This window comes from Abramis brama (genome assembly GCF_963993115.1).
Source record: "Abramis brama genome assembly, chromosome: 16".
Lineage (NCBI taxonomy): Eukaryota > Metazoa > Chordata > Actinopteri > Cypriniformes > Leuciscidae > Abramis > Abramis brama.
In genome coordinates, this window is record NC_139978.1 from 19,993,898 (window position 1) to 20,065,243 (window position 71,346).

At 36.8% G+C, this 71,346-nt stretch overlaps 3 protein-coding genes across 6 annotated transcripts; 1 reads left to right on the forward strand and 2 right to left on the reverse strand.

Moving 5' to 3' along the window:
• Nucleotides 1-1,695: 1,695 nt before the first annotated feature.
• Nucleotides 1,696-12,513, reverse strand: unm_hu7912 (un-named hu7912). 3 transcript variants are annotated; one of them, XM_084138825.1, is made up of 3 exons: nt 12,338-12,507; nt 7,906-8,033; nt 1,696-6,424 (listed from the first exon to the last, which is right to left on the reverse strand). In XM_084138825.1, exons 2-3 carry the CDS (start codon nt 7,960-7,962, stop codon nt 3,179-3,181), a joined length of 3,303 nt encoding a protein of 1,100 aa, XP_083994951.1. In that variant the 5' UTR covers nt 7,963-8,033; nt 12,338-12,507; the 3' UTR covers nt 1,696-3,178. The 3 variants fall into 3 exon arrangements, with proteins under 3 accessions (XP_083994951.1, XP_083994952.1, XP_083994953.1); XM_084138826.1 differs by lacking the exon at nt 12,338-12,507 and adding an exon at nt 11,821-11,836; XM_084138827.1 differs by lacking the exon at nt 7,906-8,033 and having other exon boundaries at nt 12,338-12,513.
• Nucleotides 12,514-29,600: 17,087 nt separating this feature from the next.
• syn1 (synapsin I) lies at nt 29,601-47,325 on the reverse strand. Of its 2 annotated transcripts, none has more exons than XM_084087322.1 (14): nt 46,432-47,325; nt 45,791-46,334; nt 44,451-44,508; nt 43,607-43,698; nt 42,976-43,132; nt 42,325-42,414; nt 41,132-41,194; nt 40,820-40,962; nt 40,635-40,709; nt 37,610-37,712; nt 37,379-37,510; nt 35,945-36,017; nt 33,974-34,559; nt 29,601-32,418 (listed from the first exon to the last, which is right to left on the reverse strand). In XM_084087322.1, exons 2-14 carry the CDS (start codon nt 46,096-46,098, stop codon nt 32,388-32,390), a joined length of 1,911 nt encoding a protein of 636 aa, XP_083943448.1. In that variant the 5' UTR covers nt 46,099-46,334; nt 46,432-47,325; the 3' UTR covers nt 29,601-32,387. The 2 variants fall into 2 exon arrangements, with proteins under 2 accessions (XP_083943448.1, XP_083943447.1); XM_084087321.1 differs by having other exon boundaries at nt 29,601-32,456.
• Nucleotides 47,326-54,200: 6,875 nt separating this feature from the next.
• Nucleotides 54,201-59,976, forward strand: vgll4l (vestigial like 4 like). The gene is made up of 5 exons (XM_084087208.1): nt 54,201-54,382; nt 56,599-56,722; nt 56,826-57,063; nt 58,411-58,483; nt 58,611-59,976. The coding sequence occupies exons 1-5, from the start codon at nt 54,316-54,318 to the stop codon at nt 58,916-58,918; spliced, it is 810 nt and encodes a 269-aa protein (XP_083943334.1). The 5' UTR covers nt 54,201-54,315; the 3' UTR covers nt 58,919-59,976.
• Nucleotides 59,977-71,346: the final 11,370 nt, after the last annotated feature.

Here is a 71,346-nt window from a genome sequence, read left to right on the forward strand (position 1 = left end):
TAATTACACTAAAATGAGTCAATAGCTGAAAATAACGTCTATGATCGTGCACGCCTTATTCTCATGTGCTAAGTTGTATTAACCAGCAGATGTCGCTGCAGTAATATTTGTTGGTAGGCTATATTCTTTACGCCATGTATTCCATAACACTTTTCCAGTTGTTAGATCTAGTCTGCAGTTTTAGTGTTACACTTAAACAAACGGTATGACACACGTTTCACTTAAATGCCTTTAAAAGGCAGTTTGATCGTGCTTACCTTTGCGCTATTTAAATGCTGCAGTCAGCCATAGAAAACAAACGTTAAAAAGCTCATCAATGATCTGTGCTCTCTCTCTATAGCTATTTAAAAAAAATGTAATTGTCTTTATAGGTTTTCTTACAAGCATGCCCTTAAGGCGAGACACCCCAGGTAAATAGGTTTAAAAAAAACAACAACTAATAAATATCACCATACTTCACCAGTTGACTGATAATAGGATGTTTTGATAATATATAGATTGATTGATTAATAGCAAACATTTTTGTATGGCAAGCTTTCTGAAACTTTACGTTTAAATATGCAAATGAGGCATTGTCTAATTAAATATGCACTAATTTGCATACATTTCTAGAACAAAAATCTGAACATTGGATGAAGTCAGGTTAAAAATTATTGTTATGGTTGAGGAGATTCCCCCTTCCATGTAAAGCACTTTGAGTACCCAGAAAAGCGCTATATAAATGTAACAAATTATTAATATGTCATTCATCTATTCATTTATTTGATATATTAGAGCCAAAGGTTTTTACAGAGGGGATTTTGGAAATCTCTATTTATCACTCCACAAATTAGAAAATACTGTCAACAGCAATAAAAAAATAAAGAAATGCGATTTTTTAGGAATAAAATGTTGTATAAAATCAGGAAAATTATATATGAACAAATACCTTTGTAAAAACCTTCATAATATAGATAAGAATAAAACTGTATAGTTTGGTGTATGCAGTGTTACTGAAGTGGAGATTTCTGGCTCAGTGTAGGAGGAAAAACTCATTTTGAGTAAACGGCCTTTAAAGATATATACTGTAATTGAAATATACAGATGCAAATAGATAAAGTGCTCTAAAATATACACTTAAAAGTGTATTTTGGGTGTTTTCTGTCCACTAGTCTAAAAAAAAAAAAAACACTTTATGAGAAGCCAAAAAGCCCAAAATCTCAAAATTGACAAGATGCATGAAAAACACTGTGTCTCCCCTTAAATTACCAAAATATAATAACAAAATGCCTGTACTATCATCATATTTCAGTCATGACAACTCTCAGGATAGTTTTTAAAACATTTTATTAATGTAAATAGAATGTAGGTTTGGTCTTGGTGGACTAGATCTACGCTGCTACTGCTGCTGCAACTGCTAAATGCTCGAACCACAAAATTAAAGGAAACATGTTGATAGAGAGAGGTAGACCCCCATATAGCTGATCTAGGCAGGTGGTGCTGGTGGAGGGCTAGAATGATAATTTGCATAGCATGCACAAAAGATGTGCATTCATTTGGATGAGTTGTTGTCATATAAGGAAATAGTAATGGAAACGTGAAATCCATTGACTGGGAACATTACATTGAACAAACCAATCAGAATGCTTATAGAGTTTCATGGCTGAACTATTCGTGTATTATTATTATTATCAGTCAAATGCATGAGACATTAAGTACTTTTGGGTGTTTCATTTATTGACCATAGTACAGAAATAAAGCAGCACTCATCAACAGAACACAACAGGTAATGAGCAGTGTAAATAAATAAATAATGCATGGCATAAAAATGGCAACAGAAATAAACACTGTAACACTGACTATTTATTAATCGCTGTAAGGTTTGTTGTGTGCATGCTGTTGATTACATTATCTAAATGGTCTGTTTATAAATATATTTTTTTCCCCTCAGCAGTTTATTAAAGTGCTAAATCTAACAATCTTGCATACAATGGTGTTATACACCGTTGCTTAAATCTTTTTCAAATTTTATATTTTTCTATTGAAATATTACATTTCAAATATAGGCATCTAAGTTTTGTCAGTCATTATAAATAATTAAAATATGAATAGCATATTTTATATACATGTTTATATTTTTCACACATCAATATTTCAATGGATGTTTCAATAGAAACATCATGATTTCAGTACCTTACAATACCATGAAAAATTAAAAACAGAATATGATTAATAATCTTTCGTGTCAGATGAATAAATTAGCAAGTAATCTTATTTTTATATAAAGGAAATGTGGATAACTCAAAGACAAATGTTTTCCTGTCATGTAAAGTTAGAAGTTGTTAACAATTTCAGCTGAATTAACCATGTGAATAAATATAGTATTCCATAAATACAATACAGAAAGCAGTTGCCATGTACAATACAGTGAAATCTTCCAAGCAGTTTATTTGACTGTCTGCCATACTGATCATTATCTGTGAATGTAATTTATTTTAAAGAAATTACAAATCATCACAAAATTTAAAGTGAATTTGCATTTTCCTTGCCAGCATGCAGTCTCCATGCAAGTGCATTGTTATCCTCTCAAGGGGCTAAAGACAATGACTTTTAAAAACTATTGTATTGCAAGAGAGAAAAAAAAGAGACTTTCACCATAGGTTCTCCAATGGAATCCTAGTAGTTATATCCTCACTGCAACATACTAGCACAAGAAATACAGTCACAAGCAGTCCCAAGCATAATCCACAAAAAGTTCAACAATTTCCACAGAATTGGAACACCTGTCATTCACAAAGTTCTGCACATCCCCCCACCCCTTATGTGTTTAATAAATATTTTGGCTAATTTGAGCTTTGCCTAAAGAGTATACAGTTTTGTACACAAAGTGCTATTTGCCCCAAATATCAGCTCAGAAAATGCACAACAAAAAAGCCTTCTGATTCTGTTTGAGCCAATGAAATATATAGTAGATGCTGAAAAGAAACAGATTTTAAGACAAAACATATATGCTCATACATCTTCTAATAAATACTGTACATAGCTTTTTATCCCATTAGCAACTTGTATTAATTCTAGTTTTTAGTGCCATACAGAAAAACAGTAAATATAGTCTCCCTATTAAAATACATATCTAAAACATTAGTCATTTAAGTCTTATTTTATACAGTAAAAGCTTGATAATGCTGGATGCATAGGATTATATAATGTCATCTAGAAGGTGTGGTGCACCAACCCAATCAAGCATCCTTGGTTCAGACGCTGCCATGATCATACACATAAACTGCTTTCCGGTTCTCTTATCAATGGGATAAATTGTGGTGGGGGTGAACCTTTTGTTGCTCTCCACAAACTCACAAAGCTGGTTGTATATTTGTGGGAACTCGTGACGAAGGAATACACCTCTTGTACGAAGCTCCCTTTGGATGTTAATGAAACAAATCTCTCTTGCTTTCCTGCCCTCTTGGCCATCCTTGTCGATGTCAGATGTCCCAGGAGGAGGGGTGAGAATCAGAGTCTCCATTTCACATTCTTTCTTAAAGATTTTCTTATCTGGGCTTGAGGAGGCCAATGAGACCTTGGCATACTTGCGAACTGTTGGCGTTTGTAATTTGGGTGAAGGAAGTTTAGGCACTAGGTCTCCAACAGCAATGGATACATTCAGGAGGAAACATTCAGCGGGGTCATACTCCTTGCCTGCATTCTGCAATTCTTTGCAGTATTGCCCAAGGTTGTCTTTGAAACTGTCTAACTCTCGAAGGGACAGATATGTTGGAGAGATGGTAAGGCTGTCAAGACCAACTTGAAGAAAGTTATCTGCACACCCGGGGTTTGGAAAACCCAGGAACAGAACTCCTCTCCCGCGGGAAAGAAACCCCACCCTAGCAATGCGCGAAAAAGCTTTATGAATGTCAGAGTTCTCTCGACAGTGCTTTAGTATGTGCCTGCAAACACTACTAATGCGGCCATAAAGGCAGCTCTCTTTATGCGTGTCCCAGTCTTCTCGCCTACAGTTTCTGGAACAGTAGTAGGTATAACAGCTGTGGCAGGACTTGAAGTACAAGCAAGCATTGAATGTAGTGTCTTTGCGTAAGCATTTCCTGTTGGAGCACACCATAGTGTCATCCTCGACTGCAATGTTCAATGAGATGTCCTCAACACTCCGCTGAAAACCCTCACAACCACTGTCTGGGTCTTTAAATGTGTCTGGGCTGGTCTTTGAAGAGTCTGATTGTGTGTTCAAAACTCCTGAATCCTCTTGATCTATGTCCCTCTTCCCTTCTTTGGTCTCGTCATCTTGAATCAATTGTTTGAGTTGGTCTATCAGATCCTTGCTTGGTCTCCTGCTATTTTGAGGTTTGTAATCAATGACTAGGTCGGCTAGCAGCTCATCAAGCTGTTCGAGGCTTTGCTGCAGGGAGTAATTATTGTTCTTCCTCTCTGTGGATTCTGGTGGGTTTGCTGGTCTCTGTAAATTATGCAAGTTTGTAGTTTGACATTGGGCTGTATTTTGGTTATTCCAGCTGATTGTTCCCCCATCTCTCTTGTTGCTATTTGCTGCACGGATGTCATTGTCAGTTATTGTAATTTCTGGGGTTACAAACCATTGTCCCCTCGCACTGTTTTGTCTGTCACCAGCACACTTTTCTAGACAGTTTTCAGAGAGTGACAAGGCAGCGTAACGTCTCGGCGAACTAGAAAGGTTTACAATAACCGGTTGTTGGTTATTATTCGAAGGAACTCCTGTTCTTCCGTGATGGAGAAGGTTCTCATAACTCCTGCCTCGTGAAACACCATGTTCTCGGTCCATATGAGGAATGAGAATGTTGTCCCAGGATTTTGAGTAGTTTCGGACATCTGCTCCTAAACGAGTTGGCTCTGTAAAGTCATTGGGATACCATGGGCTTATCGATGGCACTCGCTGAGGAGTGGCCTGTGAGGATGCGTACTGACTGGAATATGTAGCAATGCTTGACCGGTGCCAGTCATCTGAAAAGACCTGGGACATACGTGGCCGCCGCCGTCCCTCCGTATGATATGCTCTCATAGGATTGTTTATTTCTGCTGGATAATGGCAAGGCCGTGTGTAGAACATCTTTGAGGGGTCAGAGGGAAAAGCATATGCTCTTGGATCCTCCTGAAAGTATGTTTCACTCTGAGGAGTAGATATGAAGTATGGCCCTGGCTCACTCACTGAATATGGCCTACCATAAAATGGATCCAAGGGTTCACGATGGGAATCTGCATAGTACGAACGCACAGGCAAAGTATGAACCCAACGAGTCCTTGGGTCAAGTACATACTGACTACTGACGGAGGGATTTTGGCTGTTGCTGCTGTTAATACTGTACTGGTCATCCTGATAATATGTCCTACTCTGTGGTTGAACTGGATACCTGCAGGGATCGTCCGTGTAGAAGAACTTGGTTGGGATGTTAGGATTAGACAAGGTCCTGTGCTCCCTTGGGTCTCTAGGAGAAGTCCTTCTGAAAGGGATCTCCCCAGACTGAATGTAACTACCGGACAAGCTGTTGGGATATTGATATGCTTGCCTATATTCCATGTTGTAACACTCACTAGGAGTAGGCGTTCTAGAGGTGGATGTCTGACTTTGAAAAGAAACGTTCCTGATCCCTGATGTTGAGGAAAGCTGCCAGGGAACATTACTTCTGTGAGTAGGCATTTTCCGTGCAGTGTGCTGGAGAACTGAAGCATCTGGCTTAATATCAACACGGCACCTTACATGGGGAGTGTTAGTTTGTTTCTCCTGTCTACTCTCCTCAAAACAATCAGAAACATAGAGGGGTGTGTGGGGTTGTAACTTGATTGGATGAACTTCGTTAACTAAAGCCCTGTTTGAATGAAAGGCTTCTCGATTTGGCAAACCTTCAGATCTCTTCTGGGGGTCCACTGGAGATCGACGCCTCATGGTTGCAGGTGGAGAGACAGTGATGGGTACAGGGGTCAGGGTGGCTCGAACCCTGGGAGCACTTTTTGAGCGAGGCTTACCATGAACACTAGTCCTTGCTGCCTCATTGTTTTTGTCTGTGCTGATTTGTTGTTGGGAGAGTCTTGAGTTGAATAGATCTGGTGAGGAAAAACGTAAGTGTCCCTGCTGTCCAATGCCATTCCAGACTGCATCCTTACTTGTTTGCTGATCAGACCTGTAAGGATACTCCATGGATGAGGAAAAGTCCTTTGGGTCATCCAGTGACTCAATGAAGTCAAAGCTACGGCAATGTCTTTTGTTAATGGTTTCAAAATTTTGATCCAGTGGGCCAACCATTTGGCAATCACATTGCTTAGAAGATTCAGAGTACTTTGAGAGCCCAGAGTTAGGGCCAATTTTTATGTCTTGATACAAAGATGATGTTAATATGTCAGGGGGATCCGTACGTGTCATCTTAAATGCGCCCCCGATATTTCCCCCCTCAGTTGGTGTCTCCTAAAGAGAATCAAAACAGCCTTATTAGATACACATTTTCTTTAAATCAACCATTTGCATATCTGAATAGTATGGATAAAGGTTTCCATTTAAAGTCAGCTCTCTGAAAACGACCCACTTATGGTTAGAAAAGAACATAATGCATTTAAGAGAACATGAAAGAGAGAATTTTATGACTTATCATTGGATTTGCAAAATACTTCAAAAGGCATTAATTCACAAATGATCTTGCTTTACAACGCATACACTGGATTACTGTTATGTACTACTATGTACACACATGGTCAGTTATAGGCATCATTCACATGGCTGCCAAATTTAAAGTAAAAAGGCATTTTGCTTAATATGATCACTGCTGAAGTTTAGTGAGTTTAGTTTATTTTGTTAAATGCCATGTCATGCATAAACAGTCTGTGCAGAGAAATTGCAGAATGCTAAACAGATAAAACAACACTGAATGGAAAAATCTGAATTAATTATAAAGATGGAGGCATTACATCATCTCAGAAGAATAAATCTGTGTATAAGAAAACTCCTTAATCAGTGAAGGATAGAGCAGTCCTCTCTAAAACAACTAAATTTTTACCCTTTCTCCCTGCCTACGCTCTGTTAAAATGAAAGGTTTTCAGATTCACATACCAATTAGTATTTTTAAAAGTTCTCAAACACAAACCTGATATAATACCATCTTATGTATTCGGGGTCTCTCTGTTTTGCACATAATCAAATATTTTAAAATGTAAATATGAAATGTTATATGAATTAAGGTATAAAAATTATTCAAGAATTTAAATGCAAATAATTTATTTCCATCAATGCAGATGATTTTTTAAAAAAAATGTTACAACAACAAAATAACATATACAGTTTTACCGCATCCTACTGCAACAGCTCTACTCCTGCTCATTAATAATAGTGCCACTCTGGTCTTTGGGGAAATAAAAATGAATAGAGTGAAAATAAGGTTAAAAAAGGAGAGCATATAAACTGGTAAATGTCAGATGGTAGTTTCACATAGATGGTAGATATGTTGCACATTGTTCATTTAGAATGTAGAAGATCAGTTCTGATCCCAGAATTCATTTTCAGCTGCACCTAGAAACACACAAGGACCATGCAAGTGATGCACATGGTCTATATTTATGATTGCTCTGATTTTCACTGTTCTTCAGTACTTTGCTTTCTTGAGATCTTTTTTTGTCTTATTAAATATTTGCATTTCAAAACAAAGGATGCTTTTGATTGTGTTTGTCTACATCCTGCCTATCTGTGTGTGACAATTATGTTGGTTGTTTTTTCACTGAATGCTTGCAATGGTCAAATTACATCACTAGTTGAGCACAGTACTAGGCTTACAGTTAAAAATAACATTTTGTTTACCTACTATGCTATTGTATTTGGTTGCTCATTTCTCCTGGGATACAGTAGAATGGGTTTGTGGCATTTACAAAGGTTTAGGAGCAAAATTTGAGGTTACTTACAATGTTTGGCTTTTCAGGGATTTTTTTAATGACAGTAGGAGCTACGGAGCCCCACATACTGGCTACCTCCTTTCAGCCATCCCTGAAAACCATCTGTTCATCCTGCTGAGAAAGGACCGACAAGCAGTCTAAACACACACACACACACACACACACACACACACACACACACACACACACACACTCACACCTTCACTCTATTCACTGGATGAATCTAGAACAGAACTAGAATTTCAGCTTTTCAACATATTATTACATTGCGTATGCACTGTTTGCTCTAATACTAACCAAATTCTTCATACATTGCAGGCCAAAGTCAAAGCACAGTATCATGAAAATGTGTGTTTTTTAAAATGTTTTTTTTAAATATCAAATGATATCTAGATGGTATACAAAAATAAATTTCAACATAAACTGGCATGAGTACTTTTGTGCATCCTAAGGGATGAACTGACTGGCACAGACAGTGTCAGTGGCAACTCATAAAGAAAGCCTCAGGTTGACAATGACATTTTTGACAATGACAATTTTCGGGCACAAACACAAAATTGCACTTTAAAATGCACTAAGCACTTCATTCGCTTAGAAGCTAGGGCTGCACGATATATCATTTTAGCATCGATATCGCAATGTGTGCAGATAGTCACATCGCAGGATGTGCAATGTTTAGTTGATCCGTGATCAGTACGGGCCACCTGCTCCCCGGATCGGAATGCTCGTGATTCGCCGATTAATTGCAAAGTTTAACCATCATAGAGTGAATGTTTAACATTTGCATGTGTTTTAAGTCTTGTCAGTTTAATCATCAATGCAAAAAGACAGGAACTCACACGCTGTTTTTTATGCGCGCGCACAGAGCCGTGCAGACAGCACGTGAACACCGAATTCAGTTCTCTTTCTTTTGAGCTTGAACGGACACAATTAGGTCAAAATGCCTGTCTCTGTGAGTATCCCCGCAAACACAGCCCATCATTTTGTAAACAATCGAGAAAGAAAACGGATGCGTATCATCATTATATTGGATCCGTGCATTTTTTTTTTAAAGTGACAGCATATACCCGCAGCTGTTTGTGTCACCAATGTTAATCAAACAACAAAAGGGAAAGAGAAAATCACTTTTGTAGCTTTAACAAAGATAAATTGTATAAATTAATTAATTATATTGATTATATTTAATTTATACAGTAAATAGTGTTATTTTACATTTGATCATTCAATTTCTGTACCTGTCCTGAATACTGTTGTATTTACCTGAAAAACATAAAGCATTTTTATTTAATTTGTATCTTTGCTTTATTGTATTTATCTATGCAGATGCACTCCCCATAAAAATCACCCTAATCATCCTAGGATTATCAATTCTTTATAAATAGAGCTATTCAAATTATCTGGTAAAATTGTTTTCATATTGCAATATATATCGCAGGAAAAAAAAATTGCAATGTCAGTTTTCCCCAATATCGTGCAGCAGAAGCATGTCTCTGCAGCCCGGATGAACAGTGTCATGTGGTTGGCCGATAACTCATGTTAACTACTTTGTGTCTAAAGATCTTGAATGCCATCTGGACCTCTCCAATTGTTAAAGAGAGCTGAATCACACATTTCGAAAGCTATTTATAAACAGTGTCACTCATGGTAAATGCTTACGAATCAGGTTCCTTTGGGCTGCCATTTTCACTGGTTCTGATTCTAGCTGACTAAGGGTATAAATGTCCTCTTGAGTTAATATCTGCCCACCATCTCTCATTGTCCTTCTCCTTTTGCTCTTGACATTGTAGGTCACAAAAGGATGGAGAATTACATAAAAGCTGAGAAAATCTGCCATTCATGCAAATTAGGTTTATATATCACATATAATTAAATCAAATATTACTGCATCACCCCCCCATTGACCCACCTCTGTGTACAGTATTAGATTACACTGAATCCAAAAACATTTTCCTTTGGTCAGCTAACCTACATTTAGCATTAATTTAGAAGGACGCAATTATTTAAAAGTAAAGTTCCACAAATAGAAATATAACGAGGACAAAAAAATAGAGCAATGCATGAGAGAGTGTTTTGAGGGCATTGTCATTTTTCTTTTGGATTAAAACATTAAAAAGCAAAAACGTCCACCTTGGGCAAAGTAGATGTTAATAATTCCCTTCTTCCTTTATGCAAGGTGGCTGATCAGCAGGCATTTTCACGGCTAGCAGCGGAGCCAGTACCTGTGACTAAGACCTGACTGCAATCACACAGTAAATCACCACCTGTCTCTGACACTTCCATCACAGTCTACCAAGACTAGCTTCCTTTCACTTCATTCATTCTTGAAAACAACCATATTTAGTAAGTACAAATTATTTGCAGGAGAAGGCACGCGAGTTCACCAGGATTTCTGAATAAACTGGTCATAAAATATGACGATCGACAGCTAAGTCACAAATGAATCAGATCTGGAGTGAATCGTGGATTCACTGAACGAGTCAGTTACAGACATCGTGAGTAATGAAAAATTCCTTTAAGCTACAGTCTGACTCCAAGAAACCATGACAGCAGAAAGTGTTAGCAGGAGCAGTTAATCTCACATGAGGCCTATCTCCTTAAATACACAACCCATTCCTCAAATGAGCTTGCAGAGTAGGTTTTTTTGGGCCGGATATGAGGCAAAGAGGCTATATTTGGACACAATGGATAGAGGGAAAGATGCATCTGAGTATCTCAGTGAAAGCAGCCCAGCTGGATGATTCTGTAGAGACTGTGGATTTGGAGGCGAAATTTCTTTTCTTTTCCAACAAGAAAGCTCAAAGGATTTTTTGTGGAACTGAAAGTCCATACGATTATACCTACCTATGAATCACAAATGTCTAAAAAAAAGTTTTTAGTTTATAAGGTCATGAGAGAAACAAGTGGAAACTTCAGTTTCTCTGTTTTCTCAGCTTTTCTTTTCAACTGCAAACATAATGTCTTTCTTCAGCACATTTATGTTCCTCTTAAATAGCACATTTATTTTCCTCAAAACTAGATCCCCGCTATTACAATCAAAGCTGCATTGCATTTTTGCCACTGGCTAATTCAGTAGTTTATGAGAACAAATTATAGATAAAACATAAAAAAGAAAATATTAAGACTATTTTAATATTATGATGTGTGCCACCTGGGGGCACTCCACCATTTAATATCTCATAGGAGAATGGATTCAGACAAATACATTGCTAACAATTACACTTAGCCTATTTAAATCAGTAAGAACAACAGCACAATCCACTCAGCCCTTGAGGGGGTGATTGTCCTTAACATTTCATTATTAAGGCACTCATGCATGTATGTTGTCAGCAAATATACTATCTAAAACTTAATGGGAAAACATTATTATTTTTTTTTAAGTCTAGCCCCTAGTTTGGATTTTTGGATTGCAGAAAAGTGGTCCAAGTGGTAGCCTACAATAATATTGTACAATAATTTTTTCATCTTGCTTACTCCACGCCATTGCATTTATTCAGAACAACAGGTGCGACATACCATATTAAGACTGCTGCGGTGTCTATAAACTCTTTTTAATGGGTTTCAGCATTTATGGTCAGTTAAAATAAATATAGGCGAGCAAGAAAAAAAATACGCAAGATGAGATTTCTCTCTCTCTCTCTCTCTAACCCTCTCTTTGATTCTACGTAGAGTAGCCAATAATTTTAATAGTAAGTCCTATATTGTTGATTATCCATTGAAACATGATTATGATCGTGAGATGATACAAATTGAATGTTGCCTAATAATTATAACATTAGAAATAGTTTTAGATGAAATAGAACATGTCAAACCTCAGGACTTGTCAACTTCTAGTAAGTAAGTATTTATTTTAGTAAGTATTTTATGTCAAGATTTCCTACTGTTAAATGTATGTTACATTTATCCACAGATAAGTATTAAACTTACCTCTACCTAAACCCTTCTCCGGACAAGCACATAGGCTACTGTACCACATGCTCCGTCGCTTGGATACCTAGCAAAACCACAAAGTCCTTAATGCACAATCTCTACTGACTTACAAAGCAACCTGGTTTACAAGGTCGCCATAAAGCGTAGCGTGTATGGACATCCTCCCTCCTCGATCTTTGATAAGGATCGTTAATGAATCTGACGAAGCTGATTAACACGTCGTGGTTTTACAGTCCTGCGAAAGTGCAGTGCGAAAATGAAACCTTTGCCCATCGCATCAAAATGTAACACAAAAGCACACTTTGTTCCCATTTATTGCTGCGGCACGAGCCCCGCACTATCAAGCATCTCTCGTAAAATGACCTAACGTTAATGTCTTAAGGAGCAAAACACACCAGTGAGGCGCAAAACCACGTACTACAACCTATCGGTCTTACTAAAATAATTCCTGAAGTCATAAGTTTTGTTTTTCCAGAGTATTTCAAGCTTTTAGGAGTGTGCGCATTTATCTTACCGTCTTCATCCATAGTTAAGATCCTGAAGGTGCTGATAATATGTGGATTTGTGTATCAGTGACTGATCTTTTAGAGATTACGTAGTCTCCATATCATATTAGATGCTGTAGGGTGGGCTGCATCAAACTCCTTAAGTATTGTTGTTTGCCCACGGGTTTCGGGGGCGTACTGAGACGAGACGAGGGGGTGTGACCGCATCCCTCATGCGTTGCGTTTCTTGTGTGAGATGCGCAGTGACTGCGCATGCGTGCGATGTTGGGTGCGCGCTTGAACCCTTCCTGCGCGCGCGCGCGCGTGTGTGTTTGTGATGCACACGAATCTCATGCTGGATAGACATATGCGATAGCACAGCTTAGAGACATGATTTTAATTATGAAGGTGTCATATCTTGCTGATAGGCTCTATCTATCTATCTATCTATCTATCTATCTATCTATCTATCTATCTATCTATCTATCTATCTATCTATCTATCTATCTATATTCATTCATTCCCCCAGGTTAAGTATTATCCCTTTCACGCATAGTGGTTACAGTGGACAGCTATTAAAAAAGCATTTTCTTGAATTTGCATGGGGTTTTATGGCAAAGTTGCACATCAACCTCTTCATTGGACCCTGGTGCATCATCCTATAAATTGCAACCAAGTGGCAAGCCGTTGTATTTCGATTTTTTCCCCCTCCAAACCAAGATGGCCAAGGGTCAGTCAGACATGCCAAGTTGCTCTGGAATATCCACCCATTCCTTCTATCCTAGAAGATTCTTGTAGGTAAAAAATATTGCAGCATCAAGCAATATCTAATGAGTCATATCACAGTAAATTTTTCCAAGTTTTGATTTTAGATTGAGAGAAAACTCTGATTAATCACATGTCCACTGTAGTGGACGTCATGCATCAATGGCTATATTTCAGCTACAATTCATAATTATAATGTGAATATTGTTTTTGAAACTTAAAACTTAAAAACTTAATCTGCAGTGACTTTTTTACTGTAAATAAATGTATTTGTATTATTAGAATGTAATTTTCATTGACATCGAAAAAAGTCATGTGATTACATAATGTATGACACTTGTAATGCATTACTTTACTTTTTAGATCAAAAAGTAATCTGATTTCATAATGCACAATATTGTAATGCGTTTTTTTACTCATAACATCAAAAAGTAATCTGATTACGTAATGCACGTTATTGTAATGCGTTTCTTTACTCGTAACATCAAAAAGTAATCTGATTACGTAATGCATGTTACTTGTAATGCGTTTCTTTACTCGTAACATCAAAAAGTAATCTGATTACGTAATGCACATTACTTGTAATTAATTGTTAGATCAAAAAGTAATCTGATTAGGTAATGCATGTTACTTTTAATGCGTTTCTTTACTCATAACATCAAAAAGTAATCTGATTACGTAATGCATGTTATTTGTAATGCATTTTTTTACTCAACATAAAAAAGTAATCCGATGTGCAACTTGTATTAAGTTGTATGAAGCCTTTGCAATATTTCGCATTTATATTTTTTGTGTATATTTTATAGTTTTCACATGATTTGATATAATTGTATTGATTAGCTTGTTAAATTCACATACTTTATCTGTTTGATTATTGGCTTATATTTAATACAGTATATATTCAGTTTAAACCATAACCACATGCTGTCCACTCAAGTGGACATCTGAAGATCTCTTTGAAAAATTTGTAAAAAAATAAAATAAAAATCAAATCTTGTTTTTCATGCATCATAGTTTTTCAAGAGCAATAAAAACACATAGGAAAAAAATCCTGACTGAGGTTATCATAATTCATGCATGAAAGGGTTATTGCAAGATGTGCACGTAATGATAATAATAATAATAATAATTAATTAATTAATTAATTCATAATATAAAGAATGTTTAATGGAATGTATGTTAGAAAAAATAGGCCACAAAAAAAAAGTGGTCAAAGCTCAAGAGTGGCATGCTCAAGGTCAAAGTTCAAATGTGCACCTGATTTACCGCTGTTGCTCCTGCCCCATTTATTTAATTAGCTGACAACGGAAGTGCACAATAGCAAAGTAAGGGATTAAGTGAGACATGTATGCCATTGATTTCCACATTAGTGTGACTGGCGGCTGATGTTGTGGGCTATTTAATCAAACATGACAAAAAAAAGGCATGTTCAATGAACTTGTACTGTACCCTATAGCACACTGAATGAAGACACCATAGGATCATGAGTAAAATGCACATATTTGTTGTTTGAGCCATGGGAGCAACCTATACAAGACCAGGCTTGTTAGTCAGCTGAATAGCATTATTGTAGCTGTAAATCCACTTGTTTCCCTCAGAGAGAAACTTTTATTGCTTTAAATCTTGCTTGTGTGCATCCTACAACTTTAAAGTGACTGACGGGCTTGTCATTTTGTGAACTATATTACTGGAGCAATTGCATTCCTGAAAAAGAGCAAAAATGTTTTGATAAGCACTATTTTCTCAGTCTGTCATTACAGTGCAAAACACTGCTGGCAGCTGACATTTTATTCTTTGGTTATCTTATCTATATTCTTCTTGGTCTCTATAGCGCTTGTGTGCTGAGATGTGACTCAGCTTTTATTCTGTGTCTCAAGGCATCTTTCTTCGCCTTTTGTCATACTATGAAAAGACAGCCTCATCAGTATTCAGTTTTGAGTATACATAATAAGGAGAGAAACAGAAAGAAATGTTTTTCTTTCTGTTTCTCATTGTTTCTCATTTTCTCATTGTGTAGTACACTGCAAAAAAAATCTGTAGAAATTACAGTATTACTGGCAGCTGCTTGCCAGTAACTTACTGTAGATTTAAATTTATGTTATTTACTGGCAACAGTTTGCTCAAAGTTAAATGAACATTAGACATTAACAAGTCTTTATCTTTACAGAATAAAACTAAAATAACAGCCTCATGCAAAGCATTCTGGGAACCAAAATCTGAAGGAAAAAAAAACAGAAAAAGGTTGATGAAGATTTCTGGTTCCCAGAATGCTTTGCATTAGATTGTTATTTTATAGTTTTATTTTGTAAAGACAAAGACTTGTTAATGTTTAATGTTCATTTAACTTTGAACAAACTGTTGCCAGTAAATAACATAAATTTAAATCTACAGTAAGTTACTGGCAAATAGCTGCATAACTACAGCAATTTATAATTCATATATTAAATACACTGTCAGTTGCACTTTTAAAAAAATGCAATATATAAAAACTGTCAATTGGGTATTTTAATTATCTTAATCTATCAGTATAAAAAACTATATTCAAGATAATGCATAACTGTAAAATACTGTAGAACATATTTTTCAGAAGTAAAAATGATCAATTATTTTGATGGAATTCATATATTTTTTAAAGGCAAAACATTTAATTGTATTTCTAATAAGTAAAATAATTTCCTTATAATTTTTGGAGAAACGGCATTTCCAAAATTCCATGTGTGAACCTTCTCTTTTGTTTAGATTTTATTTTAAATATATATTTTTCTTTTTTGTTATGTGTTTTATGTTCTATTTATAAGTTAGAGTTAATATGTATTATTTTAGTGCCATTTGTGTTTCTGATAGTGTTTTAGTGTTTGTGTCCGGTAACACATCGCAGATTGGCTTGTATCTTCTGCAAAGAGGCTGTCTTTGAAGGATGGTGCAATTAAAAATGTTTGCAGCCTGTAAATATTGACAACTAAGAGTAAGATCACGTAGGTTCTGCTTATCAAAGTCATGTTAACAAGGTACCAGGTAGATACAATACAAGCTAATCACTGGATTTGCAGGATTTGCAAGATTACTGGCATCAAATCATTGAAAGAGCTCTTAGGTAGAGTTTACACAGATATGACTTAGAATCGCATATATCATATATGTGACCCTGGACCACAAAACCAGTCACGTGGGTAAATTTTTATGAATTATATGAATAAGCTTTACATTGATGTATGGTTTGTTAGGATAGGACTATATTTGGCCGAGATACAACTTTTTGAAAATCTGGAATCTGAGGGTGTAAAAAAATTGAAACATTGAGAAAATCACCTTTAAAGTTGTCCATTTATGTTCGAGATTGTGCTGCATTCACTCACAAAAATATTTTTTTTTATATATATACGGTAGAAAATTTACAAAATATCTTCATGGAACATGATCTTTACTTAATATCCTAATGATTTTTGGCATAAAAGAAAAATCGATCATTTTGACCCAAACAATGTATTGTTGGCTATTGCCATAAATATACCCGTGCGACTTGTGACCTGGTTTTGTGATCCAGGGTCACATATAACTCATAATATCACCGCTTCAGTCGTCTCAATAATAACACTCTTAGCTGATGACCCCTCAGCCGTTCTGCGAATAATCAAGGCAGTGCACAACTACACCTGAGCCTCTCTCTTTCTCTGTCTAGGCTGAATTTATGGTTGTGCCCTGCTGATAGCAAACTCATTACAGTGTCGCCAGTATAAGATCACAAGAGAGTGTCTGTGCGGCAGAGGTACCTTTAGGAAAGCACAGGAGAAATGAATTAGCAGAGGCAAGACTGCTGAGCTAAGGGCTGCCATGTTCATCGTATCTTATTGCCGGAAAGATAGCTGAAAAGGGCACAGAGAAGGCTTTTAGTTGTCTGAAGGTGACTATGACAAGTTTATCAGGAAGGATATAGTTGATTTTTTAGCAATAATCCTGTGTTTCACAGGCTGGTAAGTGGTGTTCTTAAGCATAATGCAAAGCAAAAGGCAGAGACCCCAGTGTTACTGTAACGTTAATGTCACCAGATGATGAAAATAAGTGAGGTGGTTCAAAATAATGGAGTAGTTTTATTAAATAAGGCAAAACAGATAATCCAAGGTAACGAACACAACGTGACAGCGTGCATAGCACAAACAATACCAGACAATGAATGAATGGAATTGAGGAACTTAAAAAGACATGGGGATGAACTAAATACAGACAGGTGTGATTGTAAATGAATGTCCAGGAAACTGATGACTGGCGGGAAACTAGAACAAAGGGAACAGGGAACTGAGAGAAACAAACCAAGTCTTTGAAAAATAAACAAAACAGAGCGTAACTGTGACAAATGGTTTACTGTGCACATACTATTGAACAACAGTCTTTTTATTTAGAATAAAAATCCATAGTAAAACAGATTTTTAGCGATAACATATAGATTGTTAAGCGATGATATATGCTTAAAAGATTAATAGGTGAATTCCTGGTGAAGAACTACACTACCCATAATCCTGCCTAAGAAGTCACCATTTCTATAAGAAAATTATTGCAAAAAAAACCTTCTGTAAATCCCCACAACTGAATGAATCTCCCCACACTCTCAAACTACTTATATATTTGTTTATACCATAGATAGTCCGGTCCTTCAATTTGATTGGTCGAGTGGGACTTTTTAATGTTTGTTTTTATCACGCCTTGTCCATGTTTGCAGGTTCAGCATGTGCATTTGTGTTGAGAATTTGGCAACTATTACATACTCTTTGTATGTAACATTGTTATGCCACTAGGTGGCGACAAGTGACTTTTTTTTCTTTCTTTTTTTTGTGAGTCATGGAGTGATTCACTTAACCCATTCATTCAAACACATTGATTCATTCAGGAATGGAACAAGTGACCGGCTGCATGTGAAATTGCATACGTCCCTACTATACAGTAGGCCAAAAACAGTATGTGACTAAAGAAGTAGCCTATGTCCGAATTCACCGTACTGTTAAAACAGTATAGGCAAAAAGTACCCGGATGACCTACTACTACCGGCGAGATTCTGAAGTGTGCATACAATGGACACTTTACTATCCCATGAGGCCACAGGAGAGGATTTATGAATGGCAGTGAAGTGACATAAATGGCGCTGGTAGGTTACATGACAACATGGCAGATGTAGTATGTCCAAACTGCATTCATACTACACACACTCACTATATTTAACAAACATTTTTAGTGGTCGTGGAGTAATTACTTTTTCAAAATAAGTACTCAAGAGAGTATGCGATTTCGGATGCAGCCATTGATTAATTCAGGAACGAAACAAGTGACCGTCTTTATGAGTGAACCACTGAATCATTCACTTAATTCGAAAACACTGATTTACATTCACTGACACATTCAGGAACAAAATACGTTCATGATGAATATTTTACAATAAACTGAAAGTATGTTGTTTTATGCTTACTATAATGATTATAGGCCTGCATCAGTAGTTTTATATTGTACAATTATTTGAATTAGGCTAAGTCATTCACAATGCTTTATAAATTAGTTCATTGGCCTTTTTCAAATACTATTTTTGCCTCAAATGAAAGTTAGTAATATTGTGTTGATTTGATTGGGTTGGTTTAGGAGCTCTTATACTGAACTTTTTTTTTTTTTTAAACCCTATGGAGAAAATGAAGGAAGAATATTTACTGAAGCAAGGCTTCTGAATAAGTGGGCGGTGACTGTTGCACTCTTAATGCAATATTATTCACATTTTACATGCAGTATTAAAATGCAATGTTCATTCTGTAGGCTACTGTGCCTCTGTCCTTCTCTGTTAGTGGGAACTCATCGCTGTTATTGGCATGGCAACCCAGCTTCCCGTTGGTTTAGCCTGCCCACCATCTGTCTGCTCCCATATGGGTTTGAAATGATGCAGCATGACAGGAGCCGGTCCCACAATGCACAAGGTGTGAGGACCCAGGGCACCGCCACAGAGCCATGAAGAGAAGCTCAGCTACAGGCTTTGATCTTTCAAGGTATAAATGATGCAACTCCTTCCAAGGAGCATGCAGGCATTGGAGGCCGTCAATCAGCTGCATGCTAGCAGGTGTCTCAGCTGCTCCAGAGACCAGGAGGAAGAGGAAGATCAATGTCCTGGCTGCAAATCCTGTTCTTGAAAGAGGCCTGCACAGAGGATCAATCAGGTTTACACCATTAGAGTGTTCGAAACAATGTCTACGGCTGTTTGAACAGCTCCTAACTGACTAATACATAATCCTTATGTGTTATCAAGATATCAGCATGATTCATTTAAACATGGCAAATGAGGCATAACAATTTGGTCGCTGGGTCAATTTATTTTAATCAAAAATACATTAAAATGCAATTCATTCCTTCATTTATTTTAACACACCTCTTCTATGCTTCTATACCTCTTCTAATTTAAATGGGATAATTTGATCAAGATGTGTACACAACCTTTTTTTTTTTTTTTTTACGTGGATACTGATGTTTACCACTTATTTTTAATGTGGACTCTCATTGAACCTGATAAATGGGTTATTTGATTACTACGCTATTTTATGTAGCCTACTGATAAATATGTATGCAAGTCAAATAGTGTTCAGTCACTTTTACTCCCACGTTTGAGCAACCTTAACATGATTTAATAACAAAGAATCCACGTTCCATATAATTTAATAATCAGACTGCAACTTCTTCATCCTTCTGACAAGAACAGTAATTACTGCCACTTACTCATTTCACAAGCAGTCACTTAATCACCTTACAGTTGTACAAGCAAAGGCACAGCTAGAAAGATCCAGATGATCTGGAATTATAATGCACTGCTAGTGAAGAACAGCAAGTGATGCCTTGAGGGGTTTTAGCAAATATTGATTTGTCATCCTCGTCATGCTGAGTCATTTTGTTCAAGCTTGTTGATCTGATTATGAAATACACTTTAAAACAGATTCCCACCTGTTGAGGTCATTAACATTTCAGTAACGTTTTCAAGTGACATGCATATGTTATTAACAAAATTTCACATGCATTGTTTTAGTGAGCACATTGTCACGGTCTGGGTGGGAGGAAAGGAGCGAGGGCTCAAGTGCACGAACAATGGGTATTTATTAAGTAATAAAAAATAAAACAAAAACTACTCTGTGGGGAAAAACAAGACAGGCATCAAGGAATTCCAACTGGACTGTAGCAGGAGCAAGAAACACGAGGGAACATAGACAACGAACCAGCACAGGACTGCAAACACAGGGAGGCTAAATAGGGAAGCAAACAAAAGAGGGTAACGAGGGAAGGCAGGTGGGGCAATTTAATCAATAATCAGGTAACAAGGGGCTAGACAATCACAGGAGAGCACATGACACAAGGAAACACATGACAAGCCATGTGATCACAACAAACAGGACTATAACATAAACACATGACAAACCGGGAGTGTCAGAGCTCTGTCACCAAACCAAGATATAAACTGAACAATTATAGACATTATAGAATCTCTGTTTTTTATATATTATAATGCAATATATTCCTAGTTAACTTTGGTAAAAGACAAGCTGTTTCTTTAAGACAAGCTCTTGCTTGGTGCAGACGTCACAAGGGCATTTGCTAATGACTACCTTGTGTAAAAGCAAGGTGGATGGAGGTAGTAAAAAAAGACTAGAGCTGTTAAGTTTCTTCCTTTTCTCAGCTGATGGTTTTCTGCATGACGTCTTATACGAGATTATATTATACACCAATATGATGTTATAAAACTGTGCATAGCCTAATTGACTATTCGTGCTGAATGAGAACAGCATGCTGTATATACATGTTTTATTTAAATTTGATACCTTTTTCCATCCACAGCTGCAACACCATTATGGAAGAGAAGGAACAGGGAAAGTACATTAGAGTGTGACAACAGAAAGCAGAATGTGTCTGAGTAAAGGTTAGGGACTGCGCTAAAATTAAGGGACCCGCTGGGGATGTAGTTGTGCAGCATTTCATTAGCATGTGTTTTTACACTCCTTTTTTACTGGGCAACCTTTGTGCAGCAAGTTAAATAAAGTAAGATGTAATAAATATATATATATATATATATATATATATATATATATATAAATTATATATTCACTGTTTGAACACAAAGAAGAATCATATTCATTAAGTTTTCCACTAAATTAACAGAAAGATCTATCTTTGAAGCTCTCATTTTTTGTTGTTTTATTTGGTTTATCAGTGAGCCTTTGCTAAAAGCATAAAGACTTACTGAAGCCTCAAACTTAGAATATGCAGCAGTGTTTAATGAAAGCAACCTCTGTCCATGGTAATGCATGGTGTTGTCTGGTGAAATATCTTGCCAGGGTGACTTGGCACATGGACAGAGGGTTGGATTGTGCTTCCTATTCCTTCATTCTTTTACCAAGTTGTCAGTGATGGTGAGAGTCCTTCCTTTGGTCATTTGCCTTTGGCATCTTGCTTTTACCCAGCAATAAATTTTGCATTTAAAAGACGTCTAATAGGCGTCCAAACACAGCCATAGGTAAAGGCTAAAACAAGGCAAAATTTGGGCATCTTTATATAGATGTCTAAACCATAGCCCAAGAATAGACAAGTCATCAATTAGATAACATGTCAAAGAAATGAAACCAAACACCTTGTAATCACTGTTGACGTTAATTACATGATGGAATATCATACATCACGCAAATTATATTGGCAAAAACGACATGCAACCAAATTCAAGGTTATTTTGGCTAGAAGTGGGTTACTCATAGCTGAACTATATCGGGCCTAGAGACGGTGAAAGCTAAAATTAATTTATGCTTTTCGTCAACCACATCTAAATGGTCTTTAAGATTCAGAAACATTCAAATGAATGTATGAAATCCAGACAATGTACAACCAAACAGAAATCTCCTACTTTTTGAGGAAGAAAGGCTGTAGTATCCATGGTTACCTCAACTACGCAAAAGCCAAAAATTGCAATGTAGATAGTGTTTTTTTTTCCAAGGCTGAGAAATGGCATGCTGAGGGCAGCTCTCCATGGAGACCAAGTAAACTGACGTTATGGACTTAAGAAGAATAGAAGGTGGTTATAGCTTGACAGTACAGAGAGTTATGTGTTCATTTAAATCCATGGAAATGTTGTCAGACCCCTTTGCCTGTCGGAGAGGAGAATCTCCATTTATCTCCTACACACACTCTTACCCACACTTTACATCATGGAGGGCAAATGAGGCTGGCTGGCAGTAGCTGGATTTATGAACCCAAGTAATGATGCTGCAAGTAATAGAGAGTTGCATAAATCGCTGTGAACCCCTGCACTGACCTGTAATGTGTGCAGGCAGACTAAGAAATCCAGGAGAGATGGATCTAAATGCAGGTTTTCTTTAATGATATAAATGAAGGTAACAACCAAGGAATACAAGGGAAATTGAAGATAGAACTGAAAAACAGAGAAAAACTCTCACAAGAAGTGAATCGCAGTTTCTGTCAGGACCACCATCGTCATATACGATTGACAATTAGCGTACAGTTTGGATTGGCGGTATGATTCTGTTCTGGGCAAGAACTCCCTGCGCATCCATGCAGCCTAGCATGGATAAGAGCAGGGAGAGCAGCAATAACCACTCTTAGGGTAAACAGAACAGAACCAACATTAATATATTACAGATATCATTAATTCAAAATTGTAATGTACAGCATAATTCGAGAATTTAGTCTGATTCAAAGGGGAATCAGAATGCCAAATCCTGACTGGATGAGAGGAGAAGCTGGTGATGGAGGAGGGTAATTAGCTCCTGAGAAACGCGATAGCTGTTGATAATACTGAAGCAGCTTATATATGAATGCTGTGATGGGCGTCATATTTCTATAGGTAGACGTGGATCAGCTGAGAGTCAGCTGATGCGAGCTTGACTAACATGACCTGCCAGAACTGACGCTATGCTTGATTTCACAGCATGTGATTGGCTGTTTGCTACTGATGTCACACCTTGGGCCAGATTTACTAAATGGGGCAAATTAGAGAGTGCAATTCCACAAATGTGGCAATGGGAGTGGCAATTTTGCGTGTGATCTACTGCGCAAATGAAAGAACACAGACACAGTCAAATCATTTACATAATGACCAACACAATCTACCAAGAGCAGCGCAAATTAGCGTTGGGACCACGAATAACGCAGGTGAAAATGCGGACTGTGAAATCCCAGCTAAAGAAGCCACAGTACATTGAAAAGAGCCAGAGGACAAAAAATGAAGGGTTGCAAGAAGTTTTGATGCACCAGGTATTGCGTGACTCCTTGTAGTTGAGGGTTCCAAGTCGTCTTTTATTTCCTGCAGCCAATTAAAAATTGCTTGCCAATATTTGCCAAGCAACATGGCTTGGCAAACGATATGTTCGGATAACGTCTTCCTCTGGAAAATATGATAATATTCTGTGGACTGGGAGACAGGGTGCGAGAGGACTGAGGTTGAGCCGGTGGGACCGAGGACCAAGGCGGAGCCCGACAGAGCCGAAATGATGGAGGGACGAAGTGCAGCTGAAGGCCCGGAAGTCTGTGGCACAGGCAAAGCAATGGCAGAGAAATGACTGACCAAGCCAGAGCTGGAGGGATGAGGGAGCCCAGTGGAGCCGTAAGGACAATGGCCCCAGGTGGAGCCGACTGTTTGACAGGCCGAGGTGAAATGAAGGATTCAGCAGCTGGAAGTGGAGCCAGGGGATCCCCTTGCCAAGGTGGAGCTGGAGACTGGAAGACCGGAGGCAGATCTGAGTTGTTGGTTGAAGCCAAGAGACTGAAGGGAACCAGCGGAGGCAGGGCTGTAGGACTGGCTTGCTTTGGTAGGGGAGGTGGGAGAAGGAGGCTGGATGGGATCATCAGAGAATTTTTGCTTTAAAAACTTTGATACCAATTGAGAAATATAATCTCAGCCAAACTGATGTAGACCAAGGTAAAGTTAGAAAGGTAAAGCTTTCTGTGCATAAATACTGTATACTGTACAGCTGATTTGCTGATTGTCTTGCATATGAGTGTCTCTGGCCCTTTCATTTGCACCCAGTGAATAGATTTCCTGTGTTAACTATGCCTATATCCTTTTGGAGTTGTTGAGAGGTATATTTATTTTATATATATATATATATATATATATATATATATATATATATATAAATGTGAATTTTGCATTATTTTATGTACTTGGTATTAATTATAAAATTGTTTTAATGCTTTAGAGTTGTATTTCCATTACATGCAATATGTGTAAATTATCATTTATATTTCTGGTTCTTTGAGTTTAATTATTTACCTGTGTTTAGTCCTGGTTTCCTTAGTTACCCATTGGTTTATTATTAGTCACACCTGTTCCTTTGTTATACCTTATTTATCTTGTGTATTTATTCACCCTGTTCAGATAAGATTTTTGTCTGTTCTCTATGTAAAGTTTGGTTCACTATGTATTCCCGAGGTCTAGAGGGGTTTTGGTGTTTGCCGATTCATGATTCACGCCTCAACTCTCCTTGCATGCAACCACACTGTGGCAATATGAGCAGTACGTTTGTTACATATATGGTAGGGGAACCACACGTTTAAAAGTCACACAATGCAAATGTTAAGACAACTTACTCTACATCAGAAAATAAAAACAAAAAAGTACACTATAATATGTGCACATATAATAGGCATTAAGTTTTTACAAAAATAGTGCTTTATAATTTCACAAATATGCAACGTTGTAAGGTTTAACAATTGAATATTGGAGATTTGTGTGAGTGTGTGCTAAATGAGTGCATCCAACTCTCTCTTGCTCCTCTTCCAATCGCAGATTTAAATCTTCTCCAGTAGTCTAGTCTGAATAAATGACTGTCACATATTACATGTTACATAAAGGCAGTCACAAGTAGCCATTGCACAGTGCTTAGAAGATCTATGAACACACCAACTGTCTCTCAATATGGAATAATTCACTACAGTGCAGAATCTGCAGATGTAATCCGGTTCTGATCTACCAAAGCAACTGTAAATCAGCCCTTCATAATAATCCACATCACAACCAATCACACTGCATGTGTTAATCTTAGGCATTAACATGTATGCACTGTCTTAGAAATCCATAATTATGTCTTCTTTCAGGCAATTTTAATAACTTTCAGCACCTTGATGAGATCAATTTCTATGTTTGATGGTTGTGGCGAGCAGGGAGGGGCTGAGAGTCGTGGGGACGGAGCGAGGGCGGTGGCGTGAGTGTTAATGGGCCACACCAGTCTCGAGTCCCACAGAGGAACTCCGGAAGGATAAAAGGAGTGACGAGTGAGAAGACTAGGCATTGGACATTTGTGTCCGACATTTTGTTTAACCCTAAAACACAACTAACTGAAATGCCTAATACAAAATACAAAACACCTATGAAAATATCAATAAGGAAAATTTCTGAATTGGGCTCTATTTTTACAGAGTTTTCCTAGAGTGTATGTAAATCAATGTTTATATGTGAATAAAAGCCTAAATTAAAACTTTTCATCATATAAAGCAATTCAGATTCGGATTGATCGTGTCATACTGATTCACTGATTCATGTAAATTATGTACATTTTAAATATAAATATGAAAACATGAGCCTGATAGTTTGATATGTTGCATAACAAAAAGCACACATTATTAAATGTCAGTGGGAGAATTCTGCTACAGCCATAACTAAAGGTCATTTTGGACACAATACTTTCTCTAATGTGGCATCCCTGCAACCAGTCAAATTAAATTTGCTTTGGTGAGATTTTCCAGTCATTTTTAAGTAGCACTAACAAAACTGCAAAAGCTACATACATTTTATTTTTAGAAACACTTATTATTACACAGTGAAAAAAATATCAAGAAAACAAGGAAGGCTGATCAGACAGCATTGAGATTTCTAGCATGCTATGAAACTACAATAAACATGTCTAATTAGGAGATCTGATAGTAGCTTTCAACACTAAAGGAACTATAACGGAGCCCAGCTAGTAAGAGCTGTGTTTGTAAACCTCACTCCCCTGATCTCAAGAGGAGCACTAGCGACTGATGCTAAAGACTGCAGACTTTAGCGTCCTTGTTAACACGTCCGCCTCCCATGCCGGCTACCGCGGTTCGAGGTCCGCACAGAACGGGGCGAGTAGGACCTAAGGGGTTACAGACATGCATATTTCTAAGCAGATTTATCATAATTATAGCAGAGAAACTTTGGAAATATACCTTATATAGGATGGGCATTTGAAAATGTGAGAACCACTGCTCCACAGGAAATGGTCTTATCTCTACATGTCAGGCTGATGTAGTATAACATTTACATTCCCTCTTGCTTTTAGGACGTTTAGGAACAAAATCTGCAATATGACTTTTTAAAGGTTTAATTCATAGTCCAGATAAATGGAAAGGGAAACAAAAACTAAAAATTGATCTGCCTTCTAATTAAAATCGACCTCATCCACCTCCCACTTCCAGGAGCACAGTTAGTTTTCTTGTCATTTATGAGGCTCAGAATTGAGCAACACTATCGGCTGTTTGGGATTTACAATAATAGCTGGGCTGGTTTCAGGCTTGCTGTTGTGAGTTTAAAACAACGGATTAGTTTAATATGAGTTTGAGAGAAAGTCATTTGTTTTAAGTGAAATCCATGAGAACAGATACAACTGATGTAAACTTATATGGTTTCATGATGTAGTAAAAAAGAAGGTCGTGACCTTTGAGGAATGTAATTATGAGCTCACTGCAGTGAGTGTGACAGTCCTCTTGTGGTGCTCAGCTTCCTATTTTCAAAGGAGACGGTGCCTGCGAGACAACAGCACATATGTGCTACCAGCACTGTTTGCAGGGTCTAGTAAACCCATGCATGCTAAAAACACAGTATCACACAGCTGAAATGCTCTTATCTTCTTTTTATCACTCCAAATTATGCATAACATCAATATCTCCCTTGCCGGAGGCTTATTCTGATAGCATGGACAATATGTGATAGTTGCGTGCATAATGGTGTTTGGTATCAGTGTAGTCCAGGCACTGAATGGGAGAGTTGTCTCTGCTTGATTTGTGCTTAGACATATAAAGAGACTTTCAGCAATAAAGATTGAGCTTTAGTTCAATGTGAATAAACAAATGTCACAGACCAATAAAAAATAATTATACGCCACAATGGCCCAATCAATGCTTTGATTATGAGTAGATCGTATAAAAGAAAACAAAAGTTGCAGCTTGCTGAGTAGAAGCTTTGTTGGAAACTAGAAAGAAACATACAGGATAAAAATGGCTTTAAAATCAAGAATTCAAGAAGGCTCTTAATAAATGCAGCTGCATCATGCCTTTGACAACAGTGATGTACTAAAAGCTCCTCTGTTCTATAGATATATTCATCAACAAAAGCAGAGCTCCTCCTTCTTCGTGTAGTCAGACATTTATGACACAATAAATCATATAAATGGCCAAGAACTACCAAACTGAACTGAACCTCAATGATGCACAATCACACGTTTTACACTAAAAAAGACTGTGAATTAAATCTGTTTGATTAAAATATGAAGTTAGAAATGAAAATGAATCATCTGTTGTTTATTAATATAGCATGAGCCTAGTCGTGCATTGTATTAGACAGCAGATCTCTGCTTTAAAATAGATCACAAATGATGCTCAAAAATGTTGCCGACTTGTGCCACACTGTGGTCGTGAGTAAAAGCTTCTCGTCCTTTCACGAGCTTGACACGGGGCTGGTTAAGTCGGATGTTACTGTATTGTGTATATATGCCTACTTGTTCTGTTGCACTTAGTGCACAGTTGTACATTACAATGTGATTCTCTCTAATGTATTTATTCTTTTCGATTATTATGTTTATTTAGCAATTATAATCAAGGTTGTTAGCTTGTCCTTCAATTTATTTTCCACCTTGTTATTTTTGACTACTTTCCCTTTAAATCATACAACAAAATATTAAATCATATCATGTAGACTAATAAAGCTATCATCACTTCTTTGGATGGAAAGCAACTTGGGAAAGTCAGTGAGATCCTGTATTATTTTAGTTGTCTATTTTTACCATCTTTCAAATTTGATGTGGTCCACTCTTTAAAGGAAAAAATGAAAAAGTTAGTTAAAAAAAATCATAGTTCTAAAATTACAATTTTAAATAGGCTACCAAGCAATTCTTTATTTGGTAAACCTATGTTAGCTTGTTTTTGCTCAGTCACAGTGAATTGGCTGATTTTAGATCAGAATGTCCACCATGTTATATCAGAAGACCTAACAGAGTGGACACTGAGAGTGTACATACTAAATAATGTATGTTTAAAAATAAAGAAGTATAGTGTATTTAAAGTTCTTTGGCAATGTTTTACATATTATGTCCCATCTAAATCCAGTTGAAACTAAGTAATAATGGTTGTATGTGAGAGAAAGGAAATCATCCATCCATTCTTTATACCACTTGTCCACCCTGTTATTATTTTGTGCACCATGTTAAGCTTTTTTTTTTAACGTTATCATTTTATAAAATCAGCAAAAAACATAGTAATAATTCAGTGACAATGAAAATTTACTGGAGTATCAAAAATGCAGTATTTCAAAAAGTAAACAAAAACGCCTTTTAGGCATTTGTATCTGAAAATTAAAATTTTACAATTATGCGTTTGTGAGAAAGCATGTAGGCTTTAAAATACTAAAATTCTAAAATACTTTTAAAGGGACAAAGGTACATGAGTTGTCTAAGATAATTTACACAGTGCCCACAAATTAGAGTCACAATTATTTTAAAATGTTGTTCATTTGTCCCATTTTTGATCTTCCATTTCATTTATTTTGTTTAATAAATGGTTAAATTTATTCACCCAATCCAAAATTACTTTTCAAACGTTTCACATCACCCTATCATGAAGTAGTATACACAAGTATGCTATAACATTAAACCGGTTTAGGAAAAAAAGTTTCATGAACGATGAGAACGAGAGGCTAAAGCTATAATGTTTTAGTGTTGATGTTTTGAGAATAAACATAGGCTCCTACGCAACCTGTGAATCCAATTCATGAACAAAGAAATGAGCAGGTTCCAAATGAACGCAGAGTTACCTTTTTGAATAAGTTTGATGAGTCTTTCACTAAAATCAACTCACAAAATCCGAATCCCTCAGGGAGGCTATCAACTCACTTAATTGCTGAACTAGTTATATGCCAATGCATCTTTAGCTTACGTCATCATTAGCCTATTGGCATTACGCTCGTGCTAGGCTATATGACGATATTTGACTGCAAATGAAAATCATATTTCAATCAAGATTTTTTTCTGGGTCTCAAGTTTGGTGTTGCTCTGCGGAAGCCATTCATCAATACCATTAATATTATCATATCTTATCAAATAGGCTTTGTCATGTGCACTCGTTGGTGTCTTGTTATATTTAATGGAACTCTAACAACATATCTCTATTGGCTATGCTGTATGTTACCCTTTAAAATCAGTTTAATGCACTGCCTCCTTTACTTATTGCTTTGTGATTATTATTCAAAACGGCTTTTAACAGAGAAATGGACGCATATTTATTTGATAGACTTTATTGATTATGTGCACATTTTAGCATAGTAATTTGACACCATTATTAAGCTACATTGAAGATCACATCAAAGTTGCATCTGCTTGTGTAATACTACACAATGTTTAACAATATTTCTCATTTTAATAGGACTTAAGACTATAATAATTCTCTATATTTGTGACTTTAATTTTATATTTTCCTTTCTTTATACAATTGGCAGGCATCAACAGACAATACAATTCACTAAGATTCAAACAGTCAGAACAGGATAAACCTATTTAGAAATTATGACCCATTTTCTTTAAAATGAGATAATTCATCTGTATATAAAAAGAGAGTGCACAAATGTAAATATGCCGAAAAACAAAAAACAAATTGTGAAGTACAAACCTCAGGCATGGGTTCCATAAGTACTGCAACATTCAAATAAATTACTCAAATTCCATTTGCCTCCAAACTTGATTGCATCAGTGATACAGTTATTCATTAGACATTCAGTAAAGCCATCTTATAATATACATATCTATCCTAATTTGTAAAAACATGAACCACATAGAAGAGCACTGAAAGTTTGCCTGAGCCACAATAATATTATGGTGGACCATCTAGATTACCACATATGTGAATCAATCAAGCCACTTACACTCATATCAATGGACACACTGAAGATGGCTTTTAACAACTGCAATTGTCACATAATGGCTAAAACAAAGAACACACATCTGTTAGGTTTAGTTAACAGTGGAGATATTGCACAACCTAAATCACATCTGATTGAAGTAAAATCCTGTCATTCACAAGACCCACAACGACCAACTTTTGAGGATCAAATCAAATACAGGATGTTTGCATCGTTTGTTGAGTTTAAGACCTGTACAACACTTCTATTTGGTTTAGACAGTTTACGGTACAACATTACATTATACATATATATATACACATTAACGCACCATTTGTCACAAAAGGATCACTGTGAATACACAACAGGCTGGTGAGCGGGAAGCAGGGGAGGCTTCGAGATGGGTCGGGACTCCTGGAATGGCCTTGATTAAATATATTGCCTAAAACACACCAATGTTGGGATGTTTTATCCTCACTTGTGGAAGACAAGCTCTAAACTCCTCGGGTATGGCAAGAAGTTTCAGGAGTAGTTGGTTTAAGGATCCACATTGTGTAACTAGGATCACACTGGGACGTACTATATGCGTTTTTAGTCGAAAACCCAACATGTGACGAGCATCTCCTCTAAAGTTGATCTTTTTGTGAAGTAGTTTGCTGCCGATGGCATCCTTGGCTTTGTATTTTGGCTTTGCGTTTTCATAGGGCCCAAGTGTAATGAACAAGCAGCTCCAAACACCTACATGCTCTCATTTGCTCATCCAGGCATGCAAAATATACCTTCTTTTAATGCAACAAACCTTCCTGAGCTTTCACTCATATGTTCACTCATATGTTCTCAAGTGTTTCAGTATTAGTGTGCAAACATGTTTATGTAGCAAACAAATACATTCGACAGATTCCTCCCTTTACTGGCCTTCGTAATCAGTAACTCTCTACAGTAATGGGTTGGAAGACCTGATCAATGACGCTAGGCCATTGTGTCTTTCTCTTCAGGACATCCCTGAGACATATGTGATTGCACAAAACCAGTCTCTACTTATTCCTATCTAAGGCATATTAAACATATTGAAGGGTGTACCATTTTGTGTGTGTGTGTATCTTTTTTTTTGTCAGGAAGAGGGACATAGGGAAAGCAGCGGCAGCTTGCTCACGAAAATAAAACATCATTTTCACTACAACTACCTTATCTAGGTGCAACAACACGACACAAAGCAAGAACACCCACATTGTGCGACTACGTTCTCCTTAAGTGACATGCAGTTTCAAAGTAGCGCTAACAGCCGCGGGAGGGGGGTTCGTTTCGACGATGGAAGCCTGTGCAAAATTTTAACAACATCACAATGGGTCATCATTGCAAAATCCAAATCCTGCTCAAGCGTGTAAGTTACGTAACGATTAACCAATCGGTTACATTACAATGTGGCGCACGGGTTAAAATCATTAAATGGTGCCCCTTATTGTAACAGAACATGCTTCAGACACTTAGCAGACATGTTTCAGATACCATATATCTGAGAGAGAGTGGTGGTGGATGATTTTGCAACAAAATGTCCACCAAAACATTTCCTTTTCAGAAAGAATCTACTCATTATCAGTGATAAGTTATTCATAGGAGACTGGAATGAATAGACAAGTATCAGCACTTGTAGGTCCAGTCACTGCGTAGGTAGTGTAAAAGGGTATGTGCAAGTGTTTCTGTGTGTGTGTGTGTGTGTGTGTGTGTGTGTGTGTGTGTGTGTGTGTGTGTGTGTGTGTGTGTGTGTGTGTGTGTGTGTGTGTGTGTTTTCACACCTCCCTCCATCAGTTGGTCTTAAAAAAACTGGGAATGTGTCTAAAGAATTCAGTTGTGTTAAAAGATTTAACTGCAATAATGCTGTGATATCTCACTTCATTTTGCAATGTTTAGAAGTGCAGGCAGTGTTTTATCAATGTCGCATTGCAAATTGACGTGCACAGATCTGATGTGCACCGCAAAGTGCGATATAATTGGTCCTTTCTGTTTATATTTGACGAGTGTCGGTGTTTGTGTGTTTTTCAGAAAGACTGTGTAACCTCTCTGTCTGTGTGTGTGTGTGTGTGTGTGTGTGTTTGTGTGTTTATTCCACGGAGAAGAGGCTTGCAAAGGATTTCCGAAGGTTGCGGATGGTCTCAGCCTTGGCTTCGTCCTGACTAGGACTTTGGTGCTGGGCGGCCGGCGTTTCTGGAATGTTGAATGTATTGGTAAGAGACTGGGATTTGCTACAAAGAGAAGAAGTGGCAATAAAGGAGAGGAAGAGGCTATTAAAGTCATGCAGCAAACCCATGGAGATGGCTTTATAGAGGTATGGCAGAGAAAAAAAAATAAGCTGTGAGAGAAAGAGAGAGAATGAAATTCATGTGCTTTCTTTTGTGTCATTCATTTAAGCAATCATGACTCCAGTGCAATGTACATCAGCCCTGGGACTTGTGGGAAATGGCATCTATGGCCACTATTCCTAAATGAAGAACCAGGTGCAGAGGCATCTCAGTAATATAACATTTTGGAAGAACCTGCATTATAATGTATAGTCACCTTAAACCTTAATTGAGGAATAGTGGGAATAAGATGATCACATTCATACTTGCTAACAACTGCTTGACAGTGAAAATAGATCAAATGCACATTTTCAATCAGAAAAAATGCAATTTCCACAATCAATGCATGAATGGTTTGGGTGTAAGACTGAAGGAAGACAGCTTTGTTGGCATGCACAATACCAGATCATCTAGAGTGCATACTTCTGTATCTCCATTGTTTTAATTATGCGTCTGCCTATATGTATAAGCCACATTCATCATTATTGTAAAATGTCATTTTCATTATTGTCATCACCATTATCAAAATCTGAATATTTAAAGTCATCATAGTATGCTTTGCAAAATCTGTTCAGGAGCTTTTGGATGTGTTTATCCATTCATTTAATGCTCATCTGAGTCACAAACTTGACAGTAGCCATACACTTATAGCTGAAATATGGAATATATACCATAATTATTAGATTTTTTTTTTTTTTTTAATAGCTTTGGCTAAATAAACAAAGCTAATTATATAAATAATATTCAGGATGTGTGAATTAGTTAAAACTACAAGGGGTATAATGGCACTGTAAATGGCTAGCAAGTCAAGGAAGGGCCCATCAGATCAATAATCTCCACCCAGTCTCTTTATATAGACAATAAACAGATAAATAACATCCTGAATTCTAGTGTAGATCTGTGACATCGCTGTGTAAAAATATTGTTTTCTGACCTCTGAGTCTGAATCAAATCTGCAAGTCTGTATTCATGCCCAATCCAGATATGTACTATTTTTTCTTTTTTTTAAAGTGTAAAGTCGTAAAGCCCCATGGGCATCTTTACAAAGAATACACATTTATCTAGTAATGCCAAGCTTTAAAACATTTTATTAGGTAGAAATTTAATTTAAAAAAATTGGAGGGGGCCTTTTATTGTTGTAGACAATGGGGGGCCAAAAAGGTTTAGAACCACTGCTTTACCCTAATTCAAACAGTTATTGTCAGTCATGCCATCAATACAATGAACTTGTCATGTGTGATTTGCGAATCTTATGACGTAGCAAAAGAGAATGGCTACCATCTGGTGTGGTCACTTGCATGAGTGATGAAACATCATCAATAAATGGAGAAACATGTCCAGATTCTTATGAACTTTCACATCCAGTCAAATTAAATATACAAACTTCAAGCAAATATGACAGAGGACAAAAAACATCTTACTTAAGCTGCGGCGATCCACTCAGGGCCGGGTGATCAGGACTTGGTTTCTGTGGAGGTTGGGGTTTCTGCTGCAAGGGAGGTCGTGTGCCTCCTGGGCCTCCCTGGCCCTGTGAAGTAGGCCGTGGCTGCTGAGTGGTAGGGGGGCGAGGACCGCCCTGTTGCGGAGCTGTTTGTGGGGCGTCCTGGGTTGGCTGCGGCCCACCCTGGGTAGGCTGCCTGGTTGGCTGGCCTTGTCTTGGCTGCTGTGGCCTCTGTTGGGGCTGACCAGCTGGCTTGGGACCCTGGCCACCAGTTTGAGGCCTCTGCTGTTGGGGACCGCCTTGCTGGGTCCTCTGTGACTGAGGAGAGCCACCCGAGCTACGTTGGGCGGGACCCTGTGCGGGCCTCTGCTGACCTGCGGACCCTTGACTGGCTTGTCGCTGTGGGGGCTGATTGGGCCGGGTTTGTTGAGCAGGGGGGTTCTGAGCATTAGGGCTGGTCACAGACTGGGTTTGGGCAGGGGGCTGGCCCTGAGGAGAGGGCCGCTGCTGCGGTGGGGCTCCTTGACGGGCAGGAGTAGCGCTAACAGCTGCTTGTTGTGGACCTCCTAAAAACAGAACTCATTTTTTTAGAGTAAACATGGTCGGAATATCCACCTTATTTTGCCATACGGAAATAAGCATACATTTTCTTTAAATGTGCGAGACTTCCGATTCAAGACATTTATAATGCTACAAAAGATTTCTGTTTCAAATAAACGCTGTTCTTTTAGACTTTCAATTCAGCAAAGAATCTTGTACATATCTAGCACGGGTTTCCTCAAAACTATTAAGAAGCACAAAAGTTTTCAACATTTGTTACTTCTGATTCATTAGTTTTTAATATTTGAGAATTCTGAGTTATTGGCCACTATAGGTACATAACTAGAATAATGAAATGCAGTAAACAATAGTACTATGTGCTACAAACCAATGTGTTTGTGATTATGATAATGAATTAGAATAACACCAGTTTGCAGTTTTTCTGTTTTTGAAAGGTAAACCAATTGGAAGCCGCAGACAACTATTAAAATGTACAGTTTTCAGAGACCTACTTATATTTAGAAATATCTGTCTTCATTTCTTTACCCTGTCATTCCAAAACTGTATGACCTTGTTCTGTCTGCTGAATGTCTAAAGTGTATTGTGATTTGTACCATAATGGCCTGTTCACACTAAAGGAATCTTGTCATGAAAATCAATGGCTGTTAATGCATCTGTTCATACCGGCACAAACATTTGCAATGCCATCAGTGAGACAATTTTTTTATGGAAAGGTTACCCTAAATTAGCCAAACAATTTTGTGATTTTGGTCAGATTTGGTCTCATGCCATTAGCCGATTATGGTACATAAAACTATGACTATAAGTATTTTGATGAAAAAACAATGAATAGTACAGATTAATATATTGAGCAGCTCTCGTCTTTTGGTGTTGCCATGAATAAATAAATGCCATGTAATACAAAAATAGAATTGTTTAAGTTTGCATGTAATAAAAATTATCTATCAAAAAAAATATTCCTTGTCTTGGTGCACAATTAATTAATAAAAATAAATTAAGTTTGTCTTCTGTAAAGGTCTGAGTAAATTCTTAATTTGAAATGCAAATGAGATTTGAAAGCTTTGGGGAAGGTGGAGTAAATAATAACTTATATTTTAATTTATCCCCCTATAAAGCTATTTTATGGCTTCATAAGACTTATAAGTTGATACATATAAGTTAAGGTGCACTTATGACCTTTTTGGAGATTTGCTGTAAAAATCCACTTTCATATTATGTAAAACTGCAGCATAAACATTCTTCAGGATTTCTCCTTATATGTTTAACGCAAGAAAGAAAGTCACACAGGTTTGGAACGACACAAAGGTAAGTAAATGATAACTGAATTTTCATTTTTGGTAAACTATCTCTGTAAGGTTGGCTTCATTATTGCAATATTGTAATCCCTTACCCTGTGGAGGAGGGCGCTGTTGTGACTGTGGGACGTTAGACTGAGCGACGGGTTGAGGTGAAACAGCCGGGCCCTAGAATATAAAACAGACATAGGGAGGGATATAGAGTATATAAGATATTACCATTCAAAACACACAGAAACAGAATGCTGGCCTCCATGAGTTTTCAGTGCAAGTTTTAGTATTTTTAGCAACACGTTTAGCCACTTTTATTAAAAAAAAGTGAATGTTCTGTCACAAATAAGACCATTAAACAGCTGTAATGTCAAAATTTGCTGAACATCATTCTCGAAACATAAATAAATGGCTGATGTAGACAAAACATGCAGTCATTAATCTTCAGGCAATCAGTTTAGCACAAATGTGGAGGGAATTAAACCAAGTGATTTGACGCAGAGCGGTGATGAGAGATGTTGTTTGAGTCTCTAGCTTATGCATTAAAAGCATTTCTCACTCTTATTCTCTCCCATCTGTGTGACTATGAATCACTGCAATCACGGCTTTGGGGATAATGGAGAAAAGCAGTCTCTGCACTGCAATCTAAATTGACAATTATAATGACTGGTGTGTGGAAACCACACCATTTTAATGTATTATTCAGCAGAATAGCACTGCTTTATACTGCATAACCAAAAATTAAAGATTTTGTATGCATGTTTTAGGTCTATATGCTATCAGGCATAGCAACCACATTCTAACCACGTAACTCATTAAAATTTAGTCTTTGATTTTGCATAGAGCAGAGCTTTTTCAAAATCTCACGAGAATTAATTTTCACATGAAAAAATTTGTATTCCGTTTCACACAAATGATGATTACAGGGGCATTATTATTCATTAATAAATGCTTATTTTCTCGCAGTACCTTGCACAACAATATGTTATGACATAAAAATACTTTTACTATAGTGCATTATTTGTAAACTAATTTGATGTTTTCATCACATAACCAGGTCCATATGTATAGCTTTTCTGATGTAGTAAACTTGCTTAGTAGCTGAACTAGTACAGCCAAGATAAAAGAGTTATGATAAAAGAGCTGAAAGACTTGTTGAAGCAAGCTAAAATAGCATGGTTTCATATTTTTTATCTCACATTTGCTTTATAGACTATGGGCTAGGTTTATGGTAGGGTTCAAATAGGTGCCACGTTATTTTCAAATGCATTAAATCAATAACTTTTAGCACCGCTCACCGGATATTTAATTTCCAAACTGTCACATTACGTACAACAACCAATGTAATAATGTTACCAGATTCACGTTCACCTGTTTTGGATAAAACTGAACTCGCTTTTAGCACCACTCACTGGACATTTCATTTTGAGAGTGTCACGAACCATGCAAGAAGCAACTTAATATTTTGCAGAAATATTTTTTTTCCATTGAGCCTGGGTTGAGAATATATTTGAATGTTTTGAAGCAAGTGTGTTAACCTGAGAACGGACTGGAGTGGGAGATGAAGTGTGTAGCATGGTCTGGTTCATTTTAGCCACAACAAGATCAGCCATCAGAGCCCGGTCCTCATCCTGCTGGTCTCCTATGAGAGGCATTGAGCAGCCCACCACCTGATAGACACAAATACACACACACAAATCATTTGCCTGAGGCACTAAGGGTATTTCATAGTTATTTTGAAAGCTGCCTGTTTTTGCAGATGTTATTACCTCTATGATGTAATCTCGACCATCTTTACCATGCAATGCTTCTACAGCGCATATATCAAGACCCCCGAAAACCTCAGAGCATACGTCCACCCACATACGATACCTACAGGGAAAAAAGTGCAAATGATGACCTTGTGCATTCCACTAAAAGCATCCACCCACTGACAACACACTGCCCAGAGTAAACAAGGGATTTGGGATTACTGCAGGGCAAGACATTAATATTTGGCTTGGTATCATCGACTGTTTTGATTGAAAAGCCTCTTACAGCAAACTAAACTGATTTTTGTTTAAAAAAAAAAAAATCAGTTTCAAGAAGAATGTGTGATATTTATTCAGTGAAAGTTTAATAATTTTTGTATGTAAATGACTTTTACATCACTATGATAATTAGGGCTGCATGATTAATCGAAATAATAGCGAAATCGTGATATGGCTTGTGTGATTATCAACTCGCAAAGGCACAGCCTTTAATTTTTTAATTAAATAAATATTCTTTTACACACAAGCAACTCATGATCTGGTGTTTTCAGTGTCTCAGAGAGGCACGGTTTGCAGTAAATGCTGCTCGACACAAACACATCTCTGCATTTGCATTCGCTCTAGGTTTTTGATGCTTATAACACTTGTAAATAAAAGCTTGACAGTGTATCATTTGAAAATTAAGAAATGAAGGCAGCCTTAAATATTAGTATTGCATATTATTATTTTTCTTAAATATTTTTTATTTTACAGTAAAAGTAATTTTTTTAAAATATTTGTATAAAATAATGAAGTCATATTTATATATAATCACAAGTTTTGGCCAAAATGTGCAGCCCTGCAAACAAGCGAGGTGTAACGCTAAGGTCCAATTGAAGAAGAAGATGAAGATAGTAGAACTCACAGCGTGCTACACAAGACACGAACAATACCGGACAAACACTGAGTGAACAGGAAGAACTTATATCAGACGTGACCTCGCGCCGTAAAAGCAGATGAGGTGAGTGAGGGATGAAGGGGGTTTTAGAGGTGGACAAAGAGGTGGCGAAGGTGTGGTGACAGTAGGTGGCGGCGGAGGAGGACGATGCTTGGTGATAGGAAGACAATTATCCCCTGGCGGCGATGGTGGTGGATGGCCGATGGCCCGGACCGAGAGCCTGGCAGTTACGACAACCCACGGAGGAGACGAGGGAGGGAGGCACCAAGGTGTTGTCGACATCTGGGGGACGACCCGACGGAGGCGGAGCCGATGGATCCCAGGGAACAGATGACATCACTGGCATCAGAGGCCTAGGCGACGTCATGGTGACGACTGTCGAAGGAGGAGCCAGAGTACTCGAGGACCGAGGTGAGTCCGAAGGGGAAGGAGGAGGAGCCCGGGAGATCCTCAAGTTCGTGGCGGAGGTGGTGTGACGACCAACCAAGGGGGAGCCGCTGAGACGAGGGAACCCGGTTGAGTCGAGAGGCCGAGGGAGTCTGATGGAGCTGAAGGTGGGAGGAGCCAGGGCAGAGCCACGATTAGAGGCCGGAGGCAGAGTCACAGGATCTGCTCGCTCAGGCGCTGGTGGAGGTAGCTCAACCTGAGGCTCGACGTCCCAGCAAGGCATTCCAGGAGATGATGGGGCTGGAGGACTGGCTGAGAAGGTCGGCGACGGAGGCTGATGGAGACTTGGAAGGGTTGAGGTAATGTATAGTCCATGCAAGTCTCTGTGCTGTTTAGAAACAGCGATGAGGGTTTAGAGGAAACTGATAAGTCACAGTCCAAACAGTCTGTTGTGCTGTCTAAAAACAGAAGTGAAGAATGAAAAACGGGGTGGGATAGGGTGGACGACGATACCTCCATATGGAAATCCATCAGCCAGTCCATCAGCCAGTCACTAATACCACTAGTATACCCTCGGCCACCGATGTTGCGGGCTCACACCCCTGGTCAAACTCACTGGGGAACTCCTCTTCCGGGGCGATTTTTCCGTGGTGAAATAGGCTCTGGGTCCGGCTGTGTTCTGGACCGGGGATAGATGCTCTCCAGACACCGGATGAAGGCTTCTCTCCAGTTTAATCTGGTGGTGTCTGGGAGGTCAACTGGATGATGATAATTTGCCACGATCCAGAACAGTGACTTCAGGGTCTCGTCGTCGTAGAGGCAAGTGAGTGAAAGACGAAAAAATCCCTCAGCAAAAACAAAAAAGTTCTGACTCATATGAGCAACAGCAGTGAACTGAGCTGCATAGTCCATTTTGGGTCTGGTATTATGTAATGCTACGGTAACAAAAGATAACATGCGGAACAGGGTGCTACATGATGAGACACGAACAATACTGGACAAACACTAAGTGACCAGGAAGAACATATACACAATGATGATAATTAAACACAGCTGAACCAAACTAACTTATAATGATGGATATATTAACATATTCTTATATTAAATATGTTAATATAAGAATTAACATAACTGAACCTAACCGTGATACAGGGAGCAAACAAAGAGCTTTTTTTGTTCTTAATTTTGCATTTTAAATCACAATTTTTTATTTTATTTTTTAATCTTTTAGCCTAATAATAATACAATTCTGTTCCAAATCTTATTGAGTTGTCTTGCTGTATACATAGACAGCTGCCTACTGTATCCTAACTGAAATGGAAAATCAGTAGTGGCTTATTTGGAACACTTAACGTTGGAAGCAACTAGTGTTATAAAACACAGGAGACACCGACGTACAATTGATTTCAATAAAGGTATGAAATAATAATGAATTCATGAGTATATTATTATATGTTCAACATTTCTATTGCTTCATCCGCCATGTTGAATAAAAATGCATTGCTGCCTAAAATGAGGTATCTTACCATTTAATGTCTCATAATGCTGTCTACGCTGTAAGCTATTAGCATATGCATAATACATAATATGTTAAATTATGCAAAATATGTCATTTTTAGACAAGCAAACATCTAATAAGGTTATCTGATGTCATGTGATAGGTGCTATATAATATGCCTTGTATCATGGCAGAAAGAACATCCTTTAAGACTTGCGTACCTGTCAGACATGGCCACCTGCTCTAACATGGCTGATCCTGTGTTGGTCTTCCAGTTGCCAGATATAGATGTCCTCCTGTCCAATAACACAACAGCAAACTGTTTCAAAATCAGTTCCTATGATATTGCTAAAACCAAAGATTATATCATGCCATTGAGAATAATAATGTAGTTGTAATCTCTTACATGTATGCCTTGTAATTATCACCGATTTTCTGGATTCGGATGTCATACTTGGCGTCGATAAAAGGTTCAGATGTGGCATATGTCTTTGTCAAAGCCACAACACTAGCAATGTCTTGGAAATCATACTGATTGTCCACTTTGACCTGGACAGAGAATTTAAATTGCACTGAAACTGTTATAACCATAAAAAGACCAAACAGGCCATACAATAATATAGATAAATGTAGTATAAATACAATGTAATGAATAAAATTTTCATCATTTTAAAAATAGCATTTGGCAGGAATGTCTAGAAAAGGGTTTCAGTCATACCTTTCCCATACCAGAGTGAGCATGACCCATCTTCACTACCACAGGAAAGCCAGGTGTAGTGATCTAATGACAAGAGAGATATATGAAGCTATTTTTTAAGAAAAAATACTTTTATTCTTCGAGGATGCATTAAATTGATCAAATATGCCTTATAAAGTTACATTTCTATTTCAAATATAAATGCTGTTCTTTAGAACATTCTATTCATTAAAGAATCCTGACAATAATCTATCACTGTTTCCGCAAAAATATTTAGTAGCTGTTTTCACCATTGATAATAATAAGAAATGTTTCTTGAGCAGCAAATCAGCATATTAGAATGATTTCTGAAGGATCATGTGACACTGAAGACTGGAGAAATGATGCTGAATATTCATCTTTGCATCACAGGAATAAATTACATTTGAAAAGATATTAAAGTAGAAAACATTTGTTTTAAATTGTAATTATATTTCACAGTTTTACTGTCAAATAAATGGTGAACATAAGAATTTATAGAATTCTATCTATGCCACTACTCAACCATGTTCTTATTGCAAATGTTAATACAAAATACTGGCCTGATATTTTATTATCCGACTGAATAATTTAGGAGAAAATGACACCAACATCAAGTTGGTTTACTTAGAACTATTTATTAATGGTAGAACATGTTGTATTTGCAGTCGCAGTGCTGCTTGATAGACATCTTCTTTATATTGCTGCAGTTGGAGAAACGCGAGAGCAAAATCTTCCTGCTCAGGCACACAATGAGCCCACAAAATTCTGCTGTGCATTATCTTAGAAAAAGGCCAGCGAGAGAGGAAAACATTCTGGCAGAGTGTGTGTCTGGGATCATTTTTGTGTAAAGATGCCTGCAGTGCAGGAATAGGAGGAGGTGGTGGCACTGCAGCAAGCCTCCCTCTCCTCTTAAACCCTGATCTATGTCTAAAAGAACCATGAGGTACCACACAATTATACTAGTCTGAGATTTATGAATTTTCCAGTCTAGACAGAGCTAAGTTGAGTGGAGCAGAGCTGAACTGGGTCACTGAATATGCATGAGCCCTGTTTATTTTACTATTTACTGCATCCATGCACCGCTGTCCCTGCCACAGATGGGAGCTTTGTACTGGGTCCAGTGGGACCGTCTAGAGCCCTATAGCTAAGGGTTTACTGGTGAGAAGGGACAGGAACAGATGGTTAAAACTCACCATCTCCTTGTGGTTGGGGTAATAAACCTGGTCGATCAGTGGGAACTCCTCTGGACCCAACTGCTTGTGCAATCTGGACAACTGAGCGAACTGATGCATGGCGACCCGCACACAGACATACATGCATACACATATAGAGACAGATATTATGCAGCAATAATTAAGGACATTCAATGGTAAAATTGTGAGGATTTTTGCAGGACCTTTCAGTTGTCAAATTAACTTGATCGATTGTTAAAAATCAATCTGACTCAGGCCAATTTGCAAATGAATTCTTTAATCCGATTTGTGAACCAGCTTGACCCAATTCATAGTAAATAACAAACTAAAGAAAACGATTTATATATTTCTGACAATACAAAAGCAGTACAAAGCCAATTCACTTTTTAGAGCAGAGCATCAACTCAAGACAAATGTATATTCACTTTAGAAATTTCCAGGACTTTAAAGATTTTGTTTATTTCCATAATTTTTTCAGGCCTGGAAAACACTAAATTATGCATGCATGACCATGGGAATCCCATATCTGAAAATGTTTAATTTTCTTATGAATGGTAACATGTTCAAAATACATAAATATTTCCTATTTTTGGATTGATAAGAACATTCTTAATTGGCTGAGTAGTATGGACTGATGTGTGTAGTGCTCACCACCCATGGTTTGTCACAGAAGTTGTAGACAGAGTGAAGGGAATTGACACTGGGCAGACCAGCATACTGAAGTCCAATCACAATATTCCTGTGGTCGCCATTCTTGGCCATGCTGAAAGCATGCTGTCGCACCATCACAAAATCTGGCTTGAAACACCTAAATGACCACAGAAATGGTGGTAATTATTATCAGTCAAATGCTGTGATCTATTAAGGTTTCATATCTTGCTGATAGGCTCCAGTAATTATTAATTTCAAGAACAAAGGTTTTCTATCTATCTATCTATCTATCTATCTATCTATCTATCTATCTATCTATCTATCTATCTATCTATCTATCTATCTATCTATCTATCTACCTATCTATCTATCTATCTATCTATCTACCTATCTGTACAGTGTCTATATATAGTATAGTAGAATGTACAGTAAACGTAGTTTCTTCGACTAATCATCTTGACTGCTGCTCTAAATATTCCTAACATACATTAATTGTTCTCATACATTTTTTTTATATTTCTATAATTGAATGCAAACTGAATTAGACAAAGTAAAACCCAGTGAATTACATGGTTTATCTGTGCAATAAAGAAAACATTCTGGAAGAGCTCTAAACAGATCTGAAACCTACTTTGTGATTTTGTTGCCATTGCGAATGGCCTCAATGTCCACACTATAGCTTCCCGTTGCGTGAGCCACCAGATTGACCTCCGAGAATTCAGCCTTGAAAATCAATGGAAATCACCAGATGGAATAAATGGATCAATGCATGTGATCAATAAAGTGCTGTTGTCAAAGCATATACACTAAAACAGTACTTGAGGCCTGTGATGGGTTGCCAGTGTGGTTATTTTAAAACAACAAAAAGGGCTTTTTAAAGAATACCATGCATATTTCCTTATAACACAAGATTTTTGACTGACATATTAAAAATTCAAAACACAAATGTGGGATCGTTTAAAAAATTGTGTTTTCATTTTGTATCGTGTCGAATCGATTTGTATTTCTGTCTGGTATTCCAGTATATTGGCAAAGTCTTACATAAATAATTAACAGTATTACACATAAAACTCAATAAATAAATGCAAGCAGTTGTTCAATAAAAATGTTTCTTCTAGAAGAAATTACTTTTGGTTTATTGTAAAGCTGCTAACAAAATCCGTCTCGTCCACGACTAATTATTTAAAAGGATATTATTCATTGACAGAACAGATTAATTTTCTTTTATCCTCCTCAAGAATAGATTAGATCTTGCATTTCATCACTAGGGATAGTTTTGATATATTTTCCTATCCCATTTCAAAAACACAAACAAATGCCACTGAAGAAATGACTAAGGCCCTGTAATGCAATTTCCTCTCAGATTGATGACAATAATCTTTAGCCAGTTAATGTGTTTCGGGCATCATCTAACAGAAGCACATTGTTGAGTTGTACTGTTCCGATAGTTTGGAAGAATTAAAAAAACTCCCCACCTGTTCTACTTTGATGTCAAATTCTCCATGAACCTTCTTCCCTCTGAACACCTTTGCCCTATAGGAAGAAAGATAAAAAAAAAAAAGAACATATCTGTACTCTTGTGAGTCATAGTTAACAAAAACACTTAAACTGTGTCCAAACTGGATTATGCAACAGTGAAATGGTGTGAAAATTATGTATTTCAAACATTTATTAAGCATGAATTCTTTGAGAAAGGGAGACTGGGGGGTTTTGTTTCAATGTCTGAAACTGTTTTTTTGCCAAGACGTCTCAAACTATCATAATATTTCTATATTTATATGCTACTATTATACTTTTTTTTAACCTAAAAAACAGATTATTATCCTGTAAATCGTATGTTTATACACAGAGACATACAATTTCACATCTGTATAGTGGTGGCCATATGAAATAACTAAACTAATTACCTGTGTTCAAATATTCCATGCAGCTTTGTTTTCGGTCACTAAATAAATAAATAGATGGATGGATGGATGGAAATGTTGTTTCCACTAAAAAGTTTCTAAAATGCATATGAAATTAAGTATTTGATGATGTTGGTTTTATTATGCTAGTAAATGTGTCACTAGCCCTCACAGGGAAACAGTGAGAGAAACATCACACACATTAAAATTGTAAAGACACTTGAGGCGCCATGTGAGGTTCTTTAGATGAGAAGAAACCTCTTGAGAACCTCCAGACATCCTTGCAAAAAAGGACAGTTCTCTGAGGAACCCATAAGTTCTTACAAGAACCCTAAAGACTGACTGGCAATCCATTAACCTCATTATAAAGGATAGGCTGGCACTTGACATATATATGTCTTGAAAATATATTTAGTTCCTTGAGTATAAAACAAGACATTTGATCCACCCTGGCAAGAGTTCCAAGAAGTTCTCCAAATGGTTTTAATATGTGATAACTCCAAAAGTGCCTCAATCACCTTGTCATTTTCAAAGACTTTGTGAAAACATTACTTTTTGTCACAAGCAGAGCCAGACTACTCTGAAACCCAACAACACAGGACCTTTTAATCTGGACTCAACAGCTAATGAAATCTCGCTGATTCTCCATTAACTGTCCCAGGCTGAATAGTGTAATGCGCACAAACGCACGCGCGGGCACACCCACAATTACACGGGCGCGCGTGCCACAAAGGCCCACAGACTAATGAGTCACGACATTTGGATAGTGACTCCTTTTGGCCTGTATTAGCACGAGCTACACCTCAGGTGCGAGTATGAAACAAACACCTCTGATACTCTCAAATAATCTGTTCATAAACTCCAAGCCATTACGTCGTATTCAAAACGCTGTGATTTCCTTAGGATCTTACCAGTCTGTCTGCTGGTCATCAATGACCAGGAGGATCTTGGCGTTGCTCGAGCCGATTCCTCTCTCGGTGGCCTCGTTAAAGGTGGCGGCGGCGGCGGCGGTGGTCTGTTTGACGGCGTTGGAAATGGAGGAAAAGAAGCCGGCGCCCGTAGACTGGCTGGGGGGTTGACGCCTCTCTTGAGAGCCGGGCGAGAGCTCCGGGGCTGGGCTCTGCTGCGGCGGATCTGGCCGCTGTAGATCGCCCATGTAGCCATTGGGCAAGTTGGACATGAAATTACTGTCCGAGAGTCGACGTCGCAGGTAATTCATGTTGAATATGAAAAGGGATGCGACGGTAAATTACCTGCCTGTAGGTTCTGCACGGCAACAAAAAAAAAAAAAAAAAAAAAAAAAAATCCAACACGAATGGAAAACCGATTCACTATCTGATATCTGGGATGCAACCGAGTGTTTGAGTTTAAAACGAGACGCAAAAACGAGTCGATACGCAATTCTTCAGGGTGCACCTCAAAGCAAAGGTCGTGCTTCTCGCATGCAGAGCACCACTGCAACAAATGAAATACATCAAATCAACGCTTTATTGAGATGACAATTAAATATGCATAAATAAATGCTCGTAATCATTGTGTTTGATTGACTTACATCACTGAGAAGCTTGTTCAACAATTGGCATTACGATATCAAGCTCCTTCCATTTATGTTGATGATGTTTGGATCCTAATCCACGGGCGTGGAGAAAAACAATCCTAACGAAGAGGCACTTGTTCAAAGTGTGCTCGCTCGGTGAAGGTAGTAATCGTCATATATGAAACTCGGTGAGGCAAAATCTCCGGCCAGATTCTCTGTGATACGGTTGGGGCTTCGGAGGATGCAGGGATTGCATCACTCGTGCCATCCAATCCTTGTAATCCGCCCAGTGTTTTCCCCTCGTCGTTTTTTTCAGACCCATCACCGGTTTCTCCCGTTGCGCACGTTCTTTACGCACAGTACAGGTCCGGGATGTAATTGTTTAGATGCGTAAAGTGATGAATGGGAAGGAAAGATGATTTTGGCATGTGCTTGTGTTCATTTTAAAGAAGAGAGAGACATCGATTGAACATCATTGGCAGTGGGTGATGCTGCCTAGCTATTAAACAGCTTGTAACAAAAAGGATGTAGGTTAAAACTCTGCAGGTGGCGATCCTTGAACTGTCACCATGGTGCCCTTGAGCAACACAGCTAAACCAGGGTTGTTCCCTCAGGACTGTCCTTGTACATTATAGGGTGCTGCAAGAACAACCTCAGACAATTGACAATTGATTATAGGACTGTTCGTCTTGAATATATTGTACAAAAATTAACTTTTTGCACCTTGAAATTGATTTTAAGGGATACTTAGAATAGAATACATAAACGGTTACATAAAAACTGAGGAATTCAATTCAGTTCAGGACGTTTTGTCTCTACTCTGTAAACATTTTAGGTTTTTTTATCACTTTCTGTTGCATTTTTGATTGTAACCCTGGTTAATTTCTGATCCTGATGCCAACTTATTATTTAATAAGATACTCAATGAAAACATTTGAAAAATCAATAATAAATGTATAAATTATTGTTTAAAGGTATTTATTCCTAGGTATTTGTTTAATATTATACTATAATTGTATAGTATAGTTTTGCATATTATGATGATTTTTTATTTATTTATTTAATTGTAGACTTTTCAAAATGCAATTTTCATCTTCATTTCATTTCAAAGCAAGGATGGGTGTTCAGTACTCTGGACAGTTCTTGAGGAAATACTCCTTCCTGTATGTGATTTCAGCACCACGGACAGTGAATCCATATGTTCTTAAAGGGATAGTTCACCCAGAAATGAAAATTCTGTCAGTAATCACTCACCCTCATGCTTTCGTTCATCTTCGCAACACAAATTAAGATATTTTTGATTAAATCTGAGAGCTGGCTCACTCCATAGGCTTCTATGGGATCGAAACTTGCCGCCGGCCCAGAGAAGTTATTAAAGACATTGTTAAAATAGTCCAAGTGACTACAGTGGCTCAACCACAAATTTATCAAGCGCGAGAATACTTTTTGTACAACAAAAATAACGACTTTATTCAACTATACATTTTCGTCTGTGTGGGCCTGAATGAATTCATGTAGTGTAACAGCGCAGCGCGTCTGGGTTGTACGTCACCACGTAGGCTCGCCATTGGCCGACGTTGGTCGTGTGTGTGATGTGTGTGATGCGTGTGACGCTGCGCTGTTACACTACGTGAATTCATTCAGGCCCACACAGACGAAAATGAATAGTTGAATAAAGTCGTTATTTTTGTTATTTTTTGCGCACAAAAAGTATTCTCGTCGCTTGATAAACTTATGGTTGAGCTAGTCACTTGGACTATTTTAACGATGTCTTTACTAACTTTCTGGGTTTGCAAGTTTCGATCCCATAGAAGCCTGGAGGAGTGAGCCAGCTCTCAGATTTCATCAAAAATATCTTAATTTGTGTTCCGAAGATGAACGAAAGCCTTACGGGGTTGGAACAACATGAGGGTGAGTGATTACTGACAGAATTTTCATTTTTGGGTGAACTAACCCTTAAATGTTGCTGTTAATAAGAGAGACCGGGGATAGTTGTCACACTTTTTTCTCCAGGGAATATTTCATTTTGAAAGTCAATTTCTGTATAGTCACATACAGTACTTTAAAGTGGGTATGAAATACAATTTTAATCTATTTTACAGTCTGTGTGACAAGTAGACTGACTTTCAAATGGAAAACCTACGGGTGATGTCACGGACACTACATCCATATTTTTTTATAGTCATGGTCCCCACCCTACTTTTTTTTCTTTTCTTTTGTGATTATCCATTGGATGAACGTTAAAATAAGTGAGAAAATATCTACTGTTTCATCATGACTTAAAAGTAAAAAAGTAAAAAAAAATCATTATATTCTGGTCATTGACCATTGGTCATTCAAATTTATTTAACAAACTATTTTGTAGAAACATGCACCAAGTGAAATTAAGTGAACAAAGAACTAAACATTGAAAGAGCAAAACTCTAAAAGATAAAAAAAATCTAATTTTGGCCAACTGATAATAATGCATGTCTGAGCTGACATTTATGAAAAAATAAATGTAACATATCTGTAAAAAAATAAAAAATAAAAAAATAAAGTTGCTACCTAAAGTGTTTAAGTACAATCAACTTGGATGTTTAAGTCATTTCAATCTAAATTACATTAAACTGACTTTAGTTGAATTAGTTGAATCTTGTATAACATAAAACTGTTGAAACTTATTTTTAGTTAAAGCAATGTAAAAACACATGTTGTCATAACATATTGATCATATAATTTTTTACAGTGATAGTATTCACAAACATTCTTTTTCTAGACTGTGTTGAATGAAGCGTTTGCATCAAACCTGCAATATCACTTCCAGCGAAAACAATCATTTGTGTAAATAATTGGATGCTTGACTCAAAAGTTAATGAAACACAGTCAGTGTGACAAGTAAACTGACTTTCAAATGGAGAAACATAATGTTCCACCCATTGCAACACAATACTTTAACAACACATTTACTGCCTTTGTATTCATGTGATTCTAAAAGGTGTGTGTACTCCATTTTATATTTCCACCATTTCGTATTCATACATTTTGTCGCTTGTCAGGTTCTTAATCATAACCTTTGATTTCTATGGCCATGTCTGATTGATAATGAAAAAGGACCTTGCATAGACAGACTGACCCTTTAAACAAAGCACTGTTTACATGCTTTACTTAAGTGGTGAATCAGTTACACCCACATTAGCACAAAATGGAGGTGTGGGCAGCAGCAGACACCTTCAGGCGCACAATGCAGTCTGAGATGTGACTTTACGAGAGCTATTTTACACCAGAGCTTTACAGGAGGACTGCAGTCTAAGGTCTTTCACCCTCCCATCTGATCAAGCTCTATGTCTGCAATGAAGGAAAATTAGTTTACTGTTTTTTTGTGTTTTTTCACACATTATGGCCTAATCCAAACTATAACAAATGAATAGAGGGAAAATCTCTTAAAATATTGAAACCATTTAATACTCATCAGCTGTTTCTTTTAAAAACTAAAACCACATTTTAGCCTTAACATCTAAATTGACCCCAAACATACATTAAGCAACCTTGCTATATTGGATACCAGTCACATTTCTGAAAAATATTTTTTTTGTTACACATGCTTTTGTGAAGGTAAAATAAGAGTTTAATTTTTAAAGTACAAAATAACATGTTATGTAATTATATAATTGTTTGTAGTAGTTTATATTAGTTACTACTGGTACACACAATTATAGAAAATATACAAAAACAATTTTATTATCTTTGACATATACAGTAGCCTACCGTTCAAAGGTTTTGGGTCGTTAAGATTTTTTCAATATTTTTGAAAGAAGTCTCTTGCTTAAAGCTGCATTTATTTGATCAAAAATACAGTAAAAAAGCAGTATTTGGAAATCAATTTGAACTAATAATTCTTCGATTTAAATTTATTTTTAAATTTATTTTATTCCTGTGATTGCAAAGCTGATTTTTTTCCACATCATTACTCCAGTCTTCAGTGTCATATGATCCTTCAGAAATCATTCTAATATGCAGATTTGCTGCTAAATAAATATTTCTTCTTATTATCAATGTTGAAAACAGTTGTGCTGCCTAATATTTTAAAGAACTGAATTTATTTGAAATATAAATATTTTTGGCAATGGGAAAGCCTTTTCTGTCACTTTTGATCAATTGAATGCATCCTTGCTGAACAGGGATGCATTACATTTTATTAGTTTCTTTGAAAAAGAAAAATCTTAATGACCCCAAACTTTTGCATGGTTTTGTACATTTACTATTTTAATATAATTGCAGTTCATTGTGCTAGTTGTAGAACATTTGCTATGTGCATTGTGTTTTTTGATTATTTTCTTAGACTAGTTTCTCACTGTGTAGCACTAAAAACACAAAATGAGCACAAACTGTAGTGCTATACAGCAATGCTCAATCAATACACTTCCCCTTGTTAGTGGATTCACAAAGGGTTGTTTTACATGAAAAAGTGTCCCTTGTCCCTTGAGAAAATAGTTGTTATCCTCCATCTGGAACCAGTTGCTCAAGTCTCTCCATACAGTGCACAGTATGCGTGACATGAATTGTCACTTCTGGTGTTGACCCTAATTCTGAGCCATTACATTAACAAAGGAAGCTTATATCCGCCTTTACAAAGCTGTTCTATTAATGAATGAGCTAAATTATTCATAAACAACACATGAATGGTTCAGACAGTCGGTGCCATTCAAAACAACAGACGCCATTTACACCTATACAACTATACATATGGAAAACAGCAATCAAACTGCAAATATTTGACTATTTGTTGAAACAATGCTTATTTTGCAACGGCTGTGTAGGTTTACGTTGTGCATTAAAAAATAACCTAAATGTAAAATAAATTAGCTAAACGCGAAACAATATCGAACAAAATCAAATCCCTTCATAATGAAAAAGACAAGTTTCTTGGGAAAAATAGATGTAAGTGCTAGACTAATGGTAAGTTAGTTTATCTTCGAAATACACGATAAAAGTGTGAAATCATGCTGCATTTTTTTTTATCATTTATGACCGTCATTAACATCCATGCAAATAAATGAATCATAAAAGAATGACAATAATGTGGTAGGCTATCCTAGTTGTATAAGAATATTTACTGCAGTCAAATTAATATCGTTGGATATAATGTATGTAGTATTTGCAACTGCTAAGAACAATAATATTGCATTTTGTATTCACCTCAAACAGCCAAGTTAACCGACAGCAGGTCTAAACGACACCAATCTCAAACCCACACACGGTGGGCGTTTCTTCTTTTCTTCATTAAACACACTCCTAAGTGGCTCATAAGGAGCATTAAAAAGCTAAACTGAAATAATATTGTGTTTATACATCTGGATTGAGAATTCAGAGTCGATTCCCTGTACTGCCAAGGTGACAGAATGTATTACAGCTAGTTCTATTATTGCTATATTTCTACCGCAAGAGGTCGCTGCTTCCCACATGATGCGCCACGAGGCAACAGAGAAATCGTGCTTTGTAAATATTGTCAAAAGTATAACCTTGGTCTGACTGTAACTATAGGCCTATGTTCAGAAATATACACAAACTTCCATAAAACAGCTCAACAATGCCCTGTTTGACCAAACTGGAAATTTCAGCACTTGAATGATTGTGAGAAACTTTTTCTCACTGGTCTGTAGAGAATAGAGATGCATATACACTGTGTGTGGCATCCTGGGAAAAGTGGTTATAAAATAGATGGCAATCCAATAATGATAGGGGGTAAGTACAGTAAATATTTACAGTAGTTCATTACAGTGTTAATTCGCAGGTACTGTGAGAGGCAATCAATCACAGAGAATGTTACAAAATAAATTACCTATGAGTAAGAGTATTGAGAAAGTATTGCGCTGTTAAATGGTTTTCTTACGGGAAGTATATGACCTGTACTAACTTTACCTGTTTTACCTTGTTTATAAAAAAAAAAAAATCAGTTATGTTTAAAGGCTATCCTTATGTAGAGCAGCAGCACTATGATGGGTTTCTTGTTATGCAAATTACACTGAAGGTTAACTGTGTGTCCAGAGGGAGTGTGTTTCAGTCATGTATGTAAGCATTTGTGGCTTTAGCATGCTCAGGCAGGACTGCGCTGTACAAAGCTCTCTTCAGCACTCTGAAGTCTTTGTCTTTCTGCCAAAAAAGAAATGGGAGAAACAGATCTGTGGAAAGAAAAGGCCCAGTGCATAAAGGTTGGGAACTCACAACATAACTGCATGTATGGGCAAGAGGGTGGAATGACTGCAGCTCAGGTGGGCTAAACACTCTGAAAAATGCAGTCGGGTGAGATTTTAGATTAGGGAGGGGGGGTCTGTCGACAGGTGCTGACTCCTAGAAAGGAAACAAAAGACAGAGCAGGACTTGTTTGTGGATTCTTTGTGGAAAAGAGGGATGGTGACGTTCCAAAAGGAATTACTGTTGGGTTCAAAAGTCTAAGAGCATCTTAAAAGTCAACGGAATAAAAAATAAAGAAAGTTGATTTCACAAGATCAATGTCACACATTTGCTTTCATTTTGACTTCATTAGTTACATTTCAAATGTTTCTGTTTCTCTTATGTTACACCATTTTAAAATATTTCCAAAATCCTAAAACTTTCTGAAATTTCAGATTAGAATCCAATACCAAAATATATAATCATTCAAAAGTTTGGGGTTGGTGAGTTTTTTTTTTGTTTTGTTTGTTTTTTTTTCAGCAAGGAAGGATAAGCCTACATCAAATTGATCAAAAGTAACAGTCAAGACATTTATAATGTTACACAATATCACTATTTCAAATAAATGGTTATCTTCTGAACTTTTTATTCATCAAAGAATCCTGGAAAAAAGTATCTCAGTTTCCAAAATAAATAAGCACAACTGTTTTCGACATTGATAATAATAAGAAATGTTTCTTGAGCACCATATCAGCATATTAGAATGATTTCTGATGGATCATGTGACACTGAAGACTGGAGTAATGAGGCTGAAAATTCAGCTAGCCTATTCAGAAATAAATGTATTCATAATATTAATAAATTGATATTATTATTTATAATAATTTTAAAATAGCCTATATTAAAATACAAAAACATTATTTTAAATTGTAGTAATATTTGCTTGAATTCTTAGTGAGCTCTGACTTTTTAATAAGATTTAATTGCATATTATATTATCATGTCATATTATATTTTTCTTAAGTTAATCATTTTCTATACAACTGCCTATTTCTGTATGTAAATAGTCTAATAAAGTAGCTTATATGCGCATAGTATAAATTTTAGGTTTATAACAGCAGGAAATGTGTTTCTCAAGAACAGTGATGGTAACAAGGAAACCATTCATCCTCTCTGCCCGGCTGCACTGGCGTGTTGATACATGGAGAGGAGATCGGAACAAATTACGACCTGATTCTTTTATTTCGAGTGTCCTGCCTGTCTGGCTGGAGTAATTCAGTTTAACCACATCTCTGTGATACACATCTTTATGAAATCTGAACACTCATGCCAGCTTAGATTAATTTTTTTTTTAACCAATATTGTTGTCTTCTTTCACCATAAATTATGTTAAACTAATGTAAAATATTAATTTTTTATTAATTTGTACTTGCAATTTGATTTCAGCTCAGTTTTAGCCCATGGTGGGGGTGGTATGGTGGGGTGGGGGTGATAGACAGCCGGCAATTCAGAGCTTTTGGTTTGTCTCCTCCCATAAGGCACCTGTGGTGGTAGGTCATGCAGACAAAGGCAGAGGGAGGGGGTTGGCCTTCAACCAGCCAATAAGAAGGCAGAGAGGCATGTTCATGGAAAGCACAGATCACTGGAGCTCAGTGACAATTCAAAGTTCAGTGAGGAACGATTCTGGCGCTCAAAACTAAACTCGTTAAGGAGCATTGCACGGCTAGAAAACACTGAAGATAAGGAATGGCGGTCACTAATTTCCACTACATTACCAGGATGAGCAGTGGCTTCAAAGTGTACATCTTAGAGGGTAATTATCACATTTTATCTCTTAAGAATTACATGATGTCTGCATGTTATCTGCATTAAAACAATAGTAATCAGTATCCGAAAGAAAATGTACTGTACAACTGGAATTTATTATCTTGAACTGTCTGGCCATTTTAATGTGCACTCTCAAAAATAAAGGTTACAAAAGGGTTTTTTCACAGTGATGCCATAGAAGCACCATTTTTGTTTCGCAAGAGTACCTTTCAGTGAACAGCTCTAAAAAGAACCATAGATTTTCTTAGTGTAAAGAACATTTTAATGATCGAAAGAACCTTTTTTTCACTATTAAAAAAACTTTTTTGCAATGGAAAGGTTCCATGATGTTAAAGGTTCTTCATGGAAAAAAGAACCTTTATTTTTTTTAAGAGTGTATATTCTTTGGTGATATTATACATATTTATTCATGTAGCTCATATTTAAATATATAAATGCATTAAAAAAATTCACATATGCATTTTCAGAAGGTTTCAAATAAGAAAAGAGGCTGGAAAACCCCTTTAACTATTGAGAAAAGTTATGATGCTCTGTTATTTTGAAGGTTAGTTGAGAAGAGTCGAGATGAAGACATTGCTTGATGTGTGTTTTAGGCTGCAAATGAAAGAGATGAGAAAGGGATGTGGGTCTGTTATTTTGTCTTTAATCTCCCCAAGAAAAATATCCCTCCCTGAGGCACTAAAAATCAGTCATCAGTCAAGGTTTAAGGTGTGGTTTACACCCAATCCCCCATCCACTGTCATGCAAAGTCAACCTGCCTTGTCACAGTCCACTGCTCAGGAGATTTTTTGAGTGTGTGTAAGTGAAAGAGGGTTCTGCCAACAATGCCCCCTCATCACCCAAGCCATTTGAGCATTTAGTAAACTTTATCCGCTTGAAGTCTGATAGCGCATAACGCTAAACTTTATTCATGCAGTGGTAAAATACCTCAGATGTTAATCACCAACCAAATCAACACAGGTCCCGACTTGGTCTAATGTGGTTGATTTGATATCCACAGCCCATGATCTTGTTTTTACTACTTCCTAAAATATTTAGCAAGTTAAGAGTCAAATGATTGTCTTAGCAAACATTCGAGTATAAAATCTTAACTGATTGTGGTAATCATTAATTAGAGTTACTTTAAGTCACAGGTTGCACAAAATCTCTAACCATAATCTGGAGTGGAACAAGAGGATGTTGTGAAAGCCAATATCAATGGTCAAAAGCTGGTTCAAAGGCAATGTTAGCATGTTCCATACAATGCTATGGGCAGGTATACTTAACTTAACCTGGTTAAAAACAAGACTTCAAAACTTTGTAAATCAAAAAAATTGAGGGAAATTTAAAAAGTGAGGGATTTTTTTATTTTATTATGCATTGTAATTTATTTTGGATTTGTTTAACTAGGATTTGTTTTTATTTATTTATATATTTATTTTTTGTCTGGAGATGTAAAAAGGCATACATGCACACATTCCATACTTTCAGTGTAGACTATCTGTTTTTGCGATTGAAAAGTATTGTCTTAGGTTGTTTCACTGTTTAGCATTTAATAAACAAAAAATTTGAACCCAGCAAAACTTATAATTTTGAGACTATAAAGTTTAACCATTAACTAAACATAAAACTAAACCATTATCAGTTGTAGCATGTTGCAGATTCTGTGTTTTTAATGACAATACCTTTACATGACACTGTTGATGATATTAGCATGTGAAAGGTGATGTGTATTTCAGTTTGGATTAGTCTGTTACTATCGTTATGTTGGGTAAACATTCTGTGAGCCACATGCTTTAACCTACAAAGCCTGTTTTGCACCTCAAAGCAGTTTGAACAACAAGCCAGTAAGATATTAATTTGTTCACTGATGTGTTTTTTTTTTTTTTTTTTTGGCTTGAATGTTTTCCAACATTTGAATGACATTTACCGTTAGTGGTGAATCAGCTGGGTAGTTCTACAGTAATACTCACAGAGCCAGTTGATCTTGCTCTGCCACTTAACGGAGTTTACATTTAACGGTGGCCCAACAACGTTTTTTCCCACAATTAAGATACACACGCAGTGATGCAATTCCAAGGATTAAGAGTCAGTTGTTTACTTGTTTGACACACCTTTTCACAAGTAAGCGAATCTGTGACTGGCAATGACCGTGTGAGCACCCTGCAGCGATGTCATTTATCATAACTGAAGTCACACGGGCCTGTGTTCATCTTTTCACAGGACAGCCCAATCTAAGAAGTGAAGACAGATTTCGCCACATGACGAGCGACAGGGTGCGGATGCGCCCTGCACATCCGATGAAGCACAAAATCAGTTCAGAGAGAGGACGGACACTTGAGGAGAGGTAATGAACCATGTACCTTCCAACATGGAAGCAATAACCAGTAGAATAAGAGGGACTGAAGAGGAGTTAGTTTTGTCATTTATTTTTGAACTTTCTGTTTCAGGAGAGGGAGGGCCATTAGAAACAGCCTGGCCAACGGTACCCGCAGATCATCTGGGTTCAGTATTCCTGAAAGCCCCACATCTACATGGAGCCCAACGGCCAGCCCCACTCACCTGATCCCCAGCCCAGTGTACTCCACCCCAGTCATGGACGAGCCTCTAGCCCTAATCAAGAAACCACGCCCAGAACCAGAGAAAGTAGAAAGCCAAAACAAAGCCACAACAGTCAAACAAATACAGGTGATTAATACTACTGTTAAATGATTATGGCATGTTTTACATCAAAATATAATGTTTATTTGAAAACAACACTAAAATGTTACTATTTATTAAAAATATCATATTTTAAAAATATATATTTAACTCATAAACATAATATATTTAAATCGACGGTCGGGCCAGTGGCCCCACCAATAAAAGTAATAAATATATGAATTAAATAGGCCTAGTTATTGTTTTAGTTGTTTTTGATCCATGTAACCTTAATAAATAAGGTTATGACAATACAAACTACTAGCCTTACTCATATAAATTTTAAATATTGTTAAAGTCAGTCAGTAATAAAATATGAACAAAGAATCAAATTATGAGCAATAGCACAAATAAATACAACAAAACAAACATATGCAAAATAAATAAAATAAAAATTTCAGGTTGTTCATGTAGGTCTAAACTAGATATTCAGGTACAGTAATAGTAATCAAATGTAAAATATCACAGTTTATAGTCTTCACTGTATAAATATAGATGAACCCTTTTTAAAACATGAAGCTGCATGGTTACACATTCATTTTATTTCTCACATGTTCATGTTCACTTAAGACATAACCGACTATGATTACGATGATACTCTACAATATTTTGTGGGAATATGTGCGTTCAAGCTCAGGAAGACGAGAAAGAGTACTCGCGTCCAGTAAATATGCGGCGAGACGCGGGTACTTTCGTGTCTACTTTCGGTTAAATATTTAAGTTGGCAAGGCGCAAATCTTCAGCTTTCATGAAGATGCAGCACTGGCCCAACCGGGCAAGTGACAGTTCCGTCAACTGTCCCGAGTGTCTTTCACGCTGGCCCCGGGCCATCTGGCAGTCCTTACTGTTGAGCCTTGACTCCTTCAGCAGCACCCGCTGACTTAACACACTCTGTGCATTATACCATCTACCTTAGAGTCTATCCTGAGGCCACCGCAGTCTGTTCATCCTCACTCACTGTCTATGAGACACAACAGAATGCAGGAAGGCACTTTTGTGTTCCTGAGAGAGTGGCTCTTTAGAGTGCGGACAGGCCTCTGCCTGTTTCAGATATGCAATCCAGCCGGATTCAGGGAGAAAATGTGAGCAATGGGTGGAGGAATGTTGTCAACAAGTCTCAACACACCAGTGCTGTTGTTGACCTGCTAGTGGCATTAGGGCTGAAGGAGAAACAGTATAGAACCACCAACCACCAACATAACTGTCCATCTTTCCCTTTTAGTTTCCCAGTTTCCATCAGTTTTAGTCATTAGCTATTCCGAAAGCTCTGTTATAGATGGGTGAAAAACTGTGTGGCTACAAGGATTTGCTGACCTTTGCTGTCTTTTTTTCCAGATACGGCCATCTGTCATCACTTGCGTTTCCTCTGCAACAAGGTCAACCAAAAAAGACTGCGATCACTCCACTGGTACGTAAAGAGATGCAAATAAGCTTGGCATGCTTCCTTTAACATGTCCGTGCAGATATTATTCATCAGCATGAATAGTTTTTGAGCATCATCATCGTCTGATTTCATCTCCACTATGTCTCTACAGTTGTTACCCAGCACAGTTATGATCATGTTGAAGAGCATTTCCAGAGGAGTCTCGGGATGAACTACCACAGAGCCGCCTCCATCAGCGTGTCTGTGGATGACCACTTTGCCAAAGCGCTGGGTGATAAATGGCTCCAGCTCAAAGCTTCATCCTCCTCCTGCCATTCATCCTCTTCTTCGTCTTCTTCATCTCCACCCAGCAGTCCAACCTTCATCCACTCACCCGGCAACTGCCGGAGTCCCAAAAGGGCCCGCAAAGATTCAGTCAGTCCTTCCACAACCACACCCAACTTATGGTCTGAGAAATGAAGAAGAAAAAAGAAATTGAGATGTACATATGACAAAACGGACTTAAAATGCATGTGTAGGCCCATGTGTTTCTGCTGTAAAAAGCCAAAGGGAGACTGTTCGATTGTGTTGCAATGGCTGTTAACACTCGATGAGCAAATGAGGGATTGTTAAATTGTCTTTTAAAGGGAGATATTCAATGTCTGACCATTTTCGGATCATTTCATGGTAGCTAAGCATTGTTGGAGTTGGCTTTGTCATTGGTTTTGTGGGTGCCACTGGCTTTTATTTGTTGACTGTGATTGCACTGATTATTGCTAACAACATTTCATTGTCTATTGGAAGCTTTCTTCTTATAACATGTGCATATTTATATTAGATGGTGTACCAAGATCTTGTGGAGCACTGAGCAAAACAGACCAAAACTTACTAGGTCAGAAAGTTTCATGTTTTAGTAGAAAACAAATGCTTGAGAAAAGAGGTGGGTAACTTTTTGGCATCTCTATATGGGCTATTGCTGTTCATTTCAATTCCTGTGTAAATTTCAAGCTTTTATACTATTGTATATATTTGTAATAAACACATTTTTTAAATGCATTCATTGTAGATTTTTTTTAATGATAAAAATTAACTTATATTTGTAAAAAAATATTTAGTAAAAATCTATCCTGAAATGCACATCCCCGTTCTTGTTGTGAATGAATGATCAGAATTGGGGTCAAAGTTTTAAAGAAATTAAACTTTAATTTAGCAAGGAAACATTCAATTTGACATATGTATATTTCAAATAAATGCTGTTCTTTTGAACTTTCTATTCAAAGAATATTGATAAATGTATCCACAAAAATATTAGGCTAACCAGCACAACTGTTTTCAACATCGATGATAAGGAATGATGTTTGAGCACCAAATCAGCAAATTAGAATGAAGACTAAATATTTTAAAATAAAAAACGATATTTTAAAGTGTAATAATATTTCACAATATGATTACTTTTACTGTATTTCTGATCCAATAAATGCAGCCTTGGTGAGCATAAGAGTCTTAATTCACAAACATTAAAAAATCTTACCGACCCCAAATTAAACGGTATGCAAATTATTCTTATGAAAAGTATATTCTTTCATCACACTTCCAGTAATAACTTGCTCTGCCACTTGTCATAATTTAATCACTTTATGATGATTAAACTGCTATTACAGTACTCCACAGAAAATAATTTAAACTCTTTAAATATGCTAAAAACAAGCAAAAATACACAGTTACGTCCTTAAAATTGCAAGCGGAAAACGTTATGGGTCAAACTATTTTCTTAAGTAATCAACGTGCATTTTACTTGGAATATTTCTTTTGTAAGCTCAGGAACAACAGGTTAATGATGTAGGCTGAAATTCAGTTATCAGTAGATCTTTAAGGTCTTATAGCTAAATGCTTGGAAAGCATTTGCAAAGGTCATATAGTAGTTGATTTTTTCTAGTGGAAATCAATAGAGCGATATTTTGGTTTTTATGTAAATGATCGTTATGGGAGGGTACAATTAGTCAGGACATTATAAAAACACTTGTGTCATCATTTTAGAGGCCAGATTCAAGTTAGACATAAGCTTTACCTTGCAGCAGCAGTTAAACTGCAAATAGATTTGACCTTCTTAGATGGTTTATGATAAACAAGAAACAGTTGGAAAACAACTTTCCATGCTTGCTAAAAAAAAAAACATCAACTGCCAGTTAGATCAGATGCAAAACTTGTCAATCACAAGATCAGGTTCAAGAAGCTGAGAAACAGGTTTGAATGAAGATTTTCTGGCACAAAGGTACTGTAAGAAGTCTTGTTGCCAAAAGCCCTGCCTTCCACACTCTTTTGCAGGCTTGACTGGCCTCATAGGGGAGAGTCTAGTGTTTCTCAGAGAACAAAATGACTCATGCTCAGTGGCTCAGATCTCAAGGTGTTGCAGTAACATGATGTCCTTCTGGAATGTGGAAACCTGAAGGCAACTTTAAGTCACATGAAAAGTTAGCATAGATGACATCATTGTCTAGCAGAGCAGATCTGCACAAAATATAACCAAGCTAGATTAACAATACTATTAACATTATGTTACTTTGATTTGATTGCTTCATACATTTGCATTATTTTATGCCACCTAAATACAAACATTAGCAACATGGGAAACACTTTGCAATATGGTCCTATTAGTCAACGTTTATCATTAAATAACACAAAGCAATATGTTTGTTACAGTATTTATCTTTGTTACTGTTAATTATTTAACAATATACAATTTAATACAATTATTGTTAACTACTTAAGTTCATTCTTAGTTCCTGTTATAGATCCATTAACAGATTTGTTTTGTTTGTTTTAATTAGTAAATCTTGAAATAACATTAATTAAGATTAATAAATGCTATTTTTCATTGCTAGTTCATGTTAACTGATAGTTTTGTTAACATATGGAACGTATAGCATTATCTAGAAGAACTATTTATTTATTTATTATTCTTAAGGATTCATTTTAGCATCTACTTTGTCTCAGATGTCGCTCCTATATAATCCATTAGAATAAACAAAAATAGAAACTTGAAAAACCTGAACAGTTGACAGACAGCAAGATGATATTCCATTGTTACTATTAATGCAGATACAGTAGCTCAGAGAATGTGGTCTTGGATTAATTTGAGGAAAAATGTGAAATGTTTGAGTTGATATTGAAATCTTCAATACTTCTGATTGCAGACTTCTAAACACATTGTGAGACATTATTGTCATATCTTCTAAAACTCACGTGATTTTACTGTCAGCAGTGTTCAAATCTCATGAAGTGTGCCATGAGTCAAGGGATACATGTGAATGAGAATTAATCCTCTTTTTTGTGAAAGTACTCACTCATATTGTAAATAACTCATCGACTCCAATGGAAGATTAATTTTTAAATAAATGTATAAAGCTAATATTTAACACTGTAAGTGGCATCACCATTCTCTTTCTGCAGTAGAAGGTCTAAACATGCATTTATGCTGTCATTTTCACTGTGTTATCATGCATGTCAGCTCTGCTGTAATTGAGCCCCATCCCTCAGGCTACACATACTGTGGCTTGTCGTGGAGTGTACTTAAATCAAAGGGAGGGGGTCTGTGTGGGAGGCTCTGAAGTCAGAATATCATCCTTCAACAATAATCACGTTTGAATCAGCATTTAAAATGGATCAAATGTTTTCACGAGGTTTTCAGAGAAGCAGATTTTTAAAAGGCCGCACCCTCCTATCCATGTCAATGCATGTGTTGAAACAGATCCCGTCTGACATCAGTCATTGCCTTACATTTTGTATTCATTTCAGGACTAGGGTGGTACCCTTAACAAGAGTACTAAAATAGCACAAAATAATTCACATTTTCCTTTGCCATGCAAAAAAATAATTGTATACAAAAGTTAGTTCAGGTCCTCTAATTGGATGGACCCTTTAAATGCAAGCAACAACTTTATGGTTTTGTTGACTGAAGTAAGGCTGTACATATAGACAGTATAGAGATTCTTTGAATAAGAAAGCTAAAGACTTTTAACACTTTAAAAGTTTGTGAGCTTTACAAAGAATTTATTTGATATTTTTATACCCGATTGCAGCCATATTCTGATTTTATATTATTACCCCTGACACTTTCATTTATTTTTTGTTTTAATTTTGTGTGCATAATTGTGTAATGTTCATTATCTTCATGTGAAATTCTGAACAAAAGTGCATGAATGTTATAAAAAATATAACTATTAAATACGTCATCATCACAGTCTGTGAAATGGGTACACAGGGACTTTTCACTATTTATTACACTCCAACTGTCCATGTTTGTTCCAGACAGACTGTCAGTCTGTAGGTGATTGGGGATTTTTCAGTGACTCTTTCTGCACATTACTTCGATATGCCAGTAGATGGCTACAAGTGACTATTTTTATGAGTGAGTCATTTAATCATTCATGCAACCGATTCATTCAAACATACTCAGAGTTGTTCAACGCTTCTGAGGCTTCGTTTGAAACTCTTTTCGATGATGGATCAAAAGTAATTGTTAATATTCTGTCTAAAATGTAAGTTACACAATATACTATCTTCTTGTTTATCAAGCTGTTCTAGTTTATCAAAGAGGCTTGAACATGTAACCTCACATGTAGTAATTGTTAAAGCTTTAACTATCGATTCCAAATCTTATCTGCTTAAATGTCATTTATTATGCTAAATGCTTAATAATAATTGTTCAACTAAAATTGCTCATGTGTAATGGAATATAATGGGAATAATAATTATACAAATAATATAAAATCATTTGAATAACAGACAATTTTGTATTACATTTATTTATTTTTAATATGTAGTGACCTTTAATTTGGAGCAAGAGAAACTGAGGGAGTGACTTTTTTGTGTCAGACATGTCACTTTGCTCACAACTGATTAGTCCAATTTCGTTTTGAAATCTCGTACCCTGAACATAACCTGCCCTGGAGCAGGGGCCTATACCATGAAGCCGGTTTAGGTGGCTAATATGTCAAATAAATGCGCTTTAGAGTCAATAGATAATGCTTTAAAAAAGACTACATGTGAGCTTATGTACAAATCTCTTTAGCTATATAAACTAACTTCATAACATTCAAGACATTTTCCTCTTGCTGTGTACATGCATTTATATAGGCCCCTAATTCATATTCTTCAATCTTCAACAGAAGAGAGAATTGAATCACGTTGACTCTCTCGCGAAATTCTGTGAATCGCAGTGTCTCCGTTTCATGGCATGTGATTGGCTGTTCACGACTGATGTCACACTTTCATGCGCATGCGCTCCATGAACTCGGGATTAAAGTTTTTTTTTCCCTCGTTGTTTTGTAAACTAAAAACTATACAAAACCATAACCCTGAGTTTATTCAACTATCATCATGGTATGGCCCCCATGTTAGCCGTGTAGCACTCTTGCTAGAGTGATATTTTTATTTAGTTATGCAGACAGTACAAATATAAACTCAGAATTGAGGATTGCAGAATTGCAGGTTCATGTCTCGCTTTTCTTCTCCGAATTGTGAGGTATAAAGTATAATTAATAAATATATAAAGTATAGTTAAGTAGGCTATATATAAACTCGCAATTCTGACAAAAAAGTCAGAAATGTAAATGAGCACACCATAACATACAAGAGACTTGCAGTTACTGATTAGACTTGTGTGTCCAAATTTACTTAGGAATGCAAGCATGTCCGTGGCTGTTTTTATTTACTTTTGGAAAAGAAGCTTCATAGTCAAGACCTTCTGATGAATGCAGACTCGACCTTTATGTGTTGTGGAGCACTCCCTGCATTATTCCAGTAATTAAGTGTTCGCGTCTGACTCACTTCCGTAGGATTACAGTTCAAAAGGATATTCAACCAAACCTTCACATTCCCACCTTTACAGGTCTGACAGACAGGTAAGTCAGCACCAGCACTGTCTGTGACACATCAACTGTCTGCACCTCTTCTGCCTGCTCCTCAGGCTTGGCTGCATTAACAGGGAGGCTAACATCTGTGCGATTTACTCACATTATGGGGAGGATGGTGGATAGTCATTTTGCTGCCTTTCGTTTTTGCAGCACTCTTTTCATTTTCTTCCCTAAAGGCATTTAAGTCAGGGCAGCACAAGCCGAGGCTTTAGTCAGGGATTTTTTTAAGGGGGAAGAAGCCTTACCATACAGGCCACAGCAAGTCTTTTAGGTCACACACACACACACAACATGTGCACACATTCCTCACTACTGAGAAAATTGCTTTGAGTGATCCTACCGATCCTGTTTGGCAAGGGAATGGAGGGAGGGAATGGGTGGACGAAGAAGCGACAGATGGAGGAAAAAATGAGGAAAGATGTACTGATAGACAACATGTTTCTTGGGAACTACTTTTAAGGGGTTTATTTGCATGTTGAATCAGGTTTAACTGTTACAGTTTAGTTTGTTTTTTTTGTACCATGGAAATAATCACTACTATGCCGTTAGTTATTTTGAGAATCTAATGAGGAAATATTGTAAAGAAAAAAAGAAAAAAAAAGAAAAAGAAAAAAAACCCTGTGGAAATGGTTATAAGGTTTGCTTGTTCATCCTTTTTGCTAATTCACAAAATATTTTCACATGAATTAGTGAAACCTAATGTATTTTGTTTCTTAATTAATGGGATTTGAAGGAGATTACAAAGATATGGATCAAGTTCAGAGAGCATAGAAACTAGGGCCCAGTTGTTCAAAGGTATTCTGATCGGATTGGATCAAATCTTGAAAATTAAAAGAAAAAAGGATTTTGAAATCAGATTAGACTACAAAATCCTATCTTTAGATCAAATCATCAGTTTATGTTGTTCAAAACTTTTTAGTAAGATTGGGATTCCTTTGATCCAAAAAAATCAGTATTATACCGATCCCAGCAGAAGGGTGGATTTCAGGAACAGAATTTAATAGAACTATAAAATATTTATATAGAACTTCATACAATATTTGTTTCATTTAATATACATGAACTTTTTTTTTCTTTTTTTTGCTCTTGATTAGTTTAACAGTTAAATTATTAAATTAGTTAGACATTAGGCTACCAATTAAGCTTTTCTTTTCTTTTCCTCATCTCATATTTTTTGCATCACAATGTCCCTTTAAGGGCTCCATAGAGCACAATAATCCATATTTGTTCATCTGAAAAAGTGTGTATCTGGATCAGGGTGATCCAATCCAATTTTGCTTTGAAAAACCGGCACAAAAAATAAGATGGATTACCTGATCCTGTATAGCAAAACAATGTAAATTTATGTAAATATCAGTATATGATATTATGTACAATATAAAATGAAAGTCTCTAGTTTCATTTCTCTTTTTTTCTCCTTTGTTTTATTGATTGATTATGTAAGATTTAATATTAAAAACATCATTAAAATGTAATATATTTAAAATTGAATATAAATAATATATAAAAAAATATTATGTGCACAATAAATGGTTTGATGATGAAATAGGTTCATCTAAATTTAGAACAAATCATCAACAAACACTACACATTTGTTTTCTATCATGTTGGGGGCTTTCCAATGTGTTGTTTTCATACTGAACTAATTATATTTCTATCACTATAACCCATAAACCTAACCCTCACACAAACCCTTTTTAATATTTAGATTTCATTCTCCTCATACAGACAGTTGCTGATCCCCACAACGTAGGTGATTTTGGGTGTTACTGACCTTATGGGGCACTTGTCCCACCTCTGCTTTAAAAATAGCAGTAACATAAAATTAAAATAATTTATTATGAATTTGAGTTTTACTGACATCTAGTGGCTATTATTTGAATTGCTTTGTGTTCCTGCGTTATAGTTGAAATTAGTTTTTTTATTTCAACTGAGTGGCATAGTGGTTAAAGACCTGGGCCCGTATCCCTAAAGAATTTTTGTGCAAAAAGTGGCTCCTAGCGGCCAAATTCTAAGAAAATTCTCAGAGTCATGACGTTTTCTTAGAATTTCCCCTAAAAGTGACACGAAAATCCCAGTTAATATAAAAGCTATTCCTCAAGATTCCTAGCGCTTAAAAGGGCTCCTAAGGCGAGATCTGCTAAGAGCAGGGAAGAGGACTTTTAGTGGCTTAGGAGTTCAACAAACCTTGCTCCTCAGTCCAGTTCGGCTTGCGATTCCTTTTTTTCTCCATTTTCTGTGTTTGTAGGATATTTGTTAACAAGCCTTCATAAATAGACCAGCCAGCAATCACAGACATTGATAAAAGCTGAGCCGTGTTACCCTCGTTAAGACCACACTGAGTTGTAACGTTGCAATTTCTACTTCATTAAGGACAGCCCCTTGAGATAGGCCATCTTGTTTTCAATGGGGTCCATATGGGAGTGAAAGTACAAAATATGCCAGCTAGGATATTAATATGAGCAAATAAGACACAAATCATTATTTGAACAGGGTGTTAATGAGCTTAAGTTTTCACATATTTTAGATTCTAATGTTAGGCTATAACCCCTACAGCTTACTATTCATTTTCCAGATATTTTCTTGAATGTGAAATATTATTTACAATTACAGTCTGCATAAGATTAGAGTGTATAATTATGTTTATTGATTTGAGGGTACATCCTTTGCTCATTATCACCAAAAGTTCATTTTCATCAAACGTGTAAGATCAACCAATCACGGCTTTTGAAATGATGACTCATACCTAGCAACGGGGTCAACCACACCTCCTCACTAAGATAGGATTTTCCATCCATTCCTTGCTCAGAGTTCACTGAAAATGTTCTGGAATCACTTCTAAGCTAAAACTCCTGGCAAGGAATTTTTAGGTTAAGTTAGGAGCTCTCTGAGAGGATTCTCAGAATCTTTAGGGATACGGGCCCTGGTGTAGTAACTCAACAGTTGTCGGTTCTGCATCCACAAAGAATGACCCTATAAACCATCACCATTTTGGATATGCAATGTGTGCAATATCCACATATTAAATGAGCAATGAGTAGGCCTAAATGTTTGTCACCAGTAAACTGATATTAGTCCATCATGACTTAAGATTTAGTACGTAAACTGTCATTTGCTTTTTGCAGAACCAAAGCCAGCAAAGCACTGCATTAAACTGGCAGTGGCTGACATCCAATGGAGGTTTTGCTAACGTTCCCATTAAGTAAAAATGTCATCTGTGTTCGAAATCGCCCCTTATACCCTCATTCACTATTCCCTTCATTAGTCCACTATATAGTTCACTTGATGGAGTGAATGAGAGTGTGAGTGAGCGAATTATGACACTTTTGCGTAGTTTGAGCTAGCTGTTCAAAGATAATTTGACACTTAGTAACTGTTAGCTGCAGTAGAAAGGAAAAGATTTATCTTTAACTCTGTCATGGAAATAACTATGTATAAACCATGATTAAACAATTTCATAATTAATCAAAAAGAAATATAGGCTACCTGATATTTCACTATTGTATCATAGGCTGAATCTGAAAATGCCCCTTCAAATAATGCCCTATTTGTAGTGATGTCTGAAACCATAGTGAACGTTATTGAGTGCACTTATTCAATCCCACATTGCACTGCAATTACAAGTGTTCAGCCGATGTACGTTCAACGGCTGTCCGAATTCACTCACTTGTTTTCATTCACTCCTTCAAGTAAATTGTATTAGTGGACTAACGTATAGGGAATAGTGATTGAGGGTTTAGGGGGCAATTTCAGACTCAGCCATAGACACATTGTACACTCACAATTGCGATTAAATGAGTGCACTCGATAACATCCAATGTGGTTTCAGACACCACTAGAAATGGCTGTTCCCAAAAATAGTGCCCTATTTAAGGGTATAGAGGGGATATATATATGTAGCCTATATATTTTAAAGTTTTTTTTCTTTGTTATGCGAATGTTAAGGGATCATTCCATTTTATCATTTTGTAAACATATTGGAAAAGTTTATGTTCTCTAAAAATTCGGAAACATTTAGTAATATTTAAAAAATGTTAGTCGAACATCCAGCTAAACTTTTTAGGTAAAAACGTTGTATAAAATGATGTATAAATAATGTTTCTGTGCTAACTTTTTGAGAATATTATTAAAGACCAGATAACTTTAAAATTTAATTTAAATTTAAATTTTACTAGAAAACGTTTCATAACTTTGAGAGAACCTTGCCACAACGTTAGCTAACGTTCTGAGAATGTTCCGTTAGCTGGGTAGCTTCTGGTAGTATCTCACTTTAATGTATGAGAGCTAAACAGATGTTTTAAATTGCAGGGTTATCCTTCAGTATGAGAAATTATGAACATGAAATGACGTGAAACTGAGCCAATTACAGTTTTTTAATAAATAATTTTAAATGTTTTTATGATGTCAGTCCTTCTGCTGTGTAAATACATTGGGTCCATGTTTGAAAAGCTTTCTGAATAGATTTGTTGTATGGGAGGTGTTGGCAGCAGAGACTCTAGGGAACTGGGTTGCTTTGCCTCAGGCAAGCACTATATGTTCTTTGATTATGATTGCAAACCTGTATAAACTATTTTTAAAATAGACTTGTTTACGTGTGGGAAAAAAAATCTGCCCACTGTTCTTTTCACTGTTATTGTCTTATTTTAATTAAATGATGTCTAGGCAAAACTGGCTGTTTCGGTCTTTCTTAATTGAGCGTCTCCAGATTCATGTTAACAAGATGTCAAGGTAAAAGAACATATGAAAAAAACAACTAACACCATCTATTTAGTTGTCATTGTGAAATGAAAAAAGACTACTTAATTAAACTAAACAGCACCAAGTACATAAATAAACAAAACCTTGCACTGTACTGGGTAAATTGTCATTGTACCCTATAATGCGGAGATTGATTTAGATAGAAGCCAAGGAGTTCTTCTCTTTGTGTTTACAGTTCAGGTCTCCCACAGCTGTTCACATGTTATTATCTGTTATTTCATAAGTGATGTTTTCAGTAGAGGCGGAACGTATTTCAAATAATCTCGTATTTACCCTTTCACGTGATATTTAACATTTCTCATTCGTTTTTAGATACCCATTGTGCACTTTATCTCTATAATTACAGTAGCAGGCTTTGTAAAATTGCATGTAATTGGTGGTTATTTTGGGTGTGGTGATTTGTTCAGTCAGTGTATCACTGTCGTTTTGGGCCGTTGCATTATGTCAATAATAATAAGGCTTCATGAGTCACATTCCAACCTCCTGTACAACAGACTTATCACTTTGCATGTGTTTTTCCTCAACACATAATAAAAATATAAAGGGATGTCATATTACATATTAGGACTTAAGCTTAAGCAGGCCCCGACCAGGACGTAAAATTATTGAATGATTATTGGCTACATCGAGAAATATAGATGGTGATTATAGAAGTTTAAAATTTTGTTTTTACCTCAGAAATACATGAGATCATAACGTTTTAACAGACATATATCAGTAAATGTTTAAACTTTCAGTCTATGATTAGACACTGATCTGCAAACATGTATCATGGTATTTACAGAGAGGTTGTCTAAAATTCTATATTTGTTTGTAAAATTGTAAATACAATTTGTTTTAAACAAATATTGTAAAAAAAAAAAAAAATTATTAACAAGTTATATTAGAATATCTCTAGTCCATTGATTTCTTAAAGATTATGATATTTATGCTTGGATCAATAGTAGCCTATGTCAATTAAACTGTTTGTTCTCTTAGATGTTTGTAAGTTTTCATCCTCCCATTATGTATTGTGTAGCTCCTCCCAATCTATGTTTGTTTATGTTATTTATATATTCACATTTAGATTTTTCCTTTTATTTGACTTTATTTTTCTGTTTAAGTTTAAAGGTAGGGTAGCTTTGAAAGCATTAGATCCCACCCTCTCTCAGAGCGCTCTTCAAGCCACGCCTCGTCCACAACACATGAACGCGCAGGTGCCGGTCGCGCACTACCAGAGAGCAGATTCAGCAAAGCGTCATATGAGACGGCGTTAAATTAGCCTACCTCATGTTTCAAAGCACATAACGTACAATAATGAACGTAAATAACTTACAGAGCTCTTACCACCTGATAGCTGCAGATTCATTTCGGTGTTGATAGTGTTGACAAACGCATAGATCAGAGTGTGAGACTGAGATGTAAACAGCTCCGGGGTAGAACGTCACGGGTTGCCGTGAATTCAGCATAAAATCATTGTTTTGGTTCTTGAGGAACTGTAAAAGGTGACTGCTGTTTGTTTGTGGCGCTCGGTGACTGTCTGAAAACTCTTCATAGCCTTAGGGAACGCGCTGATGACATGTGATGGTGGTGCGCGGAGGGGGAAATAGCTACACACACGCAGGTAAGATATATCATTGCATTCGGACCGAATACAATGATTGGACGAACATTTGTTGGTCCTTAGACTTCCACAGACGACATACATGTTTTAATATTTAGACCCCTTCTATTATTTATTGCTATCAGGATGTGAAAAAAAAGTTTCAATCCAGAATAACAAAAAGTGTTTATGAAAAAATAATAAAAAAATCCCTACATTTAATTGAAAATAAATGTTATTGCCAACTTTTGGTATAGGGTTCAAAGCACACAGCATTCATGACTCCTCACTGAGCTGTACATTTATTCCAAAGCACAGTGGTTTACATGTAGTGGCACATTCACATGTAGTGATACACTCATATCTATTTTATGAGTGAAAAAAATCCCTATCTTGGGATTTATGTAGTGTGGTGCAAAGCAGACATGGGCTTCAGAGATCTATGTCACAGTTCAGAGCGTTCAACAGGCCAGGAAGAAAACAGCTTATTTTAGCGTCTTCCTGCTCTGCGTCAGTGTGCTAACCTATTAGTGGAGCGTCTGAGCAGCCTGCAGACACATGTGGGTGAGACACATGGCAAAACCCAACTATTTAGTCTGAAGATTCCTTTCCTGTTTTCCTACACATCGAGTTTAAATACAGGTTTATGCAAG

Bases quoted from the DNA above. Each gene is read 5' to 3' on its own strand.
- unm_hu7912 (XM_084138825.1), bottom strand. From the start codon at position 7,962: ATGTGGGGCTCCGTAGCTCCTACTGTCATTAAAAAAATCCCTGAAAAG. The intron at 6,425-7,905 runs GTAAGTAACCTC...GATTCTCTTTAG, and splicing joins TCCCTGAAAAGCCAAACATT to GAGACACCAACTGAGGGGGG.
- syn1 (XM_084087321.1), bottom strand. From the start codon at position 46,098: ATGAATTACCTGCGACGTCGACTCTCGGACAGTAATTTCATGTCCAAC. The intron at 44,509-45,790 runs GTAAGATCCTAA...TTCTTCCTATAG, and splicing joins GATGACCAGCAGACAGACTG to GGCAAAGGTGTTCAGAGGGA. The intron at 32,457-33,973 runs GTAAGATGTTTT...TTCTCTTTGTAG, and splicing joins AGTGGATCGCCGCAGCTTAA to CAAATCCCAGTCTCTTACCA.
- vgll4l (XM_084087208.1), top strand. From the start codon at position 54,316: ATGGCGGTCACTAATTTCCACTACATTACCAGGATGAGCAGTGGCTTC. The intron at 54,383-56,598 runs GTAATTATCACA...ATCTTTTCACAG, and splicing joins CAAAGTGTACATCTTAGAGG to GACAGCCCAATCTAAGAAGT. The intron at 57,064-58,410 runs GTGATTAATACT...CTTTTTTTCCAG, and splicing joins CAACAGTCAAACAAATACAG to ATACGGCCATCTGTCATCAC.